At 37.5% G+C, this 58773-nt stretch overlaps 1 protein-coding gene across 1 annotated transcript; it reads left to right on the top strand.

The window, feature by feature from the left end:
* Positions 1-2402: 2402 nt before the first annotated feature.
* ptchd4 (patched domain containing 4) lies at positions 2403-50660 on the top strand. The gene is made up of 3 exons (XM_040125835.1): positions 2403-2828; positions 15908-16403; positions 48985-50660. Exons 1-3 carry the CDS (start codon positions 2403-2405, stop codon positions 50658-50660), a joined length of 2598 nt encoding a protein of 865 aa, XP_039981769.1.
* Positions 50661-58773: the final 8113 nt, after the last annotated feature.

Here is a 58773-nt window from a genome sequence, read left to right as displayed (position 1 = left end):
CATAACTCCTGTGGCCTTGGTCTTTGTGTTCTTTGTAATTTATCCGGAAGACAGTGCAAAGAATAACACACACTAGTGCCTGTCTAAACAATTGTAAAATTATCAAATTGCATTTTGATAATAGCATAAACTATGTGATATTTCAGCATATGCAATCCATTCAACATGAAATACAAAACATGAAATAGACAAGGGACTCTTACTTTTTTCCTTCAAAGGCTAAGCACATGCAGAGCAATAAAAGCATCCACCAACAGGTTGTTGAGCAACACCACTCCAGGGGAACCAGCACCCATAAAGCATGCACTCAATCTGGCAGAAAAGAAATAAATGCATGCATGGGAATTCCATAATTAAGACATTAATAACTGCAAGTGCCCTAATCTTGTCTTATCCATTGCATACGTGTGTCATGTTGACCACACACACACACAGCCGACACAAGTCAGACAATTCTGTTGATTACAGATTTCATGTTATTTCAAGAAATAAATAGCACTTGCATTACAATAACAGCTGAAAACAAATTATAAACCAATCCATTTCCTTGATGAGCTTTTGGGTTATTTCAATTCTCAGACTAGTTTATCTGAACTGATGAAAGATGAAAATCACATTCACTTAATTTACACACAATAATGCCACATCAGGTTCCCATCCTGTTGATGTGGGTGAGTGATGCTTTAACATGACCAGTCATGTGTTTGGTATGTGATGACCTCTATGTGCACTTTTTAGCACAAAAAAAAAAGCAATTTTTCCTCTGAGGTGGCCATGCTTGCATATTCTTCAAAACACCTGGGTTGTGCTACGTAAGGCAATCATTTGTTTTTGAGGCTTGGTATTAAGTAGGCAGTGTCTACCTGTGTTAAGTTGTGACTATCACCAGTTAACATGGGCATGTTTCCTTAATCAGTAACAAGTGTTAAACAGCTGACAGATTAAACAAGATTTATAGGTAAGGCAGGGGTTCTGTTGAGCAGATTGTTGCTGCAATGAGGAGAGTGCCGAAATTAATGTTATATCATTGAACTGTTATGTCCATAATACGTACCCAGAGATTTCTAACCATCTTGGTTGTTGTTTACACCCCCCCCCCCCATTTGTATATTTTTCTATTCATTTTCTGTGTATTTATTATTATTATTAGTATTTTATAATTGCTTTTAAAAAGTAAATGGACTGCACATATATAGTGTTTTTATAGACTTATTGACCACTCAAAGCCCTTTTACACTATATGCCACATTCACTCATTCACACATTCATACATCGCTTTTCTATACACATATACACACTCACACACTGATGATACATCGGGGACAATTTTGTGGTTCAGTATCTGGCCCTCGAAGGACACTTAGACAGGCGGAGGAGCTAACCTTCCAGTTAGTGGACAACCCGCTCTACCTCCTGAGCCACAGCATCCCCCTTTTTTACTTTTATACTTTTTACTTCCTCTTACCTAACTATGTATTGAGCAATTAAAACAAAACAATCTCCATGTGGGGATCAGTAAAGTTATTTCTGATTTTGATTCTGATTCTAATGTATGCCAGCATCCATTTAAAACAATATACAGAAGTGGTAATAACTGGGGTTTTAGAGGTGTGTGTGTGTCCTTGGAATAGTCAGTGAGAAGCCACTTGAACAGGCAGGCTATTAAAAAAAAATTAGGAGGTCTGTATTTTCTGTTCCAGTCAGACCATCCTGCATGGCCTTTTAAAACCATTCAGCATGAGGCACAACACAAAGTGGGTTCTCCCCATTCATGAGGCCAACACTGACTCATCCCTGCAAGTGCTTTTGGTCATTCAGCCACCTGCAGGAACATTTAACAATTCATCTTGCCTGCTGCCTCCACTGTTCCTAAAATAACCAGGCAGCACCATCATTCCTCCCTCCAGCCTTCTTTCCTCCTCTTCAACCCAGCCACCGGCCACATGGTTACAGTTAGTATAAACCAGGCGCTACCGCTGCTGCGAGAGCTGAGAGGCAGACAGGGGGAGGCACACATGCACATCATACCGCCACCGCTGGTCGCTGCTACTGCAGCCGATGCAGCGAGGAAGACTCACGGCTTCTTACATCACATAGAGGCGGAATGGCTTGAGATCAGACTACAGGGACTCACCTCGATCGGCTGATGAACGACGATCGTGTGACTGTCTACCTCTCTGTGGGTGTCCGTCCGTCTTGCCGCGAATTGCTGCACTGCTGTTTTCCAAGTGTTGTGGTCTGTGTGTGTGTGTGTGTGTGTGTGTGTGTGTCTGTGTGTGTGTGTGTGTGTGTGTGTGTGTGTGTGTGTGTGTGAGTGAACGTGTGTGCATGGTGGTGATGTTGTAGCCTAGCGAAATTCTATTACGAATTGGACTAAACCGGGGACCGGAGTCTGATGTCACATGTGCTTCATCGGAGGAAACGGTGCATATGCAAGCAGGATTTTGTGGAGGATGCTGCGGCAAGTGATTCACAGAGGGCTCAAGGCTTCGTTCTACTGGCTGGGCTTGTTCGTTAGCAGGCACCCTGTTTTCTTCCTTACTGTCCCTGCAGTCCTCACCATAATTTTCGGATCTACCGTTCTGAGCCGATTCAAGCCGGAGACGGACCTGGAGGTGCTAGTCGCCCCGACTCACAGCCTCGCCAAGATTGAGCGGAGTCTCGCCAACAGCCTGTTTCCCATCGACCAGTCGAAGCACAAGCTCTACTCGGATTTGCACACCCCGGGCAGATATGGCAGGCTGATCCTGCTGGCCAAGTCCGGGGGAAACATCCTAGAACTAGCTGACCAGGTCCTCCAGGTTCACAAGCAGGTGCTGGATTTACGCGTTAATTACAAGGGATTCAATTACACTTTCGCTCACCTCTGCGTCTTGAGCCACAGAGACAAGCGTTGCCTCTTGGATGATATCATCACCATTTTCGAAGATATCAGACAAGCTGTGTTTTCCAACAGCACTTTCCATAAGGTGCCCGTGAGCTATCCAAACACAACATTAAAGGTGAGATTTTATTGGACACTGCAGCTCTTCTTACATGCATGTCAGCCAGGCCTGTGCACACTATCCCCCCGAAATCTCTCTATAAGACCCTTGGAGACAGTGAAGCAGCAGTCAGCATGTGAAATATGAATAGCTGTAGCAAGCTGGCCCTTGGAGCTTGCCATTATTTCCGAATGAACACAGTTGGCTTGTATTCGCTCAGGCTGTGATGTGGGACTGCAGATTGCTACCTACACGAATCAGCCACAACATTATAACCAGTTACCAATTTTAATGTTGGTGCTGAATGGTGCATATATGTGTGTGTGTGTGTGTGTGTGTGTGTGTGTGTGTGTGTGTGTGTGTGTGTGTATCCACTGCGATCCTTATTCTATCAGAGCTATATAGTGCAGTGCAGTGGATGTTTCTAAAGGCCATACAATAGAGAATGATTGAATTAAAGAGAATGAATTAAAATTTAATATTCCTTTTTTTTAATTTAATATTACAAAAGATATACACATCATGCAGCTTGGGCAAATAAAGCCATAAACTTTGCAATGTACTTGACTTGAGGTGTGACAGTGATGAAAATTGGTTTAGTCTGTATAAACACAACAAAATTAGGCCAATAGTTATTATTTCAAATAATGCTTGTGAACAACAGATTTTCAGTTTAAAAGCTCCACATGCTCACAAAGACCTGATCAGACTAATAGCAACAGACTCCATCTACAGAGCACATCTGCATCTGATGTATTTATCAACATAATGAATTAGCACCTGTATGTCTACATGCAGCATATTGACATGTTTTGTTGTCTAAAACTATTGTTAGAAGCTTGTGTGTGACTGATACAGCTGCATGTGTGCAGTCATAGCCCACTGAGCAACAGAGAGGAAGATACAGGCAAGCAGGATACCTGAGTCTATTAGCTACTGTAGCCATGGCATTATGAAGCATGTACAGCAAGGAATAGGCCAGAGGGGAGACACTGCATCAAAAAAAAAAAAAGACAGAAGGATATCTCTATGTATGTGTGTGTATGAGTGTGAATGTGTGTAGAGGAGCACAGCAGAGTAGTCAGTGGCTATATGCAGCCAGTGAATTCACCTGTACCAACAAGGGAGGGTGAAAACTGAAAACCGGCCATCAGTGCTCTGAAGAGGGTATCCTCACTGGCTGATGTACACCGATCAGCCACAACATTAAAACCAGTTACTGAATGGTGTATAAATACATGGTTTTCGCAGGGCATTGATAATAATCAGATTCTATGGTATTACTTTGATTTGTCATATTACACAGAAAGCTGCACAATTTATGCTTACGTAGAAATGATGAACACAAAGTTTAATATAAAAAGAAAATAGACATTAGTATCTTTACTACTGGAGAACCAGGCAATTAGAATGAGACACTTCACTTTCTTATACAAAGAACAAAGAGCTACATAGGAGCCATGTGGTTTACTGTATTCAGTATAAAAATTCATTCATGCTATAGTCCTCTATGCAGTAAAAATACTTTTTCAATTTACTCTTTTGTACCTCTATGTTTCTCATATTGTCATACTCTTAGTGGTATCTAGAGACTTGTAGACACTTTTGCTGCTGTCACAAGCTGAGGTGCATCAAGTTTTGTTTGTGGTGAGGTTTTGAGATTTTGTACGTAGTATATCTTCAGTAGAATATAGTTCCAATCAAATACATTCATACTGTAGGCCTGTATTTAATAATTACTTTATTCTTTTGTGCATCACTATTTCCTCATTGTCATTTGGCCTCGTTAATAAAAGGTTAGTGCACCAGAAATTGCAAAAAGACATTTTCCATCTTACCCTTTAGTGGAATCTGGCCATTTCTAAAAACTTCTGCTAGCACAGTTGAGGTGAATGGAATTTTGTTGATGACACTGAGTCTTTGAGATTTCACGGTGAAGTCTGTGATTTATCCAATCACAAAGTACAGTTCATCTCCATTGTACTGGGGTGATGGCATAAGCTTCAGAGGCAAACACCTCTTAAATATATCTTCTTCTTTTAAATCAGTTGATATTGATACATATCACAATATAAATTAAGTTGTTATTTATGTTAAGCTCAAAGTGAATGACAATTTGAAAACACTGTGACAATGTAAAAGGGGTTGCTCATAGTGATGGCTGCAGCAGGCAGCTGTTTTTAGAGAGAAAACTCTTAAAACCCACTGTATACTACCTCCCCAGCAATATATTCCCATGTTACCTCTAACTACTCTGTAAATATGCAACGATCTGCTAGGAAGTTTGCCATATCAACTTAAAGTGGCAATCTCAAAGATTTTCATTTAAATAAATGTCTGTTAAGTCATTATCTATTGCCAAATGGTCATTGAGCCTATGGCTCAAAAGTAGTGTAATATTTATGTATTTGCAGTACTACGAACTGGATGTCTGTGGTGACATTCCAAAAAATGCTCTAGAAAGTTAATGCTAATGTAAACTGAACATTTCCTACTGCTGCAGCTTCACATTAAAAGCATTTAACTGGCGAAACACGAGTTAACTGTTATGAAATAGTCATAAGAAACATTCACAGGAAATAACGTGTTTTTCAGAGAGCCTAAGCACTTACTACTATCGTTCATCAAAATTGCATCTACAAAACAAGACAATTGTAACTTTCAGCATTTTTTGACAGCAGATTAGTTTGAAATATTGCAGGGAGTAATGGAACAAGAAGGAGCAGCCACAGTGAGCTGTTAGGTAGCCAACTCCTTTCACTGTGCTTAGCATAAATCAGTTCAAGGTTGCTCACAGAATGATGGAAGGCCAATTATTGCCTGATTTCTTTTATTTAAATGACAGTAGTTTGTTTAGCTGCCCCCACATCTCTGTGACCTGTAGTATTATATATGTATTTGCTGTTACCACTGGTAACTACAGGTGTAGTTACCAGGACAAATCAACCAGGATTGAAATCTTCGAGATTTCAAAAGTTAAAAAACCTAATGATAAGTCAAAGCTGTGTTCAAAACTTGTTTCTGCTGCCTCCAAATGGCCAAAAAAATAAGTTATTGGCGGTTATGTATACCAATCTCTTTTGTGTCTAACTCCAAGTAGCCTAGTCCTGTGGACAGTTTAGTCGAGCAGGGCCTTAGTGAGCCAAAGAATCGCCACATCACTGACATGTTCTTACCTCCTTTTTTCACGGCAGCTCTATATTTTTCAGATTTTTGTAACTGTTGAGCCGTTGCTTTCCATGTTGACACAAAAAAAGTTCCTTAGGAGTGTTTATCTCTTCAATCCAACTGTCCTACTTTTGATACCAAAACATTAGCATGTGGTGTGTTGAGTTAACGCAGCCAACCCTGCTGTGCCTACTTTGGGAAGTGGGCTGTTTGTTCCTAAAAGACTGCCATGTGATTGGTTAATAACAGATTTAATTCTGTTATGTGATTGAATGTCAGAACATTGTCAAGTGATGCCAATTATCTACAGTATATAAAACTTTCTATTTTCTCTTCAAGGAAATTTGCTACTTATATTAGTAGTCCAGGACCTTTCTTTACCTATGCACATACTAACCTATAGTCTTTATGTAAAAAATTTAAAGGTTTTCCCTTACATTACACAATTTGCATGCATTTACTCGGGCACATGAACATTATCATTAAATTATCTACCACATTAAGACAGGAATTCTTTCTTGAAGGTTGATATGACCTCTGTCCTCAACCGCTCTCCTCACTCTGTATCAGGCTTTACGCACTCTCCATGTTCCTGAATCCTTATTTTCTCTGTCTGCCTGTCTGATGAGCTGTCTGGGCTAATTCATTTGCCTGACTTCTTATGCCTCATCCTGTTCTTTGATGTCACAACCAGGGTTTAGAGCTGAACATTAGCTCTGTTCGCAGAAGGAAATGCTTAAAATTGTATATATTTTTTTGTTGTGCTCTGTCTGCTGTACTTTCAGTTGTGTAACCTTTTTAAGGTGGCAGGTATTACAAGAATAAAAATGAATTAAAGAATACTATAAAAAGATTTAGCGAATGGGGCTAAATGAACAAACAATGGACAATTCCAACATATGGATATGGACTTAAATATGATCAGGATTTACAAATAAGAAGAATTCTTAGAAAATGTCAGGTGTAAGAAATGCAAGAAATACAAGTTTTTCGTGAGTTCTTAGTCTGTGGCTTCATCCTGCATTAATACCAGCAACCAGCTCACAATGCCAATGTCCAATGGTCGATTAAGGCTTGACAAATGTTAGTTGAAGTGCCAAAGGTGTTACAGTAACAAATTGGGCATATGGCAGCGCTGGTATGTGATTATCTGCTAATAACCAGTGGGGCCCAAATATCTGATTCCTCCCCTAACTTTGTCATAGATGATAAAAATATAGACTACTGTTTTCCAGCCGCCCAAATGTAACATGTCTTATAGATTAATATAGAAGCTCAGACTGGCCATGGTCGTACATGTTGTTTTCACTGTTGTTTTCACAAGGTCACATTTTAATAATCTCATGAGCTTGGGATAACAAGGTTAAAGTTTTTGGACTATCCTCACTTTAAAATATATAGCATCAGTTAATTGTTCAAACAATTACAATGATTTATTTTTACATTTTTCTGACAGGTTACCTCTCGTGTGAGTATTACAGCCCGACTGATAATTGATTTTTCAGGGTGATACGATTATTGATAATTGATAGTGTAACAATCCAGTATAATTATATAGCCCATTTGCATAAACAAATATTTCTAATAAGGATTCCTTAGGTTTACTCTTCTGAGGAGTTGTGAGATATGCCATGAGCATGATGGTTGCTCATGGCATATTTTGAAAAAAAAACTAGCTGAAAAATAAACTAATCGGTGCGCCTTGGTAGCACTATGTAATGGAGACACTGTTTCAAAACAAACACAGGTGGACATAATGTGTCCACATTGCAGCAAAAGCTGCAATACTGGTTGAAATTATTGGCATCCCTGAATTTTAAGTACAGAATTTAGAAAATCTTCATAAATTGATACAAGTTAACCAATTTTGTATAATCAGAATATTTAATATAAAGTCCAAAGTTACTAAACAACAACAACAGAAAAAAATGATTTCATATAGTGAAATAAAAAAACAACATAACATGCAGACATAAAATGTACGTTTAACACAATTATTGGCACCTTTTGATGAATTTAAATCAGTTCCTCAAATAAATAAAAAAATGAATAAACTAACCAGTACTTAATTTTCGGTTCACATGACCTGTATTATACCAGTGAATGATGGTTTTGCTGCATAAAACCGGGCAGGTTTCTTCCAGTTTGTTTTTCACAATGGCAAAAACAAGAGAGCTGTCTGAAAGCATAAGAAATGCTATTATTAAAAAACAGAACAATTCCAAAGGCTACAAGACAATCACCAAAATCGAAATCCCTGTTTCAGCAGTTTTTAATGTTATCAAGAAGTTTCACAGTCATAAAACTGTAAAGACGCTTGCAGGATGTGGTGCTAAGAAGAAACTCAATGAAAGAAGTCCACTAATGTTGATGCAGATTGTTTAAAAAACACTACACAAGACATCTAAAGAGCTTCAGGCCGGTCTTGGAGCAATCTGGAGTGGTGGTTTCAGCCCGTAACATATGCCACACACTAAACCAAGTAGGGCTCGATGGGCGAAGGCCAAGGAGGACACCACTATTGAAAGAAAGGCACAAAAGGGTGAGACTAATGTTTGCAAAACTTTCATAGATAAGCCACAGACTTTCTGGGATAATGTTCTATGGACAGATGAAACCAAAGTAGAGCTCTTTGGGAATGCAGTGCATCACTTTGTTTATAGGTGTTCGAATGAAGCCCATAAGGAAAAGAACACCCTAACTACAGTAAAACATGATGGGGGGTTTTATCATGCTGTGGGGTTGCTTTAATGCCTCTGCCTCTGGAGGCATTGAATATATCAAAAATAATGATTAAATCAGATGATTACCAAGGCGTTTTAGAGCAAAATGTGTTACCCAGTGTCAGAAAACTAGGTTTGAGGGAAAATTCTCGGGTCTTTAAGCTGGACAACGACCCAAAACACACATCCAGCAGCACAAAATAATGGTTGAAAAGGAAAAGATGGACTGTTTTAAGCTGGCCAGCAATGAGTCCAGGACTAAATTCCATTGAAAACCTTTGGAGAGAGCTGAAATCTGCCATTGCAAAAATGACTCCTTCAAACTTAAAAGACCTTGAACGCATAGCAGTGGAAGAGTGGCAGAAACTACCAGCAGACAGGTGCAAGAAGCTTCTAGATGGCTACAAGAAACGTTTAGAGGCTGTCAGGTGCAAGAAGCTTCTAAATGGCTACAAGAAACGTTTAGAGGCTGTCATTTTTGCCAAAGGTTCTGCAACCAAATACTGAAGGGTGCCAATAATTGTGTCTTGGGTATATTTTGTGTTTGCATTATTTCACTCTTATGCAAGCTTTTTTTTTTTTTTTTTTTTTTTTTTTTTATTTCGTTCAGTAACCTTGGGCAGTTTATACAAATATTTTAATTATACAAAATTGGTCATTTGCGTTTATTTCTTAAGATATTCTAAATTCTGTACTTCTGTACTTCTGTAAATTCAGGGGTGCCAGAAATTGCGACCATGACTATATTAAGGAGGAGTTGAGCATGGATGGTTGGGCAATCATATTCTGTTTTTGACATGCAAGACCCCCTTTAGCATCCTGTCCATCATTAGCATGTCACCATAAAGTACAGTGCCTTTGGAAAGTATTAAGACCCCTTCACTTTTTTCACACTTGAAATTTAGCTCAGGTGCCTCCCAATTCTCTTGATCATGTTTGAGATGTTTCTACACCTTGATTTGAGTCCACCTGTGGTAAATTCAATTGATTGGACATGATTTGGAAAGGCACAAACCTATCTATATAAGGTCTCACAGCTTACGATGTGTATCAAGGCTAAAAAATAAAGTTGCTGCATTGAAGGTTCCCAAGAGCACAATGACCTCCATAATTTGTAAATGGAAGAATACGGAACTACTGGGACTCTTCCTAGAGCTGGCTGCCCGCCAAACTGACCTATCGGGGGAGAAGGGCCTTGGTAAGAGAGGTTAAGAACCCGATGGTCACTCTGGCAGAGCTGCAGAGATACCGTGTGCAGATGGGAGAACACGGGACCTATCTGAATAGAAAAAAAAACAAAAACAAAAAAAAACATAATGAGATATTTTACAGGGGCTGAGAATATTTGATATTTTAAGATGATATAATGTGATTGATGTCTCAAGATAATGGGCTTAAAATTTAATATACAGCAAAATTGTATTTTTTAAATCACATTGGACTCAAGATTGTGATTTGTCTTGATGAAATTTTGTGGCACTTAGTGTCAAAACCCATTATTTTGAGAAGGGAGTTTGTCATCTTGTGATAATTAGATACTTAAGTTGTTATCTTGTGATAAGAGGAAAAAGAGCAAGTTTGTCTGCCCTGGGCTTCAGTAGTTGAAAGCTCAGGTGGTCCGAATTGATTTATATAAATAGGCACACAGGTGTGCCATTTCTGCATTACATTTATCCTAACACTAATAATAATGTGTTAGACAAGATCAAGCCTCTTGCTATATTCATGAAATGACAGTGAAATTCAGTGCTGGATTGAATTAAGTTATTGAGTAGTTTTGGTTGTATGCTGCTTGTCAATGTCAAGCTAAGGTCAATGTTTGTTTTACACCCCCATTCTCTTTAATAAATCATAAAACTGGAGGTGATAGTGGCAGGGCAGCAGGAAAACAACTGAAATGCAGGAGCTCTGTGGTACTTTAAATGCTACAATAGAGCCAATGTGATTGGAGGATTTGAGAGGAGACAAGGCAAAGGAATTGCCTGATGAGGTTATGTGTGTCAATAAATGGCTTGCCTTAGGGTGGTATTGCTACTTGGCAATAAAAAAACAGTCAATAGTGTCCTCAGATGTCTCCTCAAACTACATTAAACTCTTCAATTAACTATTTTCAGCAAGTTATTCCAGGCAAATTGTGAGTGAATATTAACAATTTAACATTAGTTATTGAGGGTTTTTCTTTGTGTAACATATTCAGAGTTTAATAATACCATGATTTTGCATATATACATACATATATATATATATATATATATATATATATATATACATATACACACACATTTATATCTGGGAACCATAAATGTCTGTACCAAAAATTTGTGCCAATCCATCGAGTAGATATTTCACAGGATGCAAAAAACTTTGACCTACTGATTGTGTTAGAGGAAATAATCACCAAAATAGGTAGGATTCATCCTTGGGGAAATAATATAGAATAATAAAATAGAATACGCAGGTAGACATTATAATATAGCCTATGCTATAGCTGATGTGAGCTTCTTTAAAAATGTACAGTGGGCTCAGAAAGTATTCAGACCCCTTCATAATGACAAAGTGAAAATATGTTTTTAGAAAGATTTGCAAATTTATTAAAACTCAAAAACTGAAATCTTCTTGGGAAAGTCTATACACGTTTTGCACACATGGATTTGGGCCATTTATCCGATTCTACCTTGCAGATCCTCTCAAGCTCCTTCAGGCTGAATGGGAAGTGTCTGTGAACTGCCATCTTCAGGTCTCTCTACAGATTTTCTATGGTGTTTAAGTCTGGGCTTTGGCTGGGTTACTCAAGGACAGTCAGAGACTTGTCCCAAAGCTACTCCAGCGTTTTCCTTGTGCTTATAGGTGAACCATCACCCCAATCATTCTTCCGTCAATTCTGACCAGTCTCCCTATACCTGCTGCTGAAAAGCACACCCATAGCATTATTCTGCCACCACCATGCATCACCATCGGGATGCTATTAGCAAGGCGATGAACAGTGCCTGGCATTCACCAGACATAGTATTTGGAGTTCTGCCCAAACGGTTAAATCTGATCTAATCAGACCAGATAACTTTTCCTCTTGCCCTTAGAGTCGTTCAAATGCCATTTGAGGATGGTGACTATGGTAAACATCATACATGCTAGACATCAGCATATTAGCATTGCAATTGTGAGTATGTTAGCAGGCTCACGTTGCCATTTAGCTCAAAGTATCACTGTGCTTGAGTACAGCTGCTAGCATGGCTGTAGACTCTTGTTTTCTTATACTCCTCTACTGCCACAGAAGATGTTATACTTTGACACGTGGAACTAGGGTGCTCCTTAACTAAAGGGTGTTAATATACAAAAAATATCCATTAGGATGCCTTAGAAAACAGCATTGTATATTAACATTGTTGAACTGATTAGTTTCTATGTTTAAAGTTGTTAGAAATACCTGGAAGCACTTCCCACCAGTCACATCCATCTTTTTGTCAGAAAGCTCGAGAGGTGTCACATCATCTCATTTCACTTCAATCAACTTTTCATAGATATTACATATACACACACACACATACATACACATACACATACACACATACTCACTGTTGTATGGTGCTATATATATATATCTCAGACTTTGACAGAAAACCTGGTTGTTGCCTTTTGGATGGTATCAGTTATGTGATTTCAAGGTGCAGTGGCCGCCATGACAAATTTATCCTGCAACCCACATAATGCCAGTGCAGAATAACACATCAATTGTTGTCTCACTGCTGTAAATTGCAGACATTGAAGCAAACAATCACAGGGATTTATTTATCGAGAAGCGTGAGATTTATATCAAGCTCATGCTGTGAAGCAGCATATTGTGGTCGTTTGACTGTGCTGGATTATTGTGTTCATAACAAGATAAATCATATCTCCAATAAACTGCAAATTAAAGTTGACATTGTTACAACAACAAAACAGTGTCATGTAAAGGTATAAAATTCAAATCACAATGTTGTGTGTGTGTGTGTGTGTGTGTCTTACCTTCCTAAATAAATGAGTTAGGGAAATATTTATTATGTCAGTGTTATATAATAATATACAATAAATTGTACAAATAAACGTGAAGGGCCTAAAGCTTTGATAAATTTGCATGATTGCATTATTCCTTCCAAATTCAGGATGTGTGCCGTTTTTAAATGTGTGGCACCGCTAGGTGGTCACCATTATTCCTGAAAGCTGAAGTCAGAGTTAAAATGCATTACAATAAAGAACTAATGATGTACTTGTTTTGTACATGAACTAACAAATCTTTAACATTGATTCCTCGAGACTTAGTTAATTTGAACTAAAGTTTGACATCAGACACAGTATTTTAACATAATAGTGATATGAACAATGTTGGGATTGCGTACGTTTTAAGGGTTCCGTTATGTAGCTTAAAAACGTAGAAACCGAACAGTCACAGAAAACAAATTTTGAATTGAAATGAACAAAAAGATTCATGTCAGAGCTGAGAAGTATTTGCATTAGCCCCAGGTACGCTTTGGGTGTATTTACCTGATTGACAATTGCTCTTTACCTCTTTCCTGGCTGGATCTTTCTGACAAACATAGCATACAGCAAGAAGTAATCCTTTGAAGCATCTCTTCAGAGATCTGTGGGTGACTAGAAGTAGCTACATATACAGAAAAAAATCTTATACATAAAATATTCTAATAATACATTATATTAATATTTTCTGTTGTTTCATTCTGTGTTAGATGTTAAATAAGAAATCTTTTGGTCACCCTCTTCCTGAGCCAACCCTGTCTAGAAATTACGTTCATACACTACTAAACTCTTTTCAAAATTAAATTTTGCTTTCAACATAATTCGCTGGCTGCATTTTGTTTAGAGGCACATTTTTGTTTTTGAAGCACTTCATTTATTAAAGGCAACGGAGATGGCTGAGGTAAATTAATTATTGTAAATTTTGAAAACTGTACATACAGTATACACCCAGGCAACACTTTTATATTAAACATTAGAAAAGTTGTGACAACTGATTTTTTCCTGACAGACTAACGCTACCCACATTTATTGTCCCAGCTGGCTTTTTGAACTCTTCACTGCTCTTCACAATTCTTATTGCACAGTCACATTATCTCCAAACTCTTGACACTGTGATGTCTTGCATTTGCTGTATAATTAAATTAATTTAAACCTTACTATGGAGCTCCACATCAACTTTCACAATACATCACCTGCTTTGTCCACACATGTAATAGAAGTTCAAGTTGCAGTTTTCATAAATTTGCTTCTGTACACCACCACCAAAATGGATTTGAAATGAAGCCAAAATGTGATTTAAGTGTAGACTTTCAGCCTTAATTCAAGGGGTTTGACTAAAATATTGCATTAACTATTTAGGTTTTACGGCCATTTTTATACATAGTCCCTAATTTTAAGAGGCTCAAAAGTAATTGGACAATTGACTGACAGTCAGTTTAATGGCCAGGTGTCCTACTCCCTCACTAAACCATGACAAATTAAGCAGATAGAGGTCTGGAGTTGATTCCACATGGTGAATTTGCATTTGGTAGCTGTTCATGGGAACTCTCAATATGCAGACCAAAGAGGTATTGATGCAAATGAAGGAGGCCATCATTAGGCTGAAAAAACAAAATAAAACTATCAGACAGATAGTTAGCATAAACTTTAGGAGTGGCCAAATCAACAGTTTGGTACTTTCTTTCAAAGAAGGAACTAACATGCAAGCTCAGCAACATCAAAAGGCCTTGAAGACCACAGAAGACAACTAAAGTGGATGATTGCAGAATTATTTTTTTGGTAAAGAAAAAGGTAGGCGTCTACAATCAAAAGACATCTTCATTAATGTAAATACAGAGGGTTTACCACAAGGTGCAATCCATTGGTAACACCCAATAACAGAAAGGCCAAGTTAGACTTTGCAAAAAACATCTAAAAAAGCCTGCCCAGTTCTGGAGCAAGATTATTTGGACAGATGAAACCAAGATTCATTTGTGCCAGAATGATGGGAAGAGAAGAAATAAGGAAAAGAAGAAGGAACAGCTCATGATCCAGCGCATACCACATCATCTGTCAAACATGGTGGAAGCAGTGTTATGGCATAGGCATGTATAGCTGCCAATGGAACTGACTCAACGTGGTTTATTGATGATGTGACTGCTGATAGAAGTAGAGGGATGAATTCCGAAGTGTATAGGGACATCTGCTTTCTGATCAGATTTAGCCAAATACTGCAAAAATGATAAAATGGAGCTTCACAGTACAGATGGATAATGACCCTAAACATACTGTTAAAGCAACCCAAGAGCTTCTCATGGCAAAGAAATAGAATATCCTTTCAATGGCCAACTCAGTCACCTGACCTCCACACAATTAAGTATTCTTTTCACTTACTGGAGACAAAAGTGAAGGCAGAAAGACCCAGAAACAAGCAGCAACTTAGGGCGGCTGCAGTAAAGACCTGGCAAAGTATCTAAAGTGAGGCAGTGTCCAGTCGATCACTACAAAGGATTTTCATCCAAGTATTAACAATAATCCTTACATTTATAATTATGTGGGCTTGTCAACTTTTGAGCCTCTGAAAACGAGTGACTATGTATAGAAATGGCTGTAATGCCTAAACAGTTAATGCGATATTCTTGGTAAACCCCTTGAATTGATGCTGAAAGTCTACACTTCAATCACATCTTGATGGCTTTGTTTGAAATCCATTGTAGTGGTGTACAGGGGCAAAATTCCAAAAATTGTGTCACTGTCCAAATACTTATGTATCTAACTGTAAATGCTGAATCAAATAAGCAAATAAGGCAGAAAACTACTGTTGCACTGCTCTCTGTGGGCTGGAAGCTTCTAGCATGTTGTATAGCCGTCTGTTTCCCAATCTGATATAAGTGTTTGCTCTCTGCTGTTAAGGGAAACATAACTGTATTTAATTTGTGGGGATGTGGCTACGAGCATTGAAAACAGGTAGGATAATGTAGTTTTTTGAAAAATTGTGCCTTTCATCAGAGCTACTGTCAAGTATCTCTATATCCCCTTTAGGATGGCCGTGTGTCCTTCATTGGCCACCAGCTGGGCGGCGTGTCCTTCTTGCCAAACAGCCGAGACCAGCAGGTGAAGTTCGCCCGCGCTGTCCAGATCACCTACTACCTCCGTAACCACGGACCCTTGGTACAGGATGCCATCGCTGAGCACTGGGAGAATGAGTTCTATGCCCTGGTCAGACGTTTGTCCACATCCGAGGCACCCCACGGGCCTGACCAACTTCACATCCAGTCGCTCACCTCCTTCAGCCTGTGGCGGGACTTCCACCAGACGGGCATGCTCGCCAAGGGGGAGGTGCTGGTCAGTCTGGTGCTGGTACTCCTGGCCGCCACAATCTCCAGTTCCATGCGAGACTGCCTGAGGGGAAAGCCATTCCTGGGCCTCCTGGGCGTGCTGACCATCTGCATTGCCAATGTGACGGCTGCAGGGATCTTCTTTATATCAGATGGGAAATTCAACTCTACGCTGCTGGGGATCCCATTCTTTGCCATGGGTGAGTGGGAGCCTGCATTGAGACTGACTGTGTGTGTGTGTGTGTGTGTGTGTGTGTGTGTGTGTGTGTGTGTGTGTGTGTGTGTGTGTGTGTGTGTGTGTGTGTGTGTGTGTGTGTAGTGGTTAGTTCAGGAGCTTAGCAGGGTTTGACACTCACAGCGAGTTGGAGAAGGGATTAGCAGAATTGTGTTTGGCTGGGAGGGAATACTGGCAATTCATTGTTGTGAAAAAAATGCAAAGGTCATGAACTTAGTGTCCTCTAAGGTAGCTATGGCTAAGATAACATTTTAAGGTTTAAATACAGAAAGGCATACTAAAGCTTTGCCATTTTTCTTTAAGCAAAAATAATTAATTCTTGATATGAAAAGATGATTAATTAATATTTTGTACATTTGTTTCCAATTTATATAAGTGTTACTTGATACTGATAAAGACATTAGGTTCAGGTTGGAATCATTGTTAAGAGATAATAACGTTTGTTTGAATCAACAACTTTCTCCACCCCCAACTATTTCAAAACATACAAGATAATTGAGTTGTTTCAGCTTTCGAAATCAATAACAGATAAATTGACCAACAAGTAAGAGATCAAAATGGAGTCAAACTGGCTAGTTAGGAACAAAACGACAATGAAACAAAATGTTTGCCTAATACCACTTACTTTCAATAGGACAGTGTGTGACTTGTACTAATCAACAAATCAACCAACAATAAGCCCATTTTCACCAAAATGCTGTATCTTTCAGTGTTGTATACAAAGAATAAAATCGCTGTTGCCTGTTGTTCCCATAGACTTTAAAAAACAATAAATATTCCTGGCTATTTACACGCCACTGTGTGGAACTTCGATGCTGCAAAAGGGGTGAAAATTAGCTTGTCCACCCAGGTGTTTCCATCACTTCCAATCAGAGCTGGAGCCAATAAATACCCATGACTACTGCAGACACACCGGAACCATGAATGAATTCCAACTATACCCTTTTCCATGTGCATACAAAAGCCAGATTTAAGGGGTTGTTAGTAGGTATTTTGTCCAGTGTGAAAGGGGCTTGAGACACAGAAGCAGGAGGCGGGTTCAACTCCTTGTGACCTAGAGGCAGGGGAGGGGAGGAGAGGAGAGGAGAAGAGGGAGGTGTGATGGGGGGGGAGGCTGAGATGCTAAACAGAAAAGTCAAAGAGAAAAGAGCGGGGGAAAAAAAGATATGTGATACATAGGAAGAAGGGAGGGTGTAGAAAAAGAGGCAGGGAACACGTTGGGAGAAATAGAGAGGGGAGAGGTAGAAGAGAGGGCAAGACAGAGGGAGAGTCACATACAGGAGGAGGAGGTGGAGAAGGGAAAAGGAGATGGTGGGCTTGATTAAATCTTTAATTTCATGTGACAGGACCTCAGAGGCAGCAGATGTCCACCCTCCTCTTGGGAGGTCCCAGCTGAGACAAACACTGAGAACTGAAACGGATACTGATAACCAGTCTGTCAGTGAGACGCCCCTGTTGAGAAGTCATCACTATTTAAAGCTTTCTTTGGATATTAATTGAAAGAGAAACTTGTAGATTGGAGGTTCCTTATTGAATTTAAACTTTAGGATAAATGGAAATTATGCAAATTATTTAAATTATCGTTTGGTTTATTATAGGTTTTTCCATCACATTGTCATTGTCATATAAGGGAGTGTGCCCACACCGCACCTTGTGCAAACTGATGGTAGTGAGTCTGGGCTGTTGTCATATAGTCAGTTGCTAATTTTTGTGTGCATTTAGCATCCTGGCTAACCCCTGGCTTCTTATTGTGTTACTGCAAGATTTTAAATTCCAGGCTGTCAGGACATTGTGCCTCATTCAGGAACCGGTGGCATATAGACCTACTAGTGATTTAAGAATATCTGTGGTATTAGCCAATTTTTTGCATACTTAGAATTTTCTTTTAGCTATGAATGAAATTCACAAATGGTCCAGATCTGTCATACAAGTCATGTACAGACAATCCGCCTTTTGCCACAGGGTAAAACTACTGCTTGACCTGAAACTCTAATTCCATAATTCAGAATTTAAATATTGAGATACCAAAATAGACTAAAAGAAGATAGATAATAACCAATATTCTGTTCACCTTATAATCATCATCATCATTTTTTAGATTTTGTGATTTCATTGGCACACAAACTTATTCCTGCTATATAATAATATCCTGTCTAATATCTCTGTGATCATCACATGACTGCTTCTCAGATTCATTATGGACCACTTTGCTTTAGAAAGACATTTTTAGCATCTAAGTTACTGTTACTTCAGTGGCTCAATCTGTCCTGCTGGTGAAAACATTCCCTCTTTTTTTTTCTGTAACAGTACACCGCCTTTCTAATGACATGTCATTGACAGTTGTACTATATAACTATATCTTCTACACGTTTTGGGTCCTCTAATACCACAATTTACCTAATACCTATTTTTATTTTTACGTAGATTATGCTAAGGATGAAATCTCACGAATGCACACCTCCTCATGAACATGTGGCATTTATCGGGCTGAAAGGAGTGATTTATAACATTTGTCAAGAGAGTTTGGTAAATGTTCCAAGTGTTCCAAGCTTCACAAAAAAAAAATGAAAGAAGTTTAGGATAAGGAAAAAAAATGTTCTTCCATTAGGCCCATTGGGTCTGCAGTTGTCCTAATGGTAAAAGGAGCAGTGCTAACTTTCATGCCTGGGTGAATTGTGTGCAGGTGAGGAGACAGGACTATTATATCTGAAACAAAAAAAGGTGGTTGTGTGTATTCTCAGGAAATTTTCCCCTCTCTGTCAGTTTCTCAGTCTGCCTCTCTTTCTGCCTGCATTTGTCTGTCTCTCTGTCTCCTGTGATAGAACACCATAAATATAGTAAGAAGTTTGCATAATGTCTATCAACGTGACATATGACTAACCTAGCAAGCTGATCCTTTCTGAGTAAGTCTTGATTAGTTTCTGGTGTAAGGATTGTTACTATTGCCAGTATTAGGAGATTATTACCTGTTTTGGAACTTCCTGGTTTGTCATAGCAGAGCTTACAACAGATTGAAGCATTAAGCAAACTATATAATTCTTTCAAGCTGCTTGTGGGATGGTGGAATAGCTGCGGAAACCCTCTCCACCCACACCTTTCTGAAACAGATGATCCAACATTCACACCCACTGTGCAGAAGTGAGAAAGGAGCCAAGGATTGGACGTCTCTCTTTAGCTCCCTTTTGCCTGGAATGCAACAGCGTGGCCAGCCCTATAAACATGAATTTTTCTGACTGACTGACTGAGTAAGTTATAAAGTTACACTATTGGCTGTCGCTCTTTCAAAATGAATTGCCACAATAAGTTTCTATTGTGTCACCAGGGGGGCATTTACAGGTAGTGTTGCCAACTTTGCACCTTTGTCGCTATATTTACTGACTTTTCACACTCTTTTAGCAAGTTCTCTTCACATAAGCATCTAATGACAAATCTAGTGACTTTTTCGGACAAACCTTAGCAACTTTCCGTAGAAGAGAGTTACCAGTATCAGGTTTTTAGGAGTGCAGAGCAGTAACTTGGAATTGGCTTGGAAGTGACTGCTGGTTAACATGTAGTCATAATGGGCCATGTAACAGTGACTATTTCATACTTGTTCCGTTGTCTGACAACAGAAACAGAAACACATGTAAATGAGAACAGTTTTATTGGGAATTCGGCTGTATTAAAATACTGTATATGTAAAGACAGACAGTAGGAGAGAAGCAAACAGATAAAGGATGGTCCAGGCGTATACTAGGTTTTGACCTAGTCTTGTTTCATTTGTTACACTTTTCAAGTGAATGACAGCATGTGACACGATGAATATCTTCCTGGAGATTTCGTTAAACCATGTGGTTATTCCATTTATAATGATATCACGTCTGCCCCCTTTTTTACAATGGCTAGCTTTTCACTCTATTCAGAACAACTAAAAACATGTTTGGTTGGAGACCATTTTTCCCTTGGTCACTGTGCGAGCTCATAAATACAAAACAGTGGTCCATCATATGCATATGAATATGTATTTTGAACCCTGTTAATGTAAGAACTAGTTTTGGGATATGTATTTATTATTCTTTAACTTGACCTAGCTTGAATAACATTCTTTATGTGAAGTCACATTCAGTTTCACCATTTTGAGGTGGACATGAAAGCTGCCTCTCAATAATGTGTCAAAATGTCACATGTCACAGTTTCTACATAATTTTCCACTATTAATTCATCATGGATGCCAACCTGAAACTTCTGCTTGAATTTGAGTTTCACAGTTTATATTGCTTGTCTGAAATCTTGATATAGAACAGTAGTACAGTAATACAGTGCTGTATATGATAGAATGAAATATCTTGACTGGATTTTTGCCCAGTTTTTCCAAGAATATTTTACGTTTTCAACTCTGCTATGGCTGGCTGCAGGCTATAAGTTAGCATGCAGCTGCTGGTATGTGTCAGCCACATGCTAACAAACATCTTTGCTGAAGCAGAGGTACACAAACACTTCTGAGCCTCATTCTGCACAGTCCCATGATTCATGATTTTATGGTGGCAATACAGTGACGGACCGCAGTAACAGTTCGGATCATAGTGTGCTTTTTAAAACCCCTTCTGTATGTTTAGATGTGTTATGGACTATTGTCTATGTCATAGAATCTTACAAATTATACTGATGGTGTAGGTTTTCTTTGTAGAAAAATTGGTTGTTAAGGTTGTGCGTTATTTGTCACACTTTCGTTTTAAAACTACCTGAAAAAAATTCAAAAAATTTCAAATGCTACACAAAAGTGTTTTAATGTTGTCTTAATTACTTGCTAATGTTAAAGTCAGCCATGTGTTGTCATACTATTCTAAAACCTTGCAGCTACATGCAGTAGCTTTAGAAATTTTTAAGACCTGTTTGTTACCTGGCTTGTCCAAGTCTCTGGTAATGTTATGCCCTCACAGATTGCATTTAAGGTGGATATAATGAATTGGTGGACTTGGGCAGTTTTAAAACCTGCTGCCAAGGAGTTTACAGACTAAAGTTACAGAAAAGTTACCGTACCATACCATAGGTGAAGATTTTTAGGATTATATTTTTAGTGCTGTGGTAGAAGTTGACCAAAATCTTCAGAGCTAAGTGTGTGAGATTTAAACACTTTGATGTACCTTCATAACCAGATATGAGGTATTAAGGGACCAGGTGTGGTATGTTGTCAGAGATGTGAACCGCCAGGAATTTAAAGCTGGCTTTGAGACTTCCTGAAGTCCACAATATGATCTTTGGTCTTGCTGTGTGTGAAAAGTGCAAGGCTGTTTTTAGAGCTCCACTTAGAAAGGTACTTTATCTCCTTTATTATAGTGTCATTGGGCACATGAGAAAATAAATGAGTAAGAGTGTATCATTAAAAATTTTTTACTATCGAAATGCTAATATACTGTAAAACACAGTATATAGTCTTTGCTATATCACTCTGTTGTATTTAATTTGGCTTTATTTCCTTTGAATTCCCTTGGAAGTGGTCTGTGACAAATTTGTCTGTAGACCTCCATGGTAGTATATCAGAAGCAAAGATCACATAAAATTGCGTTAGCACTCAAAGTCCCTGGGAGCACAATGGGATCCATGTTCCATGTTAAGTAGAAAAGGTGTAGAACATCCAAAATTTCCATCCATCCTTAGAGCTCTCCATCTATGAGGTCTGTGTGGTAAAGTGGCCAGATGAAAGCCACTCTACCATACATTGTAAACCACACTTGATTTTATTTTGAGTAAAAGCTAACCACCCAAATGGTGTATGTCTCTTGGCACTTAAGCTGAAAAACTCTTCTGTCTGGTGGAATGCAAATTAAACTCTGACATAAATGTCAATTTTTATGTGTGGTGAGCTGCCACTCATTATTGTGAGGTATAGTGGTTGCAGCGTCATTCTGTTGGGAACCTTTTATTTATTTGTTACACTTGAAAAGTGTAACAAATGAAACAAGACTAGGTCAAAACCTAGTATACGCCTGGACCATCCTTTATCTGTTTGCTTCTTTCCTACTGTCTGTGTTCACATATATAGTATTTTAATACAGCTGAATTCCCAGTAAAACTGTTCTCATTTACATGTGTTTCTGTTTCTGTTGTCAGACAATGGAACAAGTATGGAATAGTCACTGTAACATGGCCCATTAAGACTACATGTTAACCAGTATATACTTCCAAGCCATTTCCAAGCTGCTGCTCTGCACTGCTAATAACTCTGCAATGCTAATATTGTAATTTTATTACCACAATGTCGTCTGACAAAGTAACCATGTTAAAGACAATGGCTGTGCTGTGATTTCGGTTATATTTACTTCTAAAATGCTCACTCAGAGAGAAAGTTAGAAGCTTATTCTCGTCTGTGTCAGCTGCCATGCGGTCAGTTGAATGAGATGCAGAGAGAGGCGTGCGTGGAGAGGGAAAGCCTAACCTTTGGGGCAATATTGGTGACTCTCTTCTATGGAAAGTTGCTAAGGTTTGTCCAAAAAATCACTAAATCAGTTGCTTGGTGCTTTTGTGATGAAAACTTGCTTAAGGGGTGTGAAAAGTCGGTAAATCTAGTGACAAAGGCGCTAAATTGTCAACACTACCTGTAAGCGCTCCCCTGATGACACAATAGAAACTGTTTGTGGCAATTCATTTCGAAAGAGCAATGGCCAACCCGCTTCTGGGCAACCAATGGTGTAACATCAGCACTCAGCCACGCTGCATTCAGCTGAGCATTGGTTGGACTTTATCACTCACTCACTCACTCACGGATGTTAACATTTGTAGCGTTGGCCCCACTGTTGGGTTCAAGCCAAAAATGGGCAAGTCAAAAGGGCTGGGTAGCATTTTAAAATTTTCAATACCAATATGATACCAGAGTTTACTGAATTTGATACCAAATTTTGCTAAACCTAATTAGTATAAAATTGGAAAAATTACAATTTAAATCAAGAACAACCTGATCAGAAAATAAGTAAACTATGATCAAACCAGACATTTGATGCAAACTTTCGGAATCTTAATACTTGGTGACGCTACAGATGAATTTTGGTTGCTACCAAAAAAGGATTAAGGTTTTAGTTACTTAGCCCTACAGGGCACATAATCATAGAACGTCAAATAAATGTAAGACTCAAAGAAAAAACAAAATTATTTTTGCAACATTTTGACAAAGTTTGATAGCATCCAAGTATACAGCAGAGAATTTTCTTACCTCTGAAGAAGAATTTGGCTTGTCAAATATAAAACTGTGTCTTGGTTTCCCTTTATCTCTTTCATCATGTCTTTACGTCATGTAGAGGAAGAAACCCTGCATAGGGCAGGTACCGCCAAGTGTCGATGAACCTTTGTTTACTATGGAGCATCGTATCCTCCTGTCTTCCTCCCCAGTGTCTTTCTGCCATGTAGGGAGAGGAGGAGAGGAAAGAAAAAATAGCAGGACTCATGAAACATACCTGCTGTGACATTACAGAGGAAGCAATGGCTCTACTGTCTCTGACAGCCCCAGATGAACTAAGTATATTGACCTTTCCAAACTGTATTTTATGTACTTAACAAAACATGCAACTAGGCACATTACACTGGGACGTGAGGGTACTTCAAGGTGCCAGGATGTAATCCAAAATTTTTCACCTCAGCCATATTTGATTCACAGTGAGAGCATAAATTGTTAGAAGTTGCTACCATGATGGTGTATGTGTATGTGTAGGTGAATGTGTTTTATTTTAGGTAGAATGTCAAACAAAAAATGCCTTCCACCATGATCAGTCACAAACATTAGTACTTTTAAACATACCAATTGTGGTCACAGCAGTATTTAGGTTATGTAGTATTGACGTGCAATGCGAAGTGATATCACCACCATAGATGGTAGTAATTTGAGCATGGAGATTAATTTTCGACCTTAGGTCTTATATCTGTGGTAAATATTCTGAACACAAGACCACTTATTTAGCTATTACTGAGTTCCATTTGTTGAAGAGGGCCATGAGATACAGTCTAAAGCTCCAGGAATAGCTAATTAAGTGGACCTTGCCTCTAGAATATTAAACGCAAATATGGTAGCAACTGTTTCTTTTACAGTCACTGTAAGGCAGGCCATGAATGGCAAACAAAGTACACAGATTTTAATTCCAAACAGAGTTTACAGCAGGTGTTTCCATTGATATGCTTGTTTGCAATGTGATGGGTAACACTGGGACAGATTGGACAATTGTAATATTATTACTTTGTCATTGGCACCCCTACAATAATGTATCTAATATCTTGCAATATGTTACTGTGCTGACTGTAATCACAACAAACAGAAGTTTCACGGAACAAGTAAAACTGCTCAAATTCATCACTGTTTAAAATACATTGAAAATACATATATATTAAAAATAGCAAAATACAGATTGGAATCAGACAGTAACTGATCAAACAATAGAATTAATACTAAAATCAATGGTGTGCTCAGACAAATCAATTTTGAGAGGCGTAATAAGTCAATAAATGGATGCAACTGGATGTTAAATTAGCTTTCCATGGCTCGACTTCCAGTGTAGATGCATCCATCCAACTTGAAAATGTGATTGTGAGGCTGAATGAGACTTTGTGTATAAATTGCTAGCTAACTATAGCTATTGGCTAAACAGTCAGTACTTTGACAGTACTTGGGCTGCTCAGCTAATAAACATAGACTGCATAAACAAATACAAATACAAATGTGACCACTATGCAGTATGTTGTAAAAGCCTGTGGCTTCTTTGCTTCATCTGTGTTTTATTTCTGTTACCTGGTTTTATGCAGTTGTATATATGTACAAACAAAAATATCAAATTCAGTACCCTGTGAGTTTTGCTGTAATTTTGTGTTTACAAGTTTAGCAGTTTTTGTTCACAGCATGTTACAGGACCTACCCACAAAAAAGGCCACGCTCGACCTGGTTATCTCAAAGGTTATAAATATTAGGAAAGACACCAAAGATAACACTGAAGGTGATTTTTGTTTTTTAATTTCTATTTTTTTTTGTTTTTGTTTGTGTCAATTAATGTTTGTGTCACAATAAAACGTATTTTGCACCATATAAAGTAGAAGGCATGTTGTGTAAGTTAAGTTGTACAATAACCCAAAAAAATCTATTTTAATTCCAGGTTGTAATGCAACAAAACAGGTAAAACACCAAGGAGGGTGAATACTTTCACAAGGTACAGTTTATACAGTGATGTTCGCTGCTGTCAAATCACCTGTTAAAAGGGCACTCTACCAATTTTACACATGAAGATCAATTAAGTCTGCTAGATTGCTCTGAAGCTCTGAAAGACCTTTGTCAAGTCTGAGAAAATAACCCTGATAATGTCAAGTTGATGTCACTAGGGTTATCTCAAATTGGGCTTAAACGGAAGTCTGAGATACAAACTGGGGGATGGAGGGTCTGAGGAAAGATGCAACTGCATTATGGGAAGTGTAGGATCCAGTGATTTTGGAGTTTGACCCAATTGAAGGGACTAAAAGTCAAGATGTTTCGGCCTCTGCTGCTTTAAAATCCCATGTTTATTAAAGTGAAATATTAAATTAGAAGTTACCCTGGTTTACACAAACTTACCTATCCTATTTGGACATAAAGTATAGGAGAGACATTAGTTATGACTCCTCTGTGTAGTATTATTCAAGAGATAGTTACAGTAAAATTTAACTTTTACTTGATGGTTACTAATACTTGTAGAAAGAAACAGGAAAATGGAAGTTTTTTTCAACATAGCTATAGAAGTACACAAGGTTTAAGGACAGGTTTTAAATCAGGGTTGTCAAACTCAGTGTCACTAAGGGCCACACTGGGAAATGAGAATCACATCAAGGGCCAGACGTATATAGTTTATTGACATGCTTTTATTTAATTGAAAAATAAAGATGAAATATCTTTGATTATATTGTTGCATGTCCCATATAGCCTTCTCACATACAATTTGGTCCATATAAAGCCCTCAATAAGTCAAAAAAAGTAAAAAAAAAAAAGAGGTTGCTTGTCGTGAACACATCAAATTAAGCGCAGGTGAGTTTTATTTGTTTTTTTAGGAGGAACTAATATAAATTCATCAAAAGGGTGCCAATAATTGTGCCCATCCTGCCACTGTTTCATAATGAAGCAAAAATATTATTACACTTCTCATAGTGTTTCCCCTGCATTCATTTATTTGCGGTGGCCCACTACAATATCAACATTAACTTCCACCTTTTGATTTTCTATTTTTTTACTATTGCAAATGGGTAAAATCTTATTTCATTGTAGAGCTGTGCAAAGTACATTATTAGCTCAGCTACTCCTTGCTCCACTCTGTCTCTGTCTCTCTCTCTCTCACACACAAACACATTGACAACAGACTGTCTGTCGTAGTCAGGCTCAAAACAAATTATTTGGTCTTTGAAAACTGAAATAACGTACATGTTAATTTGAATATACAGTGTGGAAGTGAGATTGAAATTTGATGCTGAACTCGCAAAATTTCTTCTCAACCAGTTAAGTAAACACAGTTATGCTAACGTTGGCTATGTAGTGATAGCAAAAACTTATATATAGCCTCTTTAATACAGCTAAATACATCCTGATGTAAAAGCAAAATAATGAATCTTTAATTTTGTTCTCGTCCATATTTCTACAAGTCTCACATAGCCTGTTTCATAGGTCTGGTTGTCTGGGACGTTTTAATAACTTTAATAGAATTAAAGGTTTTGATCATGTATTTTACATTTCCCATACAGCCTAGTACCTCTAGTATGCAATTAGCTGCACATAAAATCCTAAAAATTGCAAAAACACTTTTGATGAAATTTCTAATGATATGAAATTCACGGCTTTCGTATCATCACAGCTGATTGAAACCAGTTAGCTAAATTTCAAGAGTGCCTTAAGGACATAAAGACCTGGATGACTAGCAACTTTCTGCTGTTAAACTCAGACAAAACTGTAATTATTGGCCCCCAACACTTCAGAAACACATTATCTAATGATATAGTTACTAGATGGCAATAGATGGCATTGCCCTGGCGTCCAGCACCTCTGTTTGGAATCTTGGAATTATCTGTGATCAGGATATGTCTTTCAACCCCCAACATAAAACAAACTTCAAAAACTAGCTTTGTAACATCGCAAAAATTAGGCATACCCTGTCTCAAAAAGATGCAGAAAAAGTAGTCCATGCTTTTGTTACTTCGAGGCTAGATTATTGCAACTCCTCATTATCAGGCTTACCCAACAGATCTTTAAATACTCTCCAGCTGATCCAGAATGCTGCAGCATGAGTACTGACAGGAACTAAGAAAAGGGATCATATTTCTCCCAGTGTTAGCTTCTCTGCATTGTTTCGCTTTAAAATTGAGAATAGAAGCTAAATCCTCCTCCTCACCTACAAAGTTCTTAATGGTTCAGGCACCATCATATCATAAAGACCTCATAGTACCCTATTACCCCAGTAGAACACTGAACTCCCAGAACACAGGCTTGCTTGTGGTTCCTAGAGTCTCCAAAAGTAGAATGGGAGGCAGAGCCTTTAGCTAACAGCCTCCTCTACTGTGGAACCATCTTCCAGTTTGGGTCGGGGGGCCGACACCCTCTCCACATTTAAGAGTAGGCTTAAAAGCTTCCTTTTTGATAAAGCTTACAGTTGGGGCTGGCTCAGGCTTGGCTTGAACCACCCCCTAGTTATGCTGCTATAGGCCTTGACTGCAGAGGGACTTCCCATGATGCACCAAGCACCCCTCTCCTCCTCTCCCTCTCCATCTGTACGCATTCATCCCATGAATGCTTGTTACTAACTAACTTCTTCTCTCTCCCACAGTTTTGTGCTTTCTCGTCTCTCTCCTCTCTCCTGCTGTCGCTTTATGCAGGTCTTTCTTCACCCTGGTGCTAGAGAGTCTGGATCAATTATTATGATAATCATACTATTATTATTGTCATAAACCTTTATGTTGTACCTGTACTGTGCTATGTTCTCTTTCATCCCTCCTTAAACCATGGTAACCCCATTTCTCTTATGGACCCCTCCACCTGTTTGAAAATATCCTGGCCTGTGGTTGTTCCATGCATTGGTTTAAAGTCAAAGAAGTCCTCAGTAATGGACCACTGGTCATCCATTCCACAGATGAAAATTGCCAGCTGGGCTGTGTCCATTCTATATGTACTTTAATCCACAGCAATTGAATAGGCAATGAAATCTTTTCTTTATCTTTGAGCTGTGATTGCAAATTGGCAGCTAGCTCATGCACTCGACTGTCCCTGGTATTTCTAGCAAGACTGACTTTTAGCTTACAGTTTTTCAGTAAATCCCCCCATGTGAATGGCCAGATTTGGCCTGTGGGCCATGAGTTTGACACGTGTTTTAAATTAACCTCTAATTATATTACAAAAACAGCAATTTAACAAAGCAAGTGATGAATTTGGGGTACGAAAAAGCAAAAGTGAAAACTTTTGCTTTTTCTTCTAACTCATGCTTTGATAATAATGTTAACTGGTATTTATTTAAAACATATTTCATTGTCTAAATGCATTTTTTTTCCTAGTCAGTTGTAAAGATTGCCAAAATATTAAAATTATTAAATTTTCCTTTAAAGACCTTCCTGCTGCCTTGACAGAAACCTGCTTGTTCCCCAAAATATAGCCTGATCTGGGCCAAATGAATAATAATAATGATAATAATGATAATAATAACAATGATAATGCTACCAATTAATTTGAGTCTTGTCTAATATAAGTAACACACAATAACATCATTGTTATGTAGCCTTTTTTTACCCATCGAAACAGATGTTCGCACCGAAGCTTCAGTTTACTCTGATAGCGCTCTATACCTAACTTCTGTATCTTAAAAAAGCCTTCAAATGAACATGAATTCTCACCTCATTAAACGAAGTGCAATATCTGCTGCTCAGGCAGCCACTGATTCCAACAGCAGCTGCACAACCAAGTAGAGAGTCACACCTGATTTTGTTTGTGTTTGTGTGTGTGTGTCTTCTTAAATACTTGACAGTTTACTCCCTTGAACACACCTTCATGCTGTCATGATTATGAGGACTAGTTCTTTTGGGGTGTGATATTTGCTGTAACAGTAAAAAACTGGGTTGTTCCAATTTTGAGGTGACTAACTAAAGCCACATACATGTGTGACAGCTTAAGTGTGCGCTCATGTTTGTGTGTGTGTGTGTGTGTGTGTGTGTGTGTGTGTGTGTGTGTGTGTGTGTGTGTGTGTGTGTGTGTGTGTGTGTGCGTGCACTCCTATCTTCGTGATGACCAGTTTGAGTTTAGACAGTGGGAGCATAAACTGTATATATAAATGGACATAGACTCTGGGTCTGAAAAGTGAAGCCAATGCGGAAATGTCTTAAAGTGCAATACCACTGAGGTATTGCACTTTAAGGCAAAAAGTGTGGGACTAAGTCGATAATTTTTTTCCAGAAGTCATTATGGTGTCATTAACTAAATTCATTCCTTCTGATCAGTGTTGTGGTGGTCCTTCTGAAAATAATTCCATAATGAATTACATATTAGGCTTTAAAGAGAGGTATGTTTGGGGGTGTGCCTGGTGTGATTGACATGCCTGGTCTGAAGCCAGTCTGGATTCGGTTGTGTTGTAATTACTGTTATTTCACTTTATTTTTTGGTGGAGTAGGCATTTTCCAAAGAACGTTATGCTGTTTGATAGCTTGTAATAAGTTCAACGTAATTATGGCATGTTCATCAGTCAGTTGTGCTGACAGACCATTCGAGGATTCTGGTATCCAGTTTTTTTGGTGAGTAAATGTTTATTTTCTTACTGGTTTCCAATTTTTAAGCACTTTAATGTAATTTTGAGTTAAGTATAATGTTTACAATCCAACCCAAAACTTGTTATGTTTTTTCTTAGGTGTTTTGACCCTAGAACAGAAGACAATTAGCATCCCAATTATTAGCACAGTTGAAATACGGATTCACCTTGGGAACCAAGCTAGCTAGTGCTAGCGTTAACTGATTATGGAAGCTGAGGGACACAAGGGAGAGATGAGAAAAGAGGAAATGAGGATTCTAAATTAGCGAATGGGATACGACATAATTTACACAAATCATAGAAATTGCTTCTTAAGTTTGATTTAGAGCTAAAACAAATTCACAGGTTGTAAGACTTATTTACTGCAATGTAGACTGGAAGATTAAACACCCATAATATGATCAAAGTAGTGACTGACTACAGTTAAATATAACATTTAAGTTGCAGATAAGCTGGAGAAAAAAAAATCCCTCATCTAAATATGAAGTGACTACAGCCTTATCTTAAGGTACATAGAAAGCCCAAAACAGGAGATTTTCCCAGCATGTTACTTTGAAATTAACCACTATTGGTATTAATGTATTACACTATGTCCTGTGTTACACTGATGTCTTTCTTCCACTTTGGTGTGTCTGATATTCAGTATGAGGACGTTCTGTTAGCATAGACCACTGTTTTAAAATGACATACACGCTAGAATCTCTATTTAGAAATGCTGTTCATTCCCATAATGATCATATCACAGGAAAGTTAGAAGTGTGTTCTTATGTACAGTACACAATGCATAGAAGAACATTTGTCATGTAGGAGTTTGTTTATTTAATGCTGTAAATTCATACACGATAGTCCTCCAATGAAGCAGTCATTCATGCACCTATCCTGACAAGCTGGTATCTGTATGTGATTCATTGTGATCCACCATGTCTTAACTAAAGTGTTTGTCTTTTACTGTAACTCGAAAGGTATCCACACTTTGAAAACTGAATCACCAGTGCCAACAGAAGGAAGACCTCATGTATGGAGCCGTGTATTTGGTGCATGGACAACATCCTTCTCAACATCGTTCTCAAATGGGTCTTAATGATGATACCAGAAAACCACAACCAGTTCAGCTTTCTCTGATTAAAGGACAGATCAACTTTTTAGAAATTTATTATTCTCTGTCCTTAGTATTTACAGGTTAAATTTCTTTGATCTGTGACTGCAAACCACCTATTTCCCCCATTATCCTGCTCAACACAAACTGCTTCAGTTATTATTATTATTATTATTATTATTATTATTATTATTATTATTATTATTACTAGAGTTTTTCGTTGCCACTGTCGCCAAATGCTTACTCATGGGCGAATGTTGGCTCTCTGTAAATATTATTAAAAAGAGTAGAGCTGCTCTATATTAAAAGTGCCCTTAGATAACTGTTATGATTTGGCACCATATAAATAAAAAATTGAATTGAATTGAATTGAATTGAATTGAATTGAATTGAATTGAATTGAATTGAATTGAATTGAATTGCCTTTGACTTCATTTCTGCTGGTGTTAGGTAGCTGAGGGTAATAACAGAATTTTAAAAATATGATATTAAAATATAACTATGACTAAGTGATGGATCAACTCTTGCATAGTCATCACCTTCAAAGGAAAATGTATTTCCCAATTTGACATCAAAATACTCTTCAGTAGGAAACAGCTGGAACTGGCCAACCAGAAGTGCACCTAGAAGCAAAATGTCACTCTTGTAACAGATGTGTGCTGCTGTTACCACTTTAGAAGTAAGTACAAATTCCTTAGTGTGTACTGGGGATTTGGACAGTTAGATTTTGAAGCACTTAGGTTAAGTAATCGATATTTCATGATGGAGACTTACAAGAAGTCATTGCATGTTCATTAGTTTTATTCATAACTACAGTTTTTGTAATTCAAAAATGTGTTTAATATGCCTTTTCAATTTGTGATCACAGTTTTCTGTTATTTTTTTTATAAATTTAATAAAAATTCCTATTATTCATGTTGTTGGTTAAAGCTAACATAGAAATAGCCCTGTAATTAACTATAAATTCTGGCAAAAACTTCATCAATGTGTTCTTGATTGCAATACTGTGCATTTTCTTATTGTTAAAATTTATACCAAATATGCACCATAAAAACATTCGACAAACTTAGGGCAATAGCTTCATAAATACCTTTTTTGGACATTAAAAATTGCATTAATTTCAACCATTTTAGTATCCATCAATAACGCCAGAAAGATATATAAAATAATGTAATAAATGGATGAATTAAATAACTACTGAACTACTTAAAAAAAATATATAAAAAATAAAAAAATACACATGGATCAAGGTAGAGGTGACCTTAACTGTCACAATACAAGTATGCATAATAGAAAGAGGAAGTTGAATCTCCAGTATAACATAATTTTTAGTAACAATTATAATTACAGTAGATATGGTAGACATGAGAAAGCACAATATAAAAATAATACTTCATATATATCTTACGGCACAGACTGCAGCAGTCTGTACCCTTTAAGAGTAAAGTCCAAAGCCTGGGTAAAGGAGTGAAAGCTGCCTTTACAATTAAAGTGAGCATAGTGCAACAGTCTGTAGGTTGGTTGTAATGTAGATTTGAAAAACAACTGCTGTAGTCTATAAGTAAGAGAGGTAAGGTGCAAAAAGTCCAGGAGCCATTATTCATCATGAGTCCTTGTGTGTGAGACAGTTTATATGTAGCAGGCTCACAGCAGAAGAAGTCTATTCATGTTAACAATTTCTTGGTTTAATTAGGTCAGTATTAAAGGGACAAAAAGTAGTATTTGAATGTAAATTTTTCCCAGTAACAAGCTCTTTCTTAAATAAGTCATGCTATTGGAACAACACACTGATATTAACTATAATAACTGAGGACTATGAACTATATGAAATATGAACTCTAATGTTTAAAAGTATTTACAATTTGTTACAGCTACATCTGGCATGGGGGCAGGGAGTATCAAAGACCATGGGGTTGTAAGACTGGGGTTTTAAGGGAATAAATGTGGGGAGGGAATAGGAGAGGGTCCAGGAAACGAGGAACACCTGATAAGAATGAACAGTGTTATGTCCACAAGTGTTAAAATAAAATAAAAAAAAATACACATGGATCAAGGTAGAGGTGACCTTAACTGTCACAATACAAGTATGCATAATAGAAAGAGGAAGTTGAATCTCAGTATAACATAATTTTTAGTAACAATTATAATTACAGTAGATATGGTAGACATGAGAAAGCACAATATAAAAATAATACTTCATATATATCTTACGGCACAGACTGCAGCAGTCTGTACCCTTTAAGAGTAAAGTCCAAAGCCTGGGTAAAGGAGTGAAAGCTGCCTTTACAATTAAAGTGAGCATAGTGCAACAGTCTGTAGGTTGGTTGTAATGTAGATTTGAAAAACAACTGCTGTAGTCTATAAGTAAGAGAGGTAAGGTGCAAAAAGTCCAGGAGCCATTATTCATCATGAGTCCTTGTGTGTGAGACAGTTTATATGTAGCAGGCTCACAGCAGAAGAAGTCTATTCATGTTAACAATTTCTTGGTTTAATTAGGTCAGTATTAAAGGGACAAAAAGTAGTATTTGAATGTAAATTTTTCCCAGTAACAAGCTCTTTCTTAAATAAGTCATGCTATTGGAACAACACACTGATATTAACTATAATAACTGAGGACTATGAACTATATGAAATATGAACTCTAATGTTTAAAAGTATTTACAATTTGTTACAGCTACATCTGGCATGGGGGCAGGGAGTATCAAAGACCATGGGGTTGTAAGACTGGGGTTTTAAGGGAATAAATGTGGGGAGGGAATAGGAGAGGGTCCAGGAAACGAGGAACACCTGATAAGAATGAACAGTGTTATGTCCACAAGTGTTAAAATAAAATAAAAAAAATACAATATTGACAAAAAAAACACTCATCATGTAAGGCATGAAAATGTGGGCTATGTTGGGTGCTAAAAAAAAAATCCATTAAGACTCAACTTCAGCAGTGAACAAACTGTCACACAGGGACATTTAATTTTTGCCAAAGTTAGGCTTTAATGGACTCAACAAAACTTTTTTAAAAATATTATTTCCCCTAGTAGTGAAATCAACTTCATTGTGCAAAAATAGCCCAGGAGTGTCAAACCTCATGTAGGGTGATGTACAAAGCTGCCACTTAAACAATTAACATACAGTATGTGCCCATAACACTGTTCACAAACCTGCAAGCCTTGTCAGACTTCTCCAGATTGGCACAGCCTTCCACCTGCATGTCTGGGTGATGCCAGAGAAGATGATCTTCATGTCTGGATAGGTCCACAGGTGGAGGTTGTGCAGGTCCTCCTTCATTGCTGTGATGAGGGGGGTGCTTGATACATCCCCTAAGTCATTCCCACCGCAGTGGATGAGGAGGAAATCTGGTACTGCTCTTGAGGAAGAGGAGAAGGCTCTTCCACCCCAGACCCCCCCAGCTGACCCAGTGGATGGAAATACCATCAACACCAAGGTTGTTCCGCATCATATCTTTTGATGCCTATCATCAACAATGAAATGAACAGGACCTGCAAAAAATAGCCTACAAACACTTAAACGAAGATAATTAATATTAATGCATACTCATAACATTGACTCATGCATTGAACTGTACTTCATTAATTTAATCCCAGAGAATACCAAAGAATACACATTAATCAATAGTGCTCTGTGGTGTAATGTTAACTTAGTTAAATTATCTCATTTCCATGTGCTGATCTGCTGGCTCTTGACGAACAGAAGATTGAGACACCAACAGTTAAATCTAATAACTTAATCATTTTGTACCTGTATCTTAACACTGTTGACAACCTGCTGTCACTTAACACTTACCAAGTATGGTAACGTAACCTTAGATTAGTAGAACCAATTTTAAAACCCAATGTTATAATATGTTTTATCCTTTATATACATTCTAAGGTTTTACCACAAGTAGTTAGACATAGTTTGTTTACACCCCTTGCTAACTTCAGCTACAATAATATTACAAGATTACCAATCATATATGTATGTAATATTTGCCATGTGGACATGTATGCAATTTGCTACTAGGATTACTTTAACAGCTATAAAATTATCTCAAATTATGGAAGCTAACTTTGTGGCCGTGCATAATTCAATTCAATTCAAATCAATTTTATTTATATAGCGCCAACTCATAATGGAGGTTATCTCAGGGCACTTTTCATATAGAGCAGGTCAAAACCATACACTTTCGAGTTGAGCGGATGAGCTAGCTGCCAATTTGCAATCACAGCTCAAAGATAAAGAAAAAGATTTCATCACCTACTCAATTGCTGTGGATTAAAGTACGCATAGAAGGGAGGAAAGAGAACATAGCACAATACAGGTACCACATAAAGATGTACAATAATAATCAGACTAATAATAAAACTAATACTTAACTAATAGGGTTAATACTAATAATAATAAGACTAAATAAAACAATGATAATGATAATCATCATAATTGAAGCAGTGGGTGTTGAGCAGGATTATGGGGGCAGTATGGGGGCAGTCATAGATCCAGACTCTGCAGCACCAGGCGTAGAAATACCTACAGAAACCGACAGGAGGAAAGAGGAGAGAGACGAAAAAGCACAAAACTATGGGAGAGAGAAGAAGTTAGTTAGTAACAAGCATTCATGGGATATGAATGCGTACAGATAGAGAGGGAGAGGAGGAGAGAGGAGCTTGGTGCATCACCCCTGGCAGCCTCGGCCTATAGCAGCATAACTAGAGGTTCAAGTCAAGCCTGAGCCAGCCCTAACTATAAGCTTTATCAAAAAGGAAGGTATTAGGCCCACTTTTAAACATGGAGAGGGTGTCTGCCTCCCTGACCCAACTGGAAGCCTGCATTCTGGGAGCGCAGTGTTCTACTGGGGTAATAGGGTACTATAAGTTCTTTAAGATATGACTGTCCTCAGACAGGTTTGAATTAGATTTAGGTTAGTGTTAGGGTAAGGGTTGAAGTTAGTTAGTTGGGAATACATTATGTCGATGAGTGTTCTCACAAAGATAGAAGTACAAGTGTTTGTGTGTGTGTGTGTGTGTGTGTGTGTGTGTGTGTGTGTGTGTATGTGTGTATGTCTGCTTGTAGATTTATACGTGTCATATGTGGCTTCTCCTTGTTGTGTCAGAAAGTATTGATCTTCACATTACTGTCAGAGTTCCCTGGTCATGAGACAGTTAACCAACACAAACACTCTCACACACACAAGCAGCACACTCTACTCAACATAACCATGAATCTGCCTGGTAATGACAAACAGGCAGGTAGGTGCTGGGAAAACCAATGAGAAACACATGTGCATGTCACACATGTAGCATGAAAATGACTTGAGGACATACCTGGATGAAATGCATTACCACATACTCTCATGCTCTTATGCAAAATGATCAGTGCATCTCTGAACTAATGCTGCTAATGCTAACGTATTTAAATTCAAACTACAGCATAAAGTATTTAACTTTAATTATTCTTATTAATTTATTTACCAGTATGCAGTAAAATGTGACAGAATTTTATTCAGCACTAGAGGTATCAAATCAGATCCTTCCAAGCGTAACATTATGTGCCATTAATCGGGCAGCTGTATAATTCTTCATTGATTTGCAATGGGGACTAATGGACACAATGGATTTGAGACCACTTTGGCTGATGGCCTCAGGTCTGCATCACACTCTAGCAGCACTTTCATGTTCAGGCTTTGAAAGAGATGAGAAATGATGATTGGAATTGGAAAGAATAAGATTTTCAAGAGAGGTAGAGCTAAGAACGCCTAGGAAAACTGTGACTTGGAAGCCAATAATAAGAAATGCAAAAAAAAAGAGGTAATTGAGTATTGGTCTGATAAACTGTCAGTCAACAAAAGATGGGCAATACTAGCTGTGATTTTTAGTGCAGGTCACATTTCTTTGCATTACCCATTGCAACCCTTTATCATATTTTGGAATGATAGTAAATTTGGATTGCAGTTTATGTTGGATGGTTTTGCAATTCCACATTGCTTTTCATTTTTATTGATTGACAAATTTAACCCATATATGGATGTTAATTTTGCCAACTTAAACAACAATAGTTGCAGACAAACAAAATTTTCAAGCTGGTGAAATTAAGCTCTTCACTGTCATCTGGTCAGCATACTCCCTGCGTGCTGGTTTCTTTATTATTTATGCTTAATTTTCTCAACTTGATGATCTAGCAGCTACCTAAGGCACTTGTCAAGTGTAAATGACCAACAGATGGTGGATAGTGAACATTGATGATGATGCATAATAATTTGCATCACCTTTGAAAAGAGTGTTTTAATAATAATAATAATAATAATAATAATAATTACTAATTTATAGAGCACTTTTCAGACAGGAGATGTAGCTCACGTAATGTAGCACACTAAAGTAAGGGTGCATGAAAAGACAAAAAAATTAGACAATAGATGGTAAAATTAATGTAAAAAACAAAACCCAGTAAGAATACTAAAAAAATCAACAAGAACGACATTAATTAAAAGCAAAATTAAGTAGTGAGGTTTTCAGCTGTCATTTAAAAAGGTTCACAGAGCCTACATCTCTTACAGCTCTTGGTAGGGTATTCCATAGTTTTGGAGCACAGTTTAAAAAAGCTGTGCTGCCTGTTTTCTTGTATGTGTGATTTTGTGTTTTAAAAACCCAGCTGTGGAAGCTCTAAGAGCTCGTGATTATAAAACAAAAAGAGTCTGCAATGGAAGCTGGTCCCAAACCATTAAGAGCTTTATTAACAAGTAAAAGAACCTTAGAGATACTGGGTGTCAGTGGAGTGTAGCTAAAACTGGGGTAATATGCTCCCTCTTCCTTGTTTTAGTTAATTTATTAAGACCTGTGCTGCTTGACCTTTAAGTTCTTAATAAATTAAAATTAGTTTAGATTCCGTAATGAGATCACCAAAAGGGAGCATGTACAGCGGGAAAAGGAGTGGACCAAGACAGACCAAGAATTTCCTCCCTGAGATGTACAATCAGAACCAGTTTAAAACAGTACCAGAGAGCCCAAACCTATTCTCAAGGCGATCTATAAGAATTTCCGGGTTAATTGAGTCAAACGCAGCACTTAGAGTATATCCAGAAGAATCTGAAAAGAGACCTTACTGGCATGCATCACTGTTAATTCTGAGATCACTTATAATTCAAGACAACAGGTAGAGGATCTACTCTCTTATACAATCTTGCAGAGTTCAGGGTCTGAAATCGCCGTGAATTTTGACTTGACTGCCCTTTTTTCCTTAGGTTGATTATCATAATTGTGAGAATTTATAATAATTTCTGCTTTAATGGAGGACACACGACTGACAAAGAATGTAGAATGTATATTAATGTATATTAATATGAATTAAGCCACAATTATGAATATAACTTCAGTGTGTCTTAACATGCTTTAAGAGGTTAAAAAATTTAATCAACTGTCATTTATGCTATCTTAAATGTCCAGCTTGCTAGCTTAACTCTCTTGAAAAATTATTTGAGTTTGCCAAACTACAAAATGAAGCTCTAGGCTGTTGTCGGGTTATTATGTACTCAGCAGGCTGGTGTCGTACTATTTATGCTTGGTTTTTTCCAAAAAGAAACACTGTTCTAATCCTTTTGATTAGGTAGCAGCTAGCTTGTCAGGCTAGATTTGTGGAGTGACCAAGAGCTGGTGAAACAGTGATGATGATACAGTATGATTAGAAACTGGTTGATACTGAACAGTAATTTGAATCTCCCTCTTTAGATTTTTAAAATTTCATATCACTATTTTAAATTTATCAACTTGAATCGGGCCTTTCAATATTTAGAGCAGTGTCTGTTGCTGAATGTTGCCCTGTCATTCTGTGAAGCTAACGTTAGCTCAAACAGATGGAGTGCAGAGCTTTCAGCAGTATCATTAGGGATCACCAGTCAGATATTAAAAGTTGTGTTACTATCAGACATCACTTAACTGCAGTTTGTCATTGTTACCCTAAGTGGACAACTTTGTATGTAGCTCTCATCAATAAATTTGCTATTTTTCGTGTTTACTTTTGAAATGATCATTGTAAATCTTACTAAATATTATATTATATTGTTTTTCTTTTTTAATCAAAACAGCAGCTAAAATAAATTTAATATGAAGCAAACTTTTCTCTGACTGACTGCCAGCACTGTTGCTAGATGACTAACACCAAATAGCCCAATCAGAGCCTCAGAATCACCTAACCATAATAAAATCTGCCTTTTTTATTTACATGCAGGAAAGGGTTTTATCATCAAAAAAATTAAAGTTTTTTGGATAACATTACATTAAACATGAAAAGCCTTCACTTGGTCATCAATTATCAGTCATTGCATATCTACCAGTGTCCTGTTAATCTCTATCACTCTAATTGGAAAGGAGGAGGTATGGATTCGTTAATACAGATTCATTTTTAATTTGGGAAAACCTTTCAGATGGTACAAAAAGTAGCCCATACAAGCTGCCCAAATCATTTTCAAATCAATTAAATTAAAAGCATCAAATTGCAATCTTAGTTATAAATAATTAGATTATTTGTTATTTAAATTGTTAATTTGTTATAAGATATTTTCCCCAAATCAGAACTAGGCCTATGGATTGATACATTGAAATATACAGTATGTGTAGCCTGAAAAAAAAGGATTTATCTCCAAAAAGTAAGAAAATTATATTTTGGTATATTGTTTAGAATTATACAGCTTGTTTTTTTTTTTTTACAATTTCCATGAATTTTATAAACAATATATTTTGGATTCTGTACACAATGAAAAAAATACAAAAATAATTAATTAGAACAAACCACACTATGCTACCTCCTACATTTCACCCTCTCATTAGATTTGCCATTTCTGTCAGTGTGTGAATATTGACTGGGATGAGAACCACTTTTACCGATGAGAGTCAATGAGCAGGTATGCTAGGAGGCTACTACATTTTTAAGGGAACATTCACCAGGAAGTGGGGTTTTGAAAGGACCCCTCTTTATAGCGCTAAGGATGGCATCAAAGAGTCGTGAGGTCTTGAATTTGTAATGTTTTGACAGCAAAAAGGTCTCATTTTTGTTAACTGTCCATCATCGTTTTGCGACTGTATATTTTGGTCTGTTGTGGTATTTTTGTGCATTGCAAGTCACTAATTGCTTTTGAAGTCATTTCACATCAAAGATGACATTGTGACAGCAGTGTTTTTCTCTTATGTTATTTCAGAGTGTTGTTGATAGCTGTGGGTTTTCTGTGACAGTTGTGTAAAATATTAATCATTTGAGAAAAATTCTGAATCAAAAAGGCATTTCATTTGTTTGGTGGCTGTGTGTTCTGTTTGGTTTGATATCTGCACAATGAGAGCAATATTTTAAGGCAGTTTATACATCCCAAAATCATTTTCCATTCCTCATTTTCTGTTTTTAGAATTCAGTCAAAATCCCAAACTGCACAACTCCAACAAAATGCTATACAGCGAATACAGACACTTACTTTAATGTACTCTCACAGTTTAGCATCTGCAGTAAATTAATTAACTATCTGGATCTGATGTAAGAGACCTTTTTGCCAGGGTCAAGATGAAACACCAAAATCTGATTCTGTATAGACAGACCACACAGACACAAACAGAAACATCAGCCTATAAATAAATTAAGATGTGCATATAGCCACAACATTACAGTTGTGGCTGATCACTGTACATACAAATGCAGGGAGCTCGCTAACCTAAAAATAACTACACCTCTAATAAAGGAGCTACTTTATTAGATTGTTGCAACAATAAAACCCTGATGCTGGAGAGAGATGAAGAGGGCAAGAAAAAAGACATAAACATGTTAAAACATAAACATATTTTGCTGCAGAAAAGCAGCAAAATAGCATACTTTGGAGGTTTTCTTCCAGAGGGAGAGGATTTAAAAATGCAAATTCGGACAATTCCAGAAAATCTGTTTCAATTCCTGTTAGACTCCTACTCATAATCCAGGTATTGGACAATTCTAGAAAACCCTAAATTGCTTTCAATGATGCCAGTGATGTCTCTTTGTCGGTCAGTCCAGGCTGAAATATTTAGACAACTTATAGGATAGATATTAACTCTAGCACCACCAGCAGGTTAACATGTATAAGTAAAATATCCAGAAAACTATAGGATGGCATGCTGTGAAATTTGGTACATACATTCATGTTCCCCAGAGGATGATTTTTAATCACTTTGAAACCCTGAATTTTCCTCTGGCACCATCTTTAAGTCAAAATTTTACTTTATGCAATTTCTTTGGTTTATGAACAAATACCTGCAAAACTAATGTCACCCCCCAAAACACCCCTCACCCCCCAACTAAACGTATTGCTACATGCAAATATTTGCATGCTAACACACCAAATTAAGATGGTGAACATAGTAAACAGGCTATGCAGGCTAACCATCAACCTGCTAATATTATCCTTGTGAGCATGGCTGAGTCATAGACATGTACAGAAACTCAAGGTCTTATTTAAATTCTGGCTCTCTGCAAAATCTATGCATAGCAATTACAGTGTGGTTATTGTTAGGGTTAAACTAAAGTTAGGGTATGGTTAGGGCTGGGCAACTGAAACATAGTTATGGGTAATAAAAATAAAAATAAAAAAGCAAACATTAATTCAGGTCTTTGACATGAATCAAATTCCAGTCTCTTGCCTTAAAGTTGAATGTTTTACATATGCAACCTCCACCCGATCTCCACACCTCCATATAAATGGCACAATACCTTGGCACTAAAAATGGTATTGGACATAAAAACATGCAGTGAAGAATTGTCCAATATAGACATAATTCCAAGGGATACCGGGCCAGTTAAAACAACGGTAAAGTAACATTGTTATAACACATTTAGAGTAATAAAATTAACATAAAACCTGCCAAAAATACTATAGCTTAAGCTAAAATAAAATAAAATAACATGTCAATATCAAGTGTATCTAAATGTTTGCCATACCTTAAAACCCCTTGCAAAGTTGGTTTCAAATCTATAACAAATATTCATGACTAAAAAAAACATCTGTTATTATAATTAGAGTAAAAGTATTAGTTGAGTTTTTAGTCATAAACTCAGCAAATCTGCTTCATCAGGACTGTTTTGGGTGGTTTGATCAAATTCAATTGACAGTGGCCTGGCAAACTAAGCAAGTAGCCCCAACAATTTTGATTGGTTGGTTGTTTTGATTTGAATTTTTTTGAAAGCGCTATATAAATATAGACAACCGCAGATTTGTCTTGTGTGAAATAACCAAAACTTCAAACTTTGAAAAAAAAGTGTGTCTTCATGTAAGAGCCTTTTCCTCATAGTAAGAAACAGAATGAGAAAATATGTTTTCATAAACCATTAAGTTTATTAAGTTTAAGTTTAAGTCTGTGAAGAATGAGTCCCTTGTTAGTTTTCGTTAATTGCAGTCAGATTCTTTGCCTGATAACAGTTTTTTAGTCTCACCATGCAGTCTGGGTAATGATAGTAGTCGTTTCAGTAGTCGTTACTTCTGTATGTATTCCCCTGCAGCAGAGTTAAACTCACCTCCAGCAAAAACAGTGTATGAGCTAACAGCTGCAGTTAGGCAGGCCAGCAAATGTAGGTAGCACTGCAGAAATGTACATTTGAAATTAAGAGATAAATCGTGGAAATTTCCTTTATGGTTGTAAAAAAGAGAGACTGGGGTTTATACAGAGTGTTATCACCCAAATATTGATTTGGACGTGGAGGTTGCTTTTGGGCTCCTCTGTGTTCATCCTTGCTTCCATTCACCTAATCTGTTTTTATTGAGTTTGGATTACTCTTCTGCAGCAGGACTTCCTCCTTGCGAAATTGCTGTGGTCAGGCTTTGAGACTATAAGGCTTTTTTTTTTTTTACCCTCCACCTCTCTTTTGGGCAGAAAATAGTCTACAGGAAAGCCAGTGACACACTGCCCTCTTAGAATCCACTCAGGCTGTACCTGCACCTTGGAGATTCTTGAAATACAAAGCCTCTTGCCTTTTCATCCTTCCAAGTCTGAGCCACAGATTTTCATCTTTCTTCCCCTCTTTATTCATCCCTGTTTCCTGACACACTGCTGCAGTGGCTGGCAGACAGCACAGACTACCCCCTATTAAACAAAAGGGGAACTGGTGATTCAGTGAATGCTATGTATAGAAGCACTGAGCTGTTCTTTACAGCTGCTGTCTTGGTTCAAAAATTCATCACTGTTGTAGGTGAAAATTGGCAAAGGTTATCACCAGCTATTCCAGTATTTATGGTTTTAAAATTTCCAACAACCAAACAAGAAACAACCAAGACCATAGCCAGATTTGAGAAACACTGAGGTGGTGAGTCTAAGTGCATACTGAGACTAAAATAAAGTACATAACTAGAAAACCCGCACAGTAGAGTGCAGACCTCCGCCAAGGCCAATATCAAACAACATACAGCAGACTTCAGAGAAAAAAATAGTAAATGATCTGCCCAAAAATGTTATGGATTCTTCCCTGGCCTATGCCCCATCCCTTCACCAAATTCGGTGCAAATCAGTTCAGTACTTTTTGCATAATCCTGCTGGCAAATAAACAAACAAGCAAACCAACAAACAACCTGACATGGGTGATTACATAACCTCCTTGGCAGAGACATTCTCTCGGCCTGAAAATTAGAGAATCACAACATGAGTTTGGTGATTTGCCTCAGTTGAATAAAACAAGACTGCAGTACTTTAGTGACCTGAGCATCTACCAGCTCTACGTCCTCCTGTACCAGCAACACTAAGTGGTGGTTAGTCAGTATCCCTTGGAGATAGACTTGTTCATTTGCTGATTCTATGTGTGTGTTTGTTCTAGACTGTGTCTGTGTGTGGGTGTCTTTGTGTGGGTGAAGATGACAAGAGCATCAACAAATGGGACTCTGGTCTTCTCTATAGATTCATAGTGTGTGTGTGTGTGTGTGTGTGTGTGTGTGTGTGTGTGTGTGTGTGTGTGTGTGTGTGTGTGTGTGTGTGTGTGTGTGTGCGTGTGTGCTCCATTGTTTAGGGGACACTGGTTTAGTTTTATCACTGCAAAAATCTTGGCTGCTATCTTACCCCAACCCCCTCTTTCTTCATCTTCCATTCGTATTTCCTAACAGTCAGAGAGGCCCCAGTAAAAATGTGGATGTTCAGTTTTGCATCTTTCAGCCTTCAGACATTGAGAGAACTGTCAGTTTCCTCAAAAGATGATTAGCATTTAGCTTCAGTCATGCTCCGAACCATGTGCTGCTCTCCCTCCTGCTTTTTCAGTCTTTCCTAAGGTTTCAGTAACTAGAGTGAGGGGGAAACTGTTAATTTCTACACCTGATTTTGATTTAGTTTTAGTCTTTTGGAACAAAAAGGACACAGCTACCTGTTCTCTCCACTACAGAGCAGCAAGTAATTCAGAAGCTGGATTCACTAGTACTGTTCATTGTTTTGGTTTAGTTTGAGAGGAGAAACTAAAATGTCAGATAACATTAATACATTGGCATTTTTTTAGCAAAAATCTAGAGGATGATTATAGATGGACTGTCGATATTCCTTCATTCCTTCTGAAAACAATATGAAAGATATCCAACTGACAGTATCATTAACGTTATCCACAGCATTTTACATTATCTTACCTTTTTATAAATGTCCCAGTGCTACCTGCATGTTTTTGTAGTCTGTCCCATCTTTTTGTTGTTAATTCTTATCTAATTGTCAGTGGAATATACATTGATTTAGTCAATAAAAAGTAACTTCAGATAACATTACTGACAGAGACATAACATTGCAAGATGCTTCTTATTAAAGGCTGTGCAATAGGTCAAGCAGCCATATCAACTTCTGAAAAAGAGGTATTTTGTTCTGCACATGATCCTGTTTTAATAATCAGGAGCTACGCTGTGAAGTTCCGCAGATGCATGCAGATTGTTGAATAATCATTTAGTTTTTATTTAATGATGCATTTTATCATAGTTCTTGTTTTCAAAGGTTACTTTCTATTTAGTTTCAATCTCATTTTGGTTGTGAAAGTTAGGTTGTCAGTGAATATTTTTCATCGTAGTTTTCATTGACAAAGTTAACCCTTGGGGTAAATTTCTGGTTACACTTAGACCAAATGACTGAATAGTGTGAGTTAGTTAGGCTAACACCAACACTTATTAGAATAACATTTTATAATTTGACTTATAGTGTGTGTATTTCTGAATGTATTTTTTAAACCTTCTCAGTTTACTTTATTATTAAACGGCATTTTAATCAAGTGTCCTATAAGATATGTCACTATATTGCATATTACCAATTTTACTCCTCACTCTAAATGGTTTCCATTTAGTAGCAAGTTGATGTTATCTTTGTCAGTTACTTAAGTTACCCACGCAACAGTTAGACCTAGCAGTTAGTTGATGTAAATATTAAGTAACACATAACTACATAAGAACTACTTGTTGTGGTGAGATCTGATTGAATTTAGTGATGCTTAAATCTCCACTTAGTTAAGATTTGCTTTACAAATAGAATGTTTAGACTTACAAACAGCCGTTGCATCCGGCATCAGGAAGTCAATGCAGCATCACAAGTGGTAGCATAACATAACACTAAATTAAACGCAACTGTCACTTCTTAGTGAATGTAGGTATTACTTTGTATTATTTTTATATGCGCAAATCGTGCAGTTTAGAATGCATGTTAAATATTTGATTAAGTTAACCCAACAGACATTGTTTGGTCATTTAGCCTGATTTTTGTTGGCATTATTGTTTATAATTTGATGTATACTGTGTTATTTTTGTGAAATTTATCTTATCAATTTACATCATTATTGAAGAACATTTGTGTCAGATCAGATATGTCCTTCTTCTGTATTACCCATTGCATTTGATTCTTCAATCAAAATGGGTCAAGCTGACGTTAGTTCTGCCAGCTGGTTCTTTCAGACGTTTAACAGGTATACCTGGTAGTTACTGGGTTTAAGAATTTAGTCATCTCTACATAAGAACTAGTTTAAGTAGTGCAACCCATTTTAATTTAGTAGTGCCTTAATTTTCATTTACTAAACACTTACACTTTACATTTTAAATCTGAACTTCCAAATAGCTGGTGCAACAAACCCCTGCAATCCAACTGCTTCTACTATGTCAAGAAAAACACTGAGCTGTAAGACAGATGATAAACCATTCAACTTAGGGCAACATTTTAACTACCAGCCATCATGTTTCATAGAGACAAAATTATTCCCCAAAAATTGATATTTATATTCCTTTGATAGAATGAACTTCTCATGTCAAATATCCTCAAAGATATAGGGGAAAATGTGAGAAGGCCACACTTTCATATTCACATATCTGCTGTCCTGGATAGGATATTTGAGCCTTTTTAGAAAATTGCAAGTTTAATTTTTCTGAATACTTTAATTGAAAAATTGCAGAGCATGCATTATCGGCTACTCCATTGGAAGAAAATTAATCAACAGTTTTTTTAATTAATAAATTGAAGTTATAAAGAACAAATAGACAATATAGGTTGGTAGGTATAGGTATTATATGTATAAATGTGTATATACAAATATATATATATATATACACACACCGTATATACTGTGTATATAAAGTTTATACACACACACACACACACACATAAATGAATATGTATATATATATATAATCTGTACTGTGTGTGCGAGTGTGTGTGTGTGTGTGTGTCTGTGAGTGCGTCTGTGTGTGTGTGTGTGTGTGTGTGTGTGTGTGTGTGTGTGTGTGTGTGTGTGTGTATGTGTGTATGTGTGTGTTTGTGTACAGTATATTGTAATTTAAGTGAATCATTACATCCAAACAGAAAAGATTATAAGATTATAACATCATAACATAAGTGCTAGTTACCACATTGTTAAAAACATCTTTGTCAGAATCCTTCTTCAGGGGTGTTAGTACTGATACTAACCAGGGACATTTTACCGAATGGGCTCATTGTTGTTATCACTCAATCTCTGTAATGAATCCCTCAGCTTTTCCAGTCATGTCTAAAATAATGACTACTACTACTTAACATCCTATTTGGTAACTGGTGAAGGAAAACACATGCGAATGCCCCTGGTTTAACATTGGAAAAACCAAGGGTGTACATTTTCTCTGTCTCCACACCCTCTAAACCAACTGACTAACTAATTGACTTGCAGCACAGCTTAATAAAACTAAAAGCAGGAAAGCCATCTAGTCGACTCATTACATAGGCCTAATCCTTTATAGTTAATTAACTTTTTTTTCTCAGTGTCAAACATGGGGAAATTTATAATACTCTCTAGGGTGCAATCCCTGTTTCTGCCCTGTCCACCTGCTAGATCTGAAAGGAATATTTTAAAGCTGATGTTGGAAACATACAGATGAGCCAAATACATCGTTCAGTGTTACTGAAATATTTGCATGGCGGAGGAACATTAAATTAATTCTAGTGTTCATAAGAATCAGAAATGCAGCTCTGGCATTATACAAATAAACGAACAGTGTGCATGGGTGGCTGGGTGTTCCTGTGCAGGAGATTGTGCACTACTGACTATATGTGTTGAACATTGTGTATTTAAGTCTGCATTTTTGAGTGGAGATTATTCTAAAGACTTCACTCATATGAATGTGCCTGCTGCAGAAAGATTTGGATGCTGTTTACTCATGCATGATAGAGAGGATGGTGTACAATTCATTGACTCAAAGTCTATCTGTCTATTAAAGGAGTCAGACCAAGGCTGTTCAAATGTATTTTAATCTGTCTTGTCATAATAAAATTGTTTAGCAGCCTTGCCAGTATAGAAACCCCACAGGGCTGCCGCATCAGTGGACCATCAAAAAAGTTTTTACTCTGTGTACCTGTCATTCAGGGTGCGCATGAGAGCATCCTGTGTGCTTGTTCTGGGACTGGGTTAACTGGCCACTCAAAAACAAGTTTCAACCCTAACCCTGAGCTGACGTTAGCTTGAATAAATCTAACCTCAGCATAGGGCAGTTGTGGACATTTTGCCAAACTTGAATGGATTGGGGAATAATGTTTTCAACACAGGTTTACCTTGAAATCTGACTATGTAAGTGGTCGGCTGTTTTCTTCAGTTATTGTTAGACTGATGTCGATGATTTCACACCAAGTATGCCCAGTCAGAGACAAGGAAGATTTAGTGGTGACAGGAGTAGAGGACGAGCAACGAGAGAACAAGAGATGCAAGAGAGAGCAGATAGAGCAGCAGCATGAATAACTGAGCTTGAGGAATGAGTGAAGGAATGTCGCCAAGAGAAGATTGCTGCAACACAGGTTTAAAGCCCACTCTCCGTTACTACTTACTCTTCATCCTCTCATGTTGGATTTAGGGCAGACTCACTATTGCCTCACTATTGCCTCTTGAGACACAAAGTGGTATTACGAGACAGAACAGGCCAGGGCTAGCTGGTTAGAATGCGAACTTCAGTAGATATCTGTGCAACAGAATATATAGACGTCTTTGACAAAAATGTTAAAACTTTTATTTCTTCACATTCTGTTGAAAATTTTAATACATTTTTGAATGTTTTAAACTAAAATACTTATATATACCCCCTTTAAGACCACTGATAAATTGGTAGCTTGAAAATATATCTGAAATATATCTGAAATCCTTCTGAAACATGGACCATTTCAATTCCTAGAAATTATCATATCATGCAAATAAAACAATTTTTCAGACTATATCATTTTTGATGTACACAGTGTTAATACATCTCTCTCTCTATTTTTTAGGCCATGGAACCAAAGGAGTTTTCGAACTGCTAGCAGGCTGGAGGAGAACGAGGGAAAACCTTCCCTTCAAGGAACGTGTGGCGGACGCTTTTGCTGACGTGATGGTGTGCTACACCATGACCAGCTCACTCTACATCATCACCTTCGGCATGGGAGCTAGCCCTTTTACCAACATTGAGTCAGTGAAAATTTTCTGCCAGAGCATGTGTGTCGCCATACTGGTCAACTACTTCTACGTTTTTTCTTTCTATGGCTCCTGCCTGGTGTTTGCCGGACAGCTGGAGCAGAACCGCTATCACAGTGTTTTCTGTTGTAAAATCCCCTCAGTGGAGTATTTGGACCGCCAGCCCACATGGTTTAAAACTATGATGAGTGACGGCCATGACCTGTCCACGCACCATGACAGTGTCCCATACCAGAATCACTTCATACAGCACTTCCTTCGAGAGCACTACACAGAGTGGATTACCAACACTTATGTCAAACCCTTTGTGGTGATTCTCTATCTCATCTACGCCTCTTTCTCATTCATGGGATGCTTACAAATCAGTGATGGATCAAATATCGTCAACCTGCTGGCTAGTAACTCTCCGAGTGTTTCGTATGCTCTGACCCAGCAGAAATACTTCAGTAACTACAGTCCTGTGATCGGGTTTTACATTTACGAGCCCATCGATTACTGGAACTCCACGGTGCAGGACCACCTTAAGACTCTGAGTCATGGCTTCAACAAGATCTCCTGGATGGACAACTTTTTCCATTACCTGCGGGTGGTGAATGTGAGTGCATCAACCAAGAGTGACTTCATCACCATCCTTAAAGGCTCTTTCCTGCGCAGCCCAGAGTACCAGCACTTCACTGAGGACATCATATTCTCCAAGAATCGTGAGACTGACGAGTACGATATTATTGCCTCACGGTTGTACTTGGTGGCGCGGACGACTGAGAAGAAGCGAGAAGAGGTGGTTGAGCTATTGGAAAAGCTTCGTCCATTGATGCTAATCAACAGCATCAAGTTCATTGCCTTCAATCCCACATTTGTGTTCATGGACCGCTACAGCTCCTCTGTAATCTCACCCATTCTCACCTCAGGCTTCAGCATACTCACTATGCTCATTCTCACTTTTTTCCTGGTCATCAACCCCTTGGGGAACTTCTGGCTCATCCTCACGGTTACGTCTGTAGAGCTGGGCGTCTTGGGTTTGATGACCCTCTGGAACGTTGGCATGGACAGCATCTCAATCCTGTGCCTTATTTATACCCTCAACTTCGCCATGGATCACTGTGCACCACACCTGTACACCTTTGTGCTGGCCACAGAGCACACTAGGACGCAGTGCATCAAGTTAGCACTGGAGGAGCACGGGGCTGCCATCCTGCAGAACACATCCTGCTTTGTGATTGGGATCATGCCCCTGGTGTTTGTGCCTTCCAATCTGACCTACACACTGTTCAAGTGCTCCCTCCTCACTGCGGGCTGCACTGTGCTACACTGCTTCATCATCCTGCCAGTCTTCCTGACCTTCTTCCCGCCATCCAAAAAGAGACACAAAAAAAAGAAACGGGCCAAGCGGAAAGAGCGGGAGAGGGAGCGGGAAAGAGAGAGGGAAAGAGAAAGGGAGGAGATAGAGTGCATTGAAGTCAGGGAGAATCCTGATCATGTTACAAACGTCTGAGTGGTTTGTAATTTTAGCAGTGCACATCAGTGGGTATCCATCAGTTATTGGTGGATGAGAGGTGTTCTTCAATTGTGAGGCACCTCTAGAGGTCCAGGGGAGTCTGATATGTCCCCTAAGGAGTGGGCATTTGTCACTCTTAACCAATAGCAGCTAAGCTGGCCAGAGTAGAGCGCAGCCCCACTGGTCAGTCATTCAGTCCTTAAGACTGGACAGTGTATCTCATTTGCACAAACTGCAACATGCTCATGGTTCTAAAGCTCTAAAAATAAGTTAGTTGCCAGAACCTATGCTTGCTAAATCTGTAAGTAAATTCTAAACATGCAGTATGTTTGTCAATTTAAATATTAGCAATTCTATGTTCATCTCCTGCAATTCTTATATCAAAGGCAGTCAGTGAGGACCATAGCAGTCTTTTCAACTAAGGATGCTTAGACAAGTTGGTTCTTAGACAAGTGTACAAATTAAAACTGTGCAGAAGATGGCCACACACACACCTTGATAACAGCAGAAAGAAACAAAACCAAATTCGTTGTAAAGAGAGAAACTGTCGACTGAAAGCACACTGCATTCTTTTCTGTAACATGAAAAATAGCTGAACAGCTGAACAGGACAGATGGCATGCACTGTGTCCATTATGAAGAATTATCTTGCCCATTGTATTATGTGAATAGAGCTGTCAAGGCTTATGTAAGCAAGAGGCAAATATTTCTGCTTTGTTCCAGAAGTCATGTAAGGTCTTAAGCAATGGCAAAAGAAACTTCACTGGGCTGCAGCGTATAAAGAATAAAGTGATAGTGACTATCGTGCAACAGTATTTGAAAAGAAAGGGACTATTGTGCAGCAGTTTTTGAAAAGGCCGTAAACCTGATTCTTAAAGTATGATTTAAGTAAATCCTAAACTGCTTTACCAGATTAGTAAAAGTGAAGAGTGTTGCCAAGGCTGGAAATATCAAACAACAATATAACAATTTCCATAACAATGGAAAATTTCTGTGAGAGTACGAATGTCTTTGTGATCCACTTACAAAACGCTCCCTGGCGTGACACTGGTAATTGAAAGGTCTGAATGTGACTTAGTAGCAGTGGTGCCAAATGGTGTGCAGAAACTTTTGTCTGACAAATTTCTAAAAAAAAAAATTAAGTGATTGCTATTCAGTATTGTTCAGGTTTGTGAAGCAGATTATGAAGCAGGCTCTAAATTAAGAAGTAGGGCACATTTTGTATACTGTTTCTGTATAGCTGAAGTGAAATTGGAACTTGTTCCAAATGTAAGAAAATTCCATTCAAAATCACATTGATGTAATAAATAAAACTAATTACTAAAAATCCAGCCCTGCAACATAACCTTACTAAAGACCATACTGTCCACTCCATTTGTCTAGACAGCAATATTACTTTTTTTTAATGTATTATTGTTTTTTCTTGATATTTTTAATGTTTTTTAAATTAATGTTTGTGCTTTTATCAGCCTTTAAACTAAATTAGTCAGAATTTTTATGTTAACAGTTGATCAAATGAGTGATCAAATGAGATCATAGTAACTGGGTCTCGGAGAATTATCATCCAACCCTTCAGCTGTGCAGAACTTTTTAGCATTTTACAGCTCTTTGTTTTAGTTGTACAACCCACAACTCAACTGTTTTGGTTTATTCTCACTATTCTCATCAACCAGCAGCAGGCACCTTTTGCCTTTAAAAAGGCTTTATCAAACCCTCCCCACGCTACTTGCCCTGCACCAAAACAAACTTTGTGGCTAGCAGATGAAGAAAGTGGAGCAATTAGCAGCAGAAGAGCCAGATATGTTCCTAAGAAGTTGGTCGAAATCAAAACAGAGCCAGAAGGAGATTGAATATTGGACTCGTTATGTGGTCAGAAACACAACACCAAATGAATGCTAATGTTGTTCCATGTCTGCTGGATGCGTACATAGGTAGCCTAGTTGTTAATTAATTGCGACTTAGTTGCTTACACATTTGCTACAACTATTCAAAAAGCTAATAGATTATCAACCTTTTCTTTTGTTATGTTGATCCCACCAGGCCAAGAAGAAAAATCAATTAATGCTGCTTTAAGGAACACCATTTCCCCTAGGCCATCATGGGTTAATATCAACAGCTTGACAAACTGGATATCACGGATAGACAACTAGCTAAGGAAGAAATGGTTATGATGTATAATATGTGTTAGGCTATGCTAGGAAAATTTCATAGTTTTTTAATGTTATCAAATTAACCATTTAACTTTGTTACAATCATAAAGGGTTCATATAATAGCATATACACTCACGAGCACTTTATTAGGAAAGCCATTTGAATACTGGGTAAGGCATCACTTTATTATTAAAACAGTCTCAATTGTTCTCGGCATGGATTCCACAAGATATTGGAAACATTCCTTTGAGATCCAGGTCCATGTTGTGCATCACATAATTTCTGCAGACTTTTCATTTGCACATTCATGCTGTGAATCTCCCGTTCTACCAAATCCCAAAGGTGTTATTGTGGATCCAACCATCTGTGTGCTGCAGCCGAAATCGAAATTCATCAGACCAGGCTACATTTTTTCAGCCCTCGAATTTCCAGATTTGATGAGTGTGTGCCCAGTGCAGCCTCAGATTTCTGTTCTTAGCTAAGAGGAGTGGAACCCAACGTGGTTTTTTGCTGTTGTAGCCCATCCGCCTCAAGGTTCAACTTGCTGTGCATTCTCAGATGCTTTTTTGCTCACAACAGCTATAAAAATTGTTATTTGCAATCCTGTAGCTTTTCTGTCAGCTCGAACCAGTCATGCCATTCTCATCTGACCTCTCACATCAATACGGTGTGTTTCCATTCACAGAACTTCCCCTCACTGGATGTTTTTTGTTTTTCGCACCATTCTTCGTAAACTCTAGAGACTGTTGTGTGTGAAAATCCCAGGAGATCAGTAGTTTCAGAAACACTCAAACCAGCCTGTCTGGCCACAACAATTATGCCATGGTCAAAGTCACTGAGATCACATTTTTTCCCCATTCTGATGTTTGATGTTTACATTGAATTAAGCTCCTGACCTGTATCTGTCTGCATGATTTTATGCATTGCACTGCTACCCCATGATTTGCTAATTGATAATCGCATGAATAAGCAGGTGTACAGGTGTTCCCAATATAGTGCTTGTTGAGTGTGTATATATATATATATATATATATATATATATATATATATATATATATATGTATATATATACACACTGATGTCTTAATTCTTTGCGTTGCCACCGAGAAAGTGAATGGCCTTCACACAGCTCAGCTAATCATGTTCATACCGGACCAAATGTCAGCGAGAGGTATTTGCTGATGTTTGACCAAGGAGTGTATACATTCATATGACAAAACACTTGTCATCAAACATGCTATTAAACCTTCTTCTTATGTAAATTATTATCAGAAAACAAACGAGAAACAAAGGTAAAAGAATTATCTTGTACTTGTCAAACTTTACCATAAACACATTTCCTGCTTTTAATCCTACTGTATCAGACATTACCCTACTTAGAAATGAGGAATTTATGGCAAGCTACTTCCGTAGCAGCTGCAGTGAATGTCACATTATGTAAAAGCTATGTCATGTATGTATAGCAAGAAGGCATGAAATGTTTGAAAAACGGGAAAGAAATGCAAATCTTAAATAATTAACTTCCCAAAACGGACTGTGTTTGCATGGCACTGTATTGTATGTATGCATGTATTTAATTTTTCTGTATAAAGTCTATGTATTTTTTTTTTCTTGCTACGCTGTATTGACTTATGTTTGTTATTTCGATGAATATTCTGTAACACCATGTGCTGCAAAAGAACAAAATGAGTCATATCTGTTTCAAAACAAAAGCCAGAGGACATTTCATGTGTAAAATACCTGTAAATTATTCTTTTTCTATATTTTCTTAGAAAAAATACTCTAGAAAGCTTTTAATGGGAGAATTTTCTTAAAAAATAACAAAAAGGGAAAAAAGTTGAAAACAGTAGGCCAGTAACAAACAGTGGAATTTTACCAGTATAATAGATCTTATTCCTTGCACATGACCGTGTCAATGTTTGTTGATGGTCCACATTTTTATATGGGAAAGGGTTGCCACCATTTTGTTGTTTGTGCGTGTGTCTTGACTCCTTTGTAACCTCTTCCTGGCCCTCACATTTAAGGATATCATTCATTATTCAACAGCCCTTTTTTAAACAAGGGAACAGTCTTTCAGGCTGTGTAATAATACTTTTTAACAAAAACACAGGTTCGAAATTTACAGAATATAGATGGAATCTCCAATTTATGTCATGAAATACATGTTTTACACTTTGCTATATGGCTGGTCAAGCTTAGCAGCTAGGATATCAATATTTAGCATTATTGTTAACTCTCCATGAATATCATTCCTAGAATTACAATTTGCATCATTCCCAATCGCAAATGCTGTCTGATTAGGCTACTAGCGTTATTAGAAATGAATAGAAATTACTCTTCTACAGCAACACACTGAGGGCTCACCAGTAGGTTATTGAAACAGCGTGTGAATATCTGATGTTTAAAACTCATTTAATATTATTCATATACGATTATATTATATATAATCAAAATATATATATTATATTATTTAGATAATATATATTATATTTAATACTATAATCTTTTGATGAAAATGCTGTTTAAAGGCTGAGCCAGCCATTATTCAACAATTTCCTATTGTCAACAGATCCCTTGAAAAGACCAAAACCAACAGTTCGTCTGTTTCTCAATACTTTCCGACTTTCCTACCTTTGCGGTGGCAATCAGCCCCAAGCCCACTGGTTCCATTCCTCTAGTAATTTGTTTTTAACAAATGTAATTCAAAACAGAGTAGATAGAGCAGTTGTAGGACTATTTTCATTTGAATATTAATATAATTTTGGTAGTCTACTCACCAGCAGGATGGCATATATATGGTATTAATTCAAATTATACCATGACCACTGAAAATTCTGGATTCTGATTTGTTGGAAGGTGTGGATTAACTTTTAGTAAACAGACAGTATAATCAGACACCAATGACAGCAACAGCTGAGCCTCACCTAAAGAGCTAAACGGACCAACAGCAATGGACAAAAAAGGATAAATAACCTCTCAGTGAAAGCCACGCAAATCTAATTTTAAATTTGCATCATATTTGCATGAAATGAGATGTGAAGTTATAGGTAAGAGTTTGAGTGCAATGTGTCTGTGTTCTTGTGCAGAAGTGGGAGAGAGAAGTAGGCTGTGTAATGTTATATGAGAGAGAGAGCGTAATGTAACTTTATATCCGCTAAACAGACAGTTTTAATAATATGACAGTCAGTCACCAGTGCACATGGCTACTCTCTTTTTTTGAGATTGACAGCAATTTATGAAATTTCTCTTTCCTAGTTTTAAAAAAGTAACTACACCCTAAATACTTGTTGGTATATGATGTTGATAAATGCTACTTTTCCAACAAAATTCTTACTGTGTCTGAAAACGGGTTTTCCTGCTCAAATGTAGCTGTTTCATTTAGTTAAACCCTCTGGCCCCTCCCCAACCGTGATGCAATAGACAAGATGAGGTGTATTTTGTTTGGTGACCCCAAATGTGATAGTAGCTGCTGCACCACGTATAAAAAGCAGAACGCTAGCTAACTGTTGACTCAGCTTGTGCTTCGCACTCAGAGCTGTTGGTAGCGTTAGCTTTACCAAGCCTAATAAATGCAGAAAATGTTTGGGAATAACATTTAGTTCTCTGCACAGGCATTGGGTACAATACAGGCAATATTTTAGTAGAATAAATGCACTGATGGTTTTGGTCTTCTCTGGCGATTTGTAGACGATAAGAACATTGCCATTCTCATTCTTTAAAAAGTAAACTGGCCTGGTGTACTTTTTAATCAAATCTGATGAGGTACCAGATATTGTAGCTGACATGCACTCTGTCCATCAGAGTACATATTTCTTTGCTCACACACTTATATATTTGTTTTAAATTTAGGTTGTTTGAGTCACATTTATACACCTGCTGTATCATCATGTGAACTAACTTTCATCCATAAATGCAACTTTTTTTTTCAACAATTGTTAATGATGAAAATTTTATAGTCAGTCAAACCTCTTTAGGTATTGCAAATTTTCCAATGTTACAAATAAGTTTCATTCGATCCTGCTGTGTTATAGCACTTTTTGTCTTCTATGGTGATATCATAACTCAAATGTATGTGATACTGTGACATTAGAGGTTATCCATGGACATTATCCATATGACAGAGGGCTTCAAATGGGGTGTTAGGTCAGGTTGCCTGATAATCTTTTTTTTTTCCCTAAACTAATGAGTTCAATGCACGATCATCAAAAAGCTAAAGCAGAATTAAAATAGAAATATATATTGAAAAATCTTTGCCGGTATTTCGAAAGTGCGTTAGTGCATTGTAAGTCTCATGGATTACTTTGACCATGCACCAGCACATATTCAGTTTCTACAACCAGGGACAGCACAATATTTCCACAATACAGGGCAATACAATTATGCAATCACCACTTAGCTTGTTGAATAATGTACATGGTAAATCTGTTTCAACCACAGCCTCAGATGACATATTACCGTTTTATGGTAACTCATCTATCTTATATGTCGCGCTGCAAAAATAGGCTCATGTTCCACTCATTCATCAAGCCTGTTATTTAGTGGCATCTAGTTCATCATTTTTCATAAAGTTTCAGCGTTGTGCAGAAGGTGATGAGCTCAAATGGAAGTGAGGTTATTTTAGTAACCTTAGTCCCAATTGAGTTAAGTATCTCTTTATCTATCTATCTATCTAGCTAGCTAGCTAGCTAGCTATCTACTACAATGTGTATATAACTATTCATTTACTTAATTATTCATTCAAAATACTAGCGATATGGCAATACTTACAGGTTTGTACTGCTGTCAAAAAGCTTCTTTTGTACTACTGTTTCCCTATCCTTGCCCATACAACACTGACTGACTATGTATAACTTGTATACCTTGCTTGATGTGACTTTTTTGACCCAAACATCTGAAACAAGAGTAGCATAAAGTAGTATAATGTGCTCATGTAACTCTAATAGCAGTGTACTTGGTTGTTTGTTCTTACTATGAGTATGCATTTGGAGGATTCTGGTCAGTTTGATTTTGCCAAAGTTTGAGCCTTAGATACTGTGTCTTAAAAGGGTAGGGCACCTAATTTAAGAAGGTACATACACAATGTGGTTCCTTAAAACAGTCCAGTCAGTCTTAATAGAATGGTCAGCTCTCTCTCAAACCACACACTGGAAATAATTGTTGCTTACGCAAATAGCAAGGGAATGCAGTTTTAGGTGAGGAGAGTGTTCACATATGGTTATCCTCATACAGATCTCTGAAATAATTTTTGCAATGTATCTGCAGGATTCCTTGGAATGCTTTGACTATTTCTTAGATGTAACAAAGAGAACTAGACAGAAGTTCATCTACTGCACAAAGCTTTATACCTCCAGACTAACAAGACATGATATGCCACTAATTCTGAGTAAATTAAGATTTGTGCCTTGTCGGAGAATGTTACATTTACAAATATGTTTCACTATGTAAATTTGGTACTTTGAGTCAATTAATAACAGTTAAAAATTCAAGTGGCTCCTGCTATCTATTTAAATTGTACCATATAGTTGTTCTACAACATTGTAAGCAAACCACAATTTGAGCTATTTGCTCTTTTTATCAGTTAGCAGGTATTATTGCCCGTCAGTTGTCAGCAGGTTTGAGTGTTATGCTAAGTTCAGAATCACAGCTTTTAGGCTTGAATTTAGGCAGTCTTTATTTTTATGCACCTACATCACATTACACCAATATAAAAGGAAAACTTAAGACTTGTTTATCTTTACAAACTATTCTTGGGAAAACAGCCCCTGAGTGTGATAGGTGATGTAGTCCCTAGAACATTCTTTAAAGTGTGTTTAAAGTTTAGCTAACAGCAACCCCTATGTCTTCAAGTGACAGTTATGGTGTAAATGTGAATGCTAAAACATAAACTGACAGTAGCACAGATAGAAAAGAGTTATTAAGGCAGTGAATGACTCAATTAATGTCAATTAATGGCAGTAATG

This window comes from Xiphias gladius, chromosome 4 (genome assembly GCF_016859285.1).
Source record: "Xiphias gladius isolate SHS-SW01 ecotype Sanya breed wild chromosome 4, ASM1685928v1, whole genome shotgun sequence".
Taxonomy (NCBI): domain Eukaryota; kingdom Metazoa; phylum Chordata; class Actinopteri; order Istiophoriformes; family Xiphiidae; genus Xiphias; species Xiphias gladius.
Note: the sequence above shows the minus strand (reverse complement) of the source record. Positions and strands in the feature narration are given on the sequence as shown.

Excerpts from the sequence above, each read along its gene's own strand:
- ptchd4 (XM_040125835.1), top strand. The coding sequence starts at position 2,403 with ATGTGCTTCATCGGAGGAAACGGTGCATATGCAAGCAGGATTTTGTGG. Across the intron at positions 2,829-15,907 it reads AGCAGGTGCTGGATTTACGC|GATGGCCGTGTGTCCTTCAT; the intron begins GTTAATTACAAG and ends TATCCCCTTTAG. Across the intron at positions 16,404-48,984 it reads GATCCCATTCTTTGCCATGG|GCCATGGAACCAAAGGAGTT; the intron begins GTGAGTGGGAGC and ends TCTATTTTTTAG.